This window comes from Malania oleifera, chromosome 7 (genome assembly GCF_029873635.1).
Source record: "Malania oleifera isolate guangnan ecotype guangnan chromosome 7, ASM2987363v1, whole genome shotgun sequence".
Taxonomy (NCBI): domain Eukaryota; kingdom Viridiplantae; phylum Streptophyta; class Magnoliopsida; order Santalales; family Ximeniaceae; genus Malania; species Malania oleifera.
Window position 1 is genome coordinate 109,429,916 of NC_080423.1, and position 72,089 is coordinate 109,502,004.

General features: G+C 32.8%; 3 protein-coding genes across 3 annotated transcripts; 2 read left to right on the forward strand and 1 right to left on the reverse strand.

Moving 5' to 3' along the window:
- The first annotated feature begins 11,854 nt into the window (after nucleotides 1-11,854).
- Nucleotides 11,855-14,507, forward strand: LOC131160700 (heavy metal-associated isoprenylated plant protein 7). Its single transcript, XM_058116558.1, has 5 exons — nucleotides 11,855-12,269; nucleotides 12,375-12,600; nucleotides 12,725-12,927; nucleotides 13,062-13,152; nucleotides 13,873-14,507. Exons 1-5 carry the CDS (start codon nucleotides 12,261-12,263, stop codon nucleotides 14,313-14,315), a joined length of 972 nt encoding a protein of 323 aa, XP_057972541.1. The 5' UTR covers nucleotides 11,855-12,260; the 3' UTR covers nucleotides 14,316-14,507.
- Nucleotides 14,508-38,511: 24,004 nt separating this feature from the next.
- Nucleotides 38,512-41,744, reverse strand: LOC131161006 (palmitoyl-acyl carrier protein thioesterase, chloroplastic-like). Its single transcript, XM_058116865.1, has 6 exons — nucleotides 41,337-41,744; nucleotides 40,813-40,946; nucleotides 40,461-40,574; nucleotides 39,733-39,910; nucleotides 39,441-39,509; nucleotides 38,512-38,766 (listed from the first exon to the last, which is right to left on the reverse strand). The coding sequence occupies exons 1-6, from the start codon at nucleotides 41,742-41,744 to the stop codon at nucleotides 38,512-38,514; spliced, it is 1,158 nt and encodes a 385-aa protein (XP_057972848.1).
- Nucleotides 41,745-47,528: 5,784 nt separating this feature from the next.
- On the forward strand, nucleotides 47,529-49,063 carry LOC131160701 (HVA22-like protein e). The gene is made up of 4 exons (XM_058116559.1): nucleotides 47,529-47,825; nucleotides 47,935-47,961; nucleotides 48,121-48,243; nucleotides 48,574-49,063. Exons 1-4 carry the CDS (start codon nucleotides 47,779-47,781, stop codon nucleotides 48,764-48,766), a joined length of 390 nt encoding a protein of 129 aa, XP_057972542.1. The 5' UTR covers nucleotides 47,529-47,778; the 3' UTR covers nucleotides 48,767-49,063.
- The last annotated feature ends 23,026 nt before the right edge of the window (nucleotides 49,064-72,089 follow it).

Genomic DNA, 72,089 nt, shown 5'->3' on the forward strand with positions numbered 1-72,089 from the left:
ACCATAAAATACAAATACCAGAGTCAACTACATTCCCAAATATGTGTGTTTATATACAATCTCCAAAAATACAAAATATATACATATCTAGGAACCCACAACACAAATCTACAGTTCCTAGATCAAAACTTACCCTCCTAGCAAGGTAGTATCAAACTAACTCAATGACGGTCTCGTTCCACCGGTCTTTCTCGGTTTCCTAAAAAGTTATTTAAGTTCAAGGGGGTGAGACACTTCTCAGTAAGGAAACTAAACCAAATACAGTTGTGTGGCAACATGAACATTTGATACAATTATACATATATAATACATTTCATATACCTATAAACATACATCATAACATAGTGAATAATCATATACTTTCATATTTTTTAATAAATTTTATTATTCATGAATCATCTGATATAACTAATATTGCTTAAATCTACCTAGTATGAATAGCTAGCTAATGTCATGTATTACCCCTCATGACGAGTTGTGCAGCCCGAAGGCGGAACCCAACAATGGCTAGCTAACCATTGCCGAGTAAAAAATGTTTGTAAGTATGATGGGCTCACCACACCTTGGTCCAGACAGCCAAGTGGACGTCTACAACTCTACACTGAAAGCCACATCGACTATCCATCTCCCATCCCTTTGTGGGGTGGTTAGCACAAGTCTAAATATAATATTTTATCTGTATAGCAACGGTATCGTGCTCCTGTAACTGAACTGAACTATCATCCGGGTTTTGATAATACATAATACATGATAATATACTGTTTAACGTAAATAGATTGATAACATGTTTTGTAATAACGTAAAAACATACGGCATTGCGCCGTTTACTTTCATATCTGTGGCCTTGCGCCAAAATCATATATTTGACCTTACGCCGAAATCATATATCATACATGGCCTAGCGCTGGCTATCAATCACAACCTTGCACTGAACATTTCATAAATATCATTCTGAATAAATAATTCATTTATCATGTATTTGAAACCATAATGTACTACATTATCTCATAATATGTAAAAACATGCTTTATTCGTAGAGTTTCCATGACATAATACTTTGAGGTAAAATAATATTCATGCCACACAATGCTGAATAAACCGTACATTCCATTCTAAAAATCATATTTCCTGACATATCATACTAATATATAAATACATTTCAACATAATAGCAGTATTTTCCAAACATGCATTATTACCAATCTCTTCATATATATTATACATGCTTCCTAAAAATAACTTTTCTAATAAATAATAATAATATAGTTTGCATGGAAAATAAATGCTTTAGTTTATTCCCTTACCTGACACTGAGAAGAAACCCCCTAGAAATTCACTCGTCCTGCACTCGCAAGGTTCCCCGTTCAACTCCCTGAAAACAATAACTTTCAGAACTAAACTTCAGTATTTCTCCGTGAATAGCCTTTCCTATAATTACAGAAAGACCAAATTAGATATAAAAAGTCTTACCTTAACCCAAGGATGAGTTTCAACTCAATCCCACCAACGATCCGCTCTGGCAGATTTGGAGAGAACTTCCCTAAGAGCGTCGTAGTGGCCTCAGATCATCGATTCGGCAAACTACGGAGCCGAAATCAAAGAGAGAGGAGAGAGAAACTTTAGGGAGGAGAGAGAGAGAGAGAGAGAGAGAGAGAGAGAGAGAGAGAGAGAGAGAGAGAGAGAGAGAGAGAGAGAGAGAGAGAGGGATTTTTGCCAATTTTTCTGCATAAAATCCGAGGTTTGGGCTATTTATACTAGGGGCTTCATCGACGAGCCACGTCACCTCATCGACAAGGTCAAGAGGTAATTCGTTGGCGAAATTCAGAGTTGCCCAAAAACCCCCTCTCGATATCTTCTCGTCAACGAAGCACACCTTCGTCGACGAGCCCAATATACAATGTCGTACATTTTGCTGCCCCCTTTTATTTTCTGTTTCAATTTTTCTCTCTCTTATTATTTAAATACCATTATTGTTCGGGTCATTACATTCTCTGTATTCTCTTTAGCGATGGGATGATAAAAGAGAAATTTTTGGAACCATTGTGCGATCGGGGAACCATAACCACTATTTATATAACCGTTGGCCATATATGTGTATTTCCGTTTTCGCCTATTATCATAAACGGAAATTACCACTTAAGTATCTACACATTAAAAATCCATAACCTATCAGATACATTAAAATCCATCATTATCCAAAATAATTGATCACTTTTAAATAGGATCTATCCTTATTAAACAGTCCACAATACATAATTATTTCATATATAAGTCCATAATTGAATTTTGATCCAACAGGCTAGTCCCTTGATTTCCACCAACTATAGCTAGTTCAAGTTTATAAGACAAACTAAGAGTATAAAAATCAATAAGAAATACATTAAATTCCACCAATCTTCTATCTTATCCTGTGGCAGATCAAACATAATATAGGATAGTTTCATAGTCAACTTGATCTAATACTATTTAGGTATGTCCAATCTACAAACCTTATACTTGCGAAATAAGTATAACCTAAATGACATGCAAAAGGATAGAAGATGTGGTTGGGAAGAAGCAATTTTAAGTTATACAAAATCAAAAAAATATAGGGACATAAACTAAAGATATTCTCAACCAACAAATTAGAGATATTTTTAATCAAGAGTGCAGATACAGGATGAGAAAAACCGACAGTACTTTATTATTATTATTATTATTATTATTATTATTATTATTATTTTGTTTTTAAAATTTAAATAAGAAATCTTTGCCAATCATTAATTCAATCTTTTTTTTAAAAAAAAGAATAAAAGAAGTTGCCCTAATGGAATATTTTGACTATGTGACTTTCAAGTTGAATGTTGCAAGAGCAGCTTCTGACCGTAGAAGATGGCGATCAAGATACTAATAAATGTAATATTGCTAATTCTTGTCATTTGTGTTTTCTCCTCCCTAAACATGTGGTGTTTGCAAATCCTAGCCACCCCTACATTAGATTCCATGTCTATTAAATGAATATTAGTTGAATAGACTTGTAATTGTATGGTTACATCAAATTCATAATTCATATAATTACATATTTTCCAATACCATTAGATTAATTAGTTGTTGATGAATTTGATAAAACAAAAATAGATTTGGAATGGAGATGACATTATACATCTTACTATATGACCTAAGATTAATGCCTCTTTCAATAAATAATTAAAATATTTAACCAGCAACATCAATCTTAAATGGTGAAATATGACATTCCTTCTTCACCATTTACATTTTTTTATTAATGAAAGTAAGATTATTTTACTAAGAAGGAAAGTATGTATTTGACCAAATATAAGGATCAATGCATAGACAACTAAAAGATTAAATGGATCATTGGATATTTGTAATAAGAAATTATTTTAACTTCTTTTTTTTAATTTCATAAAATTATGATAAAATTTCACTTCATTTTCTAGTTTCTAGTATTCATAAAGAACTAGAAAACGTATCCGTGCTTCGCTTATAACATAAAAGAGTTTTTAAAGAATAACAACATGATTTTGAGCTAAATGAAATAATATTTACATTTGAAAAAGTATGCATTTATTTGGATCAAAATTTTTAAAGTCACATTGAGTTTAGAAATGCAAAATCAAAAATTGTGAATGTAAAAGAAATACCAAATAATAATTTCTAATTGCATAAAGTGAGATTTGTGAAAGACTAGCTATTCATTTACCATAATATATTTAGCTTGCAAATGAGGAAAATTCTTTTCATGTGTTCTTAAGCATAAATATGAAAGAAATTAAAAGTTCGAGGAAAAATGCAAACTAAGAGTTTTACTAAAGTGTAAATAGTACATGAGTGTAGGCGTAAATGTGAATTATATATAAAGAATATATATTTGGATAGTAAGAGTGTGTAAATTTGATGCTAAAATTTTAAGGTTAGCATTTGGTAAATGGATTTCTATTTGATAAATAGAAGCATCTATAAAGCATGCTAAGATAAATATAGAAGGAGGTGGAAGTTAGTTGTTACCTTGTTGGTAATATCAAAATGAATATTGGAATAACAATAGCTAGCTTAGAATAACTAAATGCAAATTTGCACTTAGAACCTGTTGTTAACTGTGGTTCATTTTGGAAGGAGCATCTTAACAATTTGAGCAATTTTCAAATTTAAACCTTCGAAATAACACTCAGAGTAAAGGAAAAGTAGGTTAGGGTGAACAAAAATTAGGTCAAAGAGGTGAAAGCATACTTGATATTTCAAAACTAAGAAAGTGGGTATATAAGGAAGTTTTAATAGATAATGTCAACCTTTAGATATCATTTGTTGTTTGTAAATGAAATTCTATGAAGGTCAAATTCAAAAGCACAACTTATAAGGAGGAGAGAAGTTGAAAATAGAAAATTGTGGGTATACCATTTAGGTAACACTAAAATATAACATCATCTATATAGCTAAATTTGAGAATTACAGTTAGTACTAGTAGAGGATTAATTTAGTAAACAAAACAGGTTAAAACAGTAATAGAATACTTAATTAGTTTTGATCTATTAACACCTAACATAGACTATAATAGATCATAATGTTTGGAAAACTTCACACAAGACTAGAATACTATTGAGTATTATGTGACCACCTCAATCATAATTACAGATACTAAGTATAGGCAAGATATAACATAGTTATCTAAGATACGAGGTGTCACATTATGAGTATTGACTATTAGAATTGTAACTATAAGGAAAGAAAATATCCAAGAGCTAAAAGAGGATGTAAGATAAAATCATAGACGAGATCATAGCCATAAAATAGAAGGAGAGGGCACAACACCGAAATAAAGATTCCTAAATCACCTCGCCTCATAACTCCTTAGAGTGGCATGCGCAGGAGCCAACATGTTATTAGTAAAGCAGTTCAAAACTTCAAGCTTTATATACAACAGATATAAAAAAATTACCTTTCTAATAATTTTTCATGTTTTTCATATTTTTTGAAAGTGTTGGACTTTAAGCTAGCTTGCACTATCATTGGAGCATTTTTTATGCACAAAACATACATAAATGCCAAATACTTTAAAAAATTTTGACAAAATAAATCCTTAAACAAAAGTTCATTTTGGAAGGAGCATCTCAACAATTTAAGTAGTTTTCAAATATAAACCTTCGAAATAATATTTAAAGGAAAAGTAGATAAAATAGCTAGGTGAAGGAAAATCAGGGCAAAGAAGTGAAATGCGTATTCGATATTTCAAAACCAAGAGAGTGGGCGCATAAGAGAGTTTGAATAGATAATATCAACCTTTGAATTTCATTTGTTGTTGTAAATGAAAGTTTATGTAGTCAAATCCAAAAGTAGAACTTCTATGGAAGAGAAAAGTTGAAGATAGAAGATTGTGGGTGTACTATCTAGGTAACACTGAAATATCACATCATGTGTACAACTAACCTTAGCATTTACACTTCGCACAAACTGAAGATTAATAGTAGACAGAGTAGGTTGAAAAAAGCAATAGTATGCTATATTAGTTTGATCTGTTAACACCTAACACAAACTATAACAGCTCAGAATATTTGGAAAACTTCACAGAACCATAATATTATTGAGTATTCTATGACCACCTCAATCATAATCACACACACTAAGAATAGACATGATATAAACATATTTATCCTAGATATAAGGCGACAAGTTATAAGCATGCACATGCTCGTCTTATAATCAAGAGAATCAAACAAATACAAATTTAATAGGATAGAAGATGAGTTCTTTAAACATCTCAAAAAAGAAGAGTAACCAATTCAGTTGCCAAAAAACATAATTATAATTAAGCCTTTGATTAAAAATAGTATCAATATTAATTACTACAGTTAGGGATTCATAACTGTGGAAGGAACATGAATTACAACTGAGGGAGGAAAGTTTCCAGTTTTATGCTTGACAACAGTGCACAAGCACTAGAAGCCATACAATATTTCAATTAGGATACCTATAGAGACAACTTGTACAGACAACATCCCAGCACTGTAACCTACATGTGCAGTTAGGGGTTTTAGCCTTCTAGGTATATATGCAGATAAATGGCTGACCTGACCTGAACCCTCCTAATTCGTATAATAAATGGGTCGTATCGAATCTAGGTGAACCCATTTATAAATGGGCTAGCTTTCATTAACCCAAACCCGTTTAAAACGGACAGGTCATGAGTCACCCCTCGGGTCTTGACCTATTTTGCCACCCCTAATGGTAAGCAAAAATTAAGATTCTTAAATCTCCTTACTCATTGCTCCTCAGCATGGCATGTGCAAAAGCCGAGACGTGAAGAAGCTAGATTGCGTGTCCAAAGCTAGAATGAAAGCGCACATGAATCGGACCTTAAATGTTCAACAATCCCAAAAATGCCCCTTTTCTTTTTTGAAAATTACATATCCCATGTGTCAATAGCAAAGCGGCTCAAAAGTTCAAGATCTATATATAGTAATCAAAACATTACCTTTCTAATAATTTTTCAAGTTTTTCATTTTTTTTTTTTTTTTTGGAAGTGTTGGACTTACAAATAGCATGCAATAATAAGGTATTTGGTATACAATAATGGAATAAAATTAATCTTTATATTTTACATGTTTGGCATAAATTTTTTTATTCTATTTCACCCCCAACTCATTCCATTTCCAACGTATCAAACATTTCATAAGGCAATAATTAATTGAAGAAACAAATAACAAATAACAATTGAAAAACACTCACAATCAATTTATAAATTTTTTTCTTGCTTAAAATAGCAATATTTTACCTCCTTCATAAACTAACTATACTTGAAAAACAATAAAATTAACATCATTTTCTTAAATTATCTTATTACAATTGAATAAAAAAAGATAAAATTACCATTTTATTTAGGGTAAATTCATTTTCTTACATATATTTAACGATTGACTAATAATTTAACTAGTGAAGGGTTCATTTTGTTAACAAATTTAAATTTAAAATATTTTTTTTGATGATTTTAAAAAATTTAGGGGGTAAAGTGCGTTTAAAAACAGAAAAGAAAAATTAGGGACTGGGTACCTTTATTTTTGCAAGCAGAACTCATTTTCACACGTTTTGTGATACCTCGTGGAAGAAAGACTTAAAACGATTAGATATTACTATCCATATCAACAATGTGCACTTTTCTTTTCGAGAACCTTCTCATAAGAACTCCACGGTTAACCGTGTTTGGCTTGGAGTAATCTTGGGATGGGTAACCTTCTAGGAAGTTTTCTCAAGAAGTGTGTGAGTGAGGACAAAACACACTAAAAAGAATACGTGTTGGTCTGTCGGGCTAGTCATTAGTCCGATAAGACTCTCCCCCCTGTTGTCTGGTTCAGGTGGAGAAGGAGAGATGCAATGCTCCATGGCAGACCTAGGTTGGGGCGTTACAAAATGGTATCAGAGCCATTACACACTCGAAAAGTGTGATGAGATTCACATCGCCTGAGTTTGAAAATGTGAGTTCACAATGAGAATATGATACCCCGTGGAAGAAAGACTTAAAAGGATTAGATGTTATTATCCATATCAACAAGGTGCACCTTTCTTTTTGAGAACATTCCCATAAAAACTCCACGGTTAAGCGCGTTTGGCATGAAGTAATCTTATGATGGGTGATTTTATGGGAAGTTTTCTGAGGAAGTGTGTAAGTGAGGACAAAACACACTAAAAAAGACACGTGTTGGTCTGTGAGGCCGGTCATTAGTCCGATATGGCTCGCCTCCCTATTGTCTGGTCCAGGTGGAAGAGAAGAGACGCAGTGTTCCCTGACATACTCAGGTTAAGGCGTTACACGTTTTATATCTAAAAAACAAATACATGGACAACATGAAGAGACATATCTCCTTTATAATTTCTTCTAAAGTTATTTCGATATGTAGTTCTATTTGTATTTCATTTGGGGAAATTATGTAATGTTACACTTACCTACCAAACATCACACTTTTTCTTACCCACTACTTTAAATAGTTGTACCATATACAAAGTATAATGCCCACAAAATAGTGGGTGAATAAAAAGGATAGTATTTAGAAGGTAAGTACAGCATTTCTTATTACATATCGTGTTTATTCCTCCAAACTGTGTCCCACTTCTTTTAATACATGTGAGACAATGAGTGGTATATGTATTGAAATTAATATGATTTCACCATGTGTCTATCTCCATCTTCATAAACTTTTTATGTACATGATCAAATTATATTGATTCCAACATTTACACTTAGATTATGTTTGGAGAGATAAATTTACCTAAATTTACTTAAATTTAAATTTAAGGTACGAAATCAATACTCCCAAACAGCATTAATATGGTTAATAATTTCGATAACTTCCTTAGTAAATGCTTATACACACTATAAACATGGTCATTGGTAAGTAATTAGTAATTACAACAAAATCTTCCATTCCTGCCCTTGGCAGGCCACTAATGTGACTCGGTTGTTCCCACAGTCAATGACAATTTAATTTTTTGCAGCCGTTCTCAAAAATTCGTAGTACATATGCCTAAAGAATAGGTGTGTATGAAATTTATTATTGTGCATTAATTATGGACCGTCCTTCAAATATTCCTTTGCCCTAATGTTTTGGTACATTTTTTGTATTTTTTTTTTTTAATATGATAGAAGAGGAGGTGGAGGGCATATGCCCCAATTATTGTCCAGGTCAGATTGGGCCCATTACTATTCGCCAATCAGTGATGGTTGTATCATTTTTTTATTTTAGTGAGAGTAAATATCTGTTTTTTCAGTGTTCGAGTTTTTTTTTTTTTTTTTCTTGTGTGTAATCGAAGGCTAAACGAGCCTCCAATAGACCCAAAAATTTAAAATCAATCTCAAAATTTTCTTTGACTTACTTTTCAAATTTTGAAGTAAAGAATTTGAATATGAGTTAGACGTTACTTATGAATTAGCTTAATTAAATGATAGGTTAACGTATGTTCTTTGTGCATTTCATCGTGGATTGTGGGCCCATACCATGTAGGAGGGGGTAATGTATATATTAGAAGCTTTAATAGTTTGTACACTCAAAATATTTAGAGCAATTAATAATTATTAAAATGAGTTCTTTCTCTTTTCTTTTTTTTCTTTTTTTTTGGGAGTAGTTATGACTATCTAAAAATACCTCAAGATTTGTGATTTATTTGTTGGTATAACAAACTGATATTTGAATCTTATTTTGGAAAAAGTGTAAAGGCTGTAGGATATAGTCATGCAGATAGGTATATAGGCGTGTTTTTTTTTTTTTTTTTCCTTATTTGAGAATAATTATTAACAAATACAATTGTCGCAATGTCTCAAAGAAGGATCTGGAATGAGGAGAAATAATAATATTAGAAGTTCAATGGAGTCAATACTAACTTGCTATTTACCTAGGTACGATTACTCTATCTAATTACTACTTGTTGATTGGTCTCTAGACTAATCATTGGGCCAAGGAACTAGTAGTCTCAATCTGTATTTACCAAAGTTGAGATCGGGAGTTCAATTATGTAAGGGGAAGGTATAGAGTTGGGATCTATCAAACCCGAGTCATTGGACCTGGGTTGGGTATTCGAGTCGGTTGGCTTGAACCCAAGTCAAATTGACTTAGGTTTTCAGGTCGAATCTCAAATAATTGGATATAGGTATTTGGATCCAAATTTGGACCTAAGCTTTTAGATTCGAGTCAAATATCTTAACCCTTCCTAAAATTATTCCTTTGCCTCAACCCTTTAATTTCAAGCTTCTACTGCAATTTGAGCTCTTTAGTCTTCAATTCTTCTCAATTTCTTCAATCTCAGCTTAGTCTTTTTCTCACGATTCTTTCTAAAAACTTTTAGTGAGCAATTTTTTTTTCCCCTATCCCTGACTCTGTATCAGTGTCATCCTGCCCTCAGAAGCCCATATTTATAGGTCTGAGAGATTCACTCAATTTAACACTAATTAGATCAATCAACACCTAATTTAATCAATCAAATTTAATTTAAATTGACTCGCATTTTTAAATTTATAATTGCCACATGTCTAATTGTATATCTTCCTCATGTGCTTGCAGGTTTGAAGCTGAAGATGTTAGCCCACCATTTTTATTTCATTTTTTTTCTTTTCTATTTTTTTTTTATTTTCAACGTAAAATTTCAATTTTCATTTTCATTTTTCCTATATTTTTCTCAATTTACTTGTATTAATGGATATTTACCCAAATTATATTATATAAGTTTCGGATAAAATAGGGTGTCTACAATAATATAATAGCGTGGTCATGAGACATTTATATTAATGTTGAGTTTCAAAAAGCTATATAAAGTGTATGGAATATTAGGATGAGTAAGAGTAATAAACTATCTCACTGTACTGCAACTTCGGTTGAAATAAACTTCTAATAGATGAAAACAAAGAGAATTTTGTATTTAATGATGTTTTAATTTGGACAAACATAAAAAAGCCTTGGATTTTTGGTTAATTAAGATCCTTTGATTTTATTTTTCTTTTTCTCGTTTTGTTTGATTTCTTGAGCTCCAAGAGAACAATACCGAATATCTTGATTTAATAAACAATTTAAGAGAAAAAAGTTACATTTTATAAGAAATATTAAAAATACATTCATAGAGCCCCACTTTAATAACTTCAAGCCTAGAAAAAATATGATTCTTTCCACACTATATTCAAGTTTCTTTCACTCGAAAAATCTAAAATTAATTCTTTTAGTTGCGTCTTCTAATTGAAATTCATTTTAATACAATTTTTTTTACCTTTTGACTTTAATAGAATTTTTTATAAATATTAAAATTATTAAAAATATATGACTAAGGTCACCCTTAATAATTCAAACTTTTAAATAAATTAATTATTTGACATTATCGTCTTTAAAAAAGGCTTAAAGTTGAGCTCAAACTCGCTACTTCAAAAAACGTTTACCCGAAAAAATATATATAGTTATTATTTTTACATTATAATTTTAACTCTTTTCTTATGTTCAAAGGGCAAATTCAAATCTTAGATTTGAATTTGTACAAATTTAAAGAAAACATCGTACAAAAAATTTTTTTGAGTGTCTTCTAGATCTGCACAAATTTATATCCAAACGCTAAAATTCATATCGATGTATTTTGTATTTGCTACATTTAATGAATGATATAATTAGTGCACCCTGTCATAACATATTGCGAATCACGTGATCGATGTGCTATTGTCTTATTGTCCGATGACTTCTTGTTATGCTCATAGTTTTTGTACTCGTCTGCACATAGCTGTCGTTATATGATAATATCACTCTTGTCGTTATGTCCATCATTTATTTGATTTATCTGATGTTTATACATATAAATCTGCTGCGTAACCATTAGTTAATTTGAATGAGAAGATCAAGTTTTTGACAAATATTGAACAAACCTGACATGTAAGAAAATTTATTTCACTTATCTGATGTTCATACATAAAAATTAGACGTATAAACATTATCTGATTTGGATAGAAACTTAGAGTTTCTGACAAGTCCACATTGAACCTAACAAGTAAGAAAGTTCATTTGACCTATTTGATGTTCATATATACAAACCAAATATGTAAATATTAACCGATTCAAAACGAGAAGATTGAGTTTCTGACAAGTGATGATCAAATTAGATAAAGAAGAAAATTCATTTGACTTATTGATGTTCGTACATACAAATCAGATATGTAAACATTAATTACTTTCGATAAAAAAGATTCTGACAAGTACTAACGAACCTGACAAGTAAGAAAAAAACTTAAAACCCGTGACATTATTTATTATTACATCGTAAAAGTTTCAAATCCCAAATCATTACTATAACATAATGCGATGCCGATTATAAATCATTTATCTAGCTATTTGAAAGTATTTATACGGTGATGATCAAGGGTATTTGAAATCAAGGGCTGAGAAAGGGCAAGAAATGCATTTGAGAATTTTCACTGTAATTTTCCCAAAAAGCGCAAGAAATTTTCACAACATACCTCTCGAGGGAGGCCATTTGGCGCAGTGACCTCCCCTGTTGCACGTGCCCCCTTGTATAAAGCCACGTCGTTTTTGCTGCCACTGCTATCCCCACCGCTTAGGGTGAGAAACACACAGCCACAGAGAGAGGGAGAGGGGAGAGGGGAGAGGGAGAGGGAGAGAGTACAAACTACACTCTGTTCTGTTTGTATCGGTGTGCGTGAGAGAGAGAGAGAGGGGGGGCCTTCATTAGCTCAATTCCTAGTTTATCTCACCCACCCACAGAGTCTGCATTCCTAGCCAGGAAAAGCAAATGGGAGAGGTTCTGAAACCCTAATCCATCTCCAAAATTAAGTCTTTTTTATTTTCTTGCGTTTGTTTTCGTGTTTCTGATTATGGGTGTTGCGTGATTTTGTTTTGTGGGCAGGAGGAAAAGAAGCTAGAGGAGAAGAAACCAGAGCAGGCACAGAAGCCAGCTGAGGAAGAGAAGAAGGAGGAAGAGGCGAAGGCTGAGAAACCAGAGGAGAAGAAGGAAGAGGAGAAGAAAGAGGAGGACCCCAAGGATGAACCGCCGCCGGAGATTGTGCTGAAAGTGTACATGCATTGTGAGGGGTGCGCCCGCAAGGTTCGGCGGTGCCTCAGGGGCTTCGAAGGTGGGTGTTCTCCGGTCGATCCGTTCTGGGTTTATTTGGGTTTTTTGGATTTTGAGAATTAAATTGAATGATTTGATTTGATTTTTTTTTTTTTGTTTTGTTTTTATTTGATTTGATTTCTCAGGTGTTGAAGATGTGATGACGGATTGTAAGAGCCACAAGGTGGTGGTGAAGGGAGAAAAGGCAGATCCTCTGAAGGTTCGGGACAGAGTCCAGAGGAAGAGTCACCGGCAGGTGGAGCTTCTGTCGCCGATTCCCAAACCTCCGGCTGAAGATGAGAAGAAGGAAGATAAAGAGGTCGTTAAACCAGAAGAGAAGAAAGAAGAGGTTTATTCTTCAGATTTGTGTGAATTTCGGTTGAAATTTAAATATATGCTTGTAATAGTTTGCTGGGTTCTGCTTTGTTCTTTCGAATGATTTTCAGTTTGGAAATTTTTTATTCATGGGTTTTGATTCTGCAGCCTCCGCCGGTGATTACAGTGGTGCTGAAAGTGCACATGCATTGCGAAGCCTGTGCACAGGAAATTAAGAAACGAATCCTGAGAATGAAAGGTACTTTCTTTTTCTGGTTTTCCTTTTCTTTTTCCAGTTGGATCGTTTGATTATCACTTTCAGATTCTTCCGATTGTGGGTTTCCCCAATTTTCTCGAGAATTTTTTTCGGCAGTGAACCTTTCTTTCTGCAGTCGCAATCCATGACAAGGAGGATATCTGTGTTTTGCTTTATGAATCCTCTTAAACACAAGAGTCTACGATGATTCTTCCTCTTAGCACTTCAACATCTTCACATTTTTGTCTTTTTTATTAAAAAAAAGAATATGAATATTTAATTCAATTAATTCTTCAGATCCCATGGAATTTTCTAGAGTGAGTAGTTGTCATTTGCATCTTAATTACAAATATACAAGTGACTTCAATCCATTGTCAAATCCCTCTGTCCCACACCCAAATCCTTTACTATCCTAATTTTAACCCCGGCCCAAGAAAAAATTCCAGCAATTTCCCTCGACAAAACCTGAATTACTTCGGAATTACACGCAAAATCTCAAAATTTTCCTGAGCCCTACTTAGAAATTCCAAAGATCCCAAATTAAACCAGACATTCCCAACAATTTCCCAGCAAATCTCTGTCAATCCCGCATCAAAATCTTTGAAAACTGGAACGAAATCCGGCAGTCTTCTTGAAAAACACCTGAATTCGAGTCATTTCTAGGTCCTTCCTTTAGAAAACTCTTGAATTTCTCTGAATTTAATGAGATTGATGAACTTCTAGGGGTTGAATCGGCGGACCCAGATCTGAAAGCCTCGCAGGTCGCCGTGAAAGGAGTGTTCGACCCGCCGAAGCTGGTGGAGTACGTGTACAAGAGGACCGGCAAGCATTCCGTGGTGGTGAAGCAAGACCCGCCGGAGAAGAAGGAAGAAGACAAAGGCAAAGAGGGAAAAGAGGAGAAGAAGGCGGAAGAACCAGAGACGAAAGCAGAGGGGGGAGAGGCTAAGGAGGAGAAGAAAGAGAGCGGAGAAGCGCCGGCGGAGGCGGCGGAGGAAGGGGCGGCGCCGGTGGTGGACGTGAAGAAGAGCGAGTACGTGCACTACTACTGGCCGCCGACGAACGCCAGAGAGTTCTCGGCGTACCCGCTGCCGTACGCCAGAGAGTTCTCGGCGTACCCGCCGCAGATCTTCAGCGACGAAAACCCCAATGCCTGTTCTGTGATGTAAAAAGTGGGGACGGCGAGGGTAAAATGGGAAAGATGAGCTCTTCATGTGTCCTTAGTGGAAATGTAATGCCTGCACCTCTACAGTTCAGCTGTAGAATTTTTGTGAGGATTGTACTTTTTTTTAAACTGTTTTTATTTTATATAAAAATATAAATAATAATAATATGATGGCATGTAATTGGAATTTCCCCAATATTTTTGACTTTTTTCCTCCTGCCTGGACACACTATTTAAGTAATTGTTTTTTCTTTTCTGCCTTTCTAATTTCAACCGTGGGTAAAAAAATAGGGCTTGTTTGGTTTTAACTTTTAAGAGATGAATCTATTATTTTCTTGAAAATTAGAAAAAATATTATTTCTAATTCTAATTATCTAAATTAGCAAATAAAAAAATTTTCAAAAATAGGGTCAAATGTTTTTAATAATACATCTTTGTTTTCACATGTCTGTATTTTAAATGTTAAGTATATGATAAATTAGTTCTATTTTTGTTTGATCACATATAAAAAAGATTTATTTATAATATATTTAAAATTTAAAAAATAGATACACGAGGTTTACCGTAAAATTTCCCGTTAAACAAGAGGTTCTTTAATAGTTGGGCAATTTCAAAAAGATGGTATGTCTCCTCGTACCTTTGAATATTATATTTAAATTTTTATAATTAGTTAATTATTTTATATTTATTTTTATATATAATATAATCTAATTTTTTAAATAGCATAGCCAAGCATGGATGATAATTTTTCTATCATGACTATGCAGGATGGAAAATTAGAGTGGGAGCTCACGATGGTACCAAAATTGTGTAAATTTCTTGAAAACGATGCAGTTTTGGTGGTCCTTCTCCCTATCTCTTCGTTTTTTCCTGTTCTCCTTTCCCTCCTTTTCTTTTCCACCAAACAGAAACTTTGCATTGAATGGGGATTATAGGCCATTTTTATTCCAAAAGTCATTGGTTGCTACTACTAGGAAGGATCTCTAGGCTCACCTTTTCTTTTCAATCCTTAATTAAAAAATAAAAGAAACTCAATCAATATATATGTCCTTTTTTACCTTTCAATTCATTTATATATTTCCCGACTTCGCTCCCATTTTTCTCAAGAATTGCAAGTGTATACGCATTCAAAGTTCAACGACATTGAAGCCAAACTAGGCTGTTGATGATTAGATTAGCTTAATTAATTGAATTTGAAGCACGAATCTAATTATTGTATATTTTATTTTATATGGTCTATTATTAGTGGCTCTACGTGGAATTTGTCGACATGTATTTAGGTCATCATTTAGCAACTATATATGATATTTATTAATATAAATTTCGTGTCAGTGATAAGACGAAATGACAAGAAAATTATGTGTAAAACAAAACCGAATAGGATGATCTGATGTGGCTCCAGCTTGTCTGTTATTTATGAAGTGACGAGAACATGTCATACACATTTTCAGATGATAATCACGGCTTATTTTTCATTAATCAGTGATTAGCTTTTAATTTCAAGCTTTAAAAGTCAAAATTTTACAGAAATATCAAAAGGGCAATTTTATTTTTTAGATTTTAATCGCTTTTAATCCTTGGAAACACGAGCCTATTGTGAAGCTATAGAAATTATTAAAAATATGAGTAAATATATTAGCTAAATTATAACTTTCGAAAAGGATAATTGATGGAATAATTGCCACAATTTAAGATTATGCAGATATAATTAAAATGCCAACATTGTCGTCAATACAAAAAATTTAAAAATTCAAAAATTACATAAATTGCAACAAAAATGCTTGAGAAACTAATTTTCAAATTTAATTATTACTTTAAGTGAACGTAATTAAATCTAAACCACTAATTGAGGGGAATAACACGTGATTGTCATCCGTGAGCAAAGAGGAGGTGAAGCCACAAGAGGTAGGGCTGAAAGAGAATCCGGGATTTCCAAAAATAAAGGGAAATATAATTGCAAGATCTTGAACGGTGTGAGGACCTAGGATGCGATTTACTATATCTCATAGGGACAAGGATCACATGGCCTCTCGAGAGCGGTATAGTGTTAAAAAATACTTTCATCAGAAATTTGAAACACCTTAATCAACATCTCTTCAATTACATATACATTGTAGCATAGTATATGTACTCTATCCAAATTTTATCAGGAATTCGATTTGGACGTGCCTTTTGAATTGTCCAAATGACACCATGTCGGGAGAGGACGTGGCTAATCCACAGCTCTCCCCTGAATGAATCAAAGATTAGTGAGAATGCAAATCGAACTCAAGACTTCCTATTAGTAAGAAACATATGTCGATAAAGAACAAACACTAATATGTGATGATTTAGGACCACTTACAAATATTTCATAAAAATTGAGGGAATTAATGTGGTGCATATTTGTCAATTTATTATATTAATAAATAAAATAAAATAAAATAAAGAGGGGGAGCGGGTGGGGTGAGGTGAGGGAGGGGAAACCTGTGCGCTGGACCTAAACCTTAGAAGCGTCTCGAAGCATTAAATTGCTGTTCCCAACGACGCCGTATCTTCCTCCTCCCCTAGTTCCTACTCCTACCTCATAATTAATACGAGGTGCCTCGAAAACGTGGAAAAACGGTCTCTTGGTTTCCAAACAGACCCCATGCTATTTGTATATATTTAATTACTTCAATTAACATACATTGTACACATCAGTCGGCCCACCCTAACTTACGAAAACAAAAAGTAATTTTGTAGTACCAATTTTTCTAGGGGCTGTTTGGTCAAAGATTTTATTTGGGAAAGAAAAAAAAAAAGAAAAATAAGGAAGAATTATATTTTTGATATGAAATACAATTAAAAATAAAAATTTATTTTAATACAATTAAAAATTTTAAAATTTTAAATATTAATGATTTATAAAATAAAATTTTCACTCATATATTTGATATATTTTCCATTTTATCTCTCGGTTTCCTTCATAATCAAATATGAAAAATGTAGATTTCTTAATAATTATTTTCCATTTCCCTAATATATTTTGAGTTCCAAACTGTGATTAATCTACCTTAAAATTTGGTACAAAAAATAATGTTTTTTTTTAAATATAAATTTATTAAAAAAAATTTAAAATATCACATAGTTCCTTTGACAATTGATATATTTTTAGTTTTAAAATATTAAAAAATATGTATATTATTAAAAATTAAAATATTTTCATTTTTATCTTAAAATCTGCTATTGAAAAATGACAATTAAAAATATTTAGAAAACAAAAGTATATTTTGTTGTGACAGATTAAAATAAATATTGTAAACTTAAATACAGAATTTTAAAACGTTTTCTAATTTGTTGTATTTTAAGATTTGGAAAAAGAAAGGGCAGACTGTGCAGAATGTCCTGATATGGTAATTAATTATTTGGGGGCGAGTGAAGGAGCGCCTGCTGAGTGCTGACGAGTGATGCACCCAGTGAGTCAGCGAGGCAAGGACAGGGTTTGGGTACTTGGGCCTGCCACATGCACACCCATTAATTATAAAAACTCATTTGTATAATAAAGTGAGTTTGGCTATTTGAGTTATTGGTAAATCAAGTTATGGTTTTATAATACATTAATTATGAAAATTAATTGGCAATATTGATTTTTTTATAATTATGCTACGAATTTTATAGTATATAAATAAAATAATAGATATTTTGTGTAAAATATTAAATGTATAGCCTCCAAGAGTAGCTAAAATCTTAAACTCACTCTCTTAATTAAATAATTTACTGTATTAAAATATTTTATAACAAATTTAAATATATTAATAGGAATTTAGGAAAGTAAACTTTTCATTCCAAATAGATTTTTTTTAAAAAAAAATTAGCTCCCCAAATCTTTTTTAATGAGACTTAGACCTTATATTAAGTGTGTAACATATATATTATAAATAATTTTTTACGAGTTGAGTACCAGTATAGCTCACATTCAATTATGTACAAATTCACCTCTGAATAGATGAACAAATTCATTATCTTCGTGAATTAGTCGAGTGTATAATGTAACTGTCTTGGGTCCGATTTCAGTGAATTATATAAGTTAAAGATTTTGTAGTGCACATTGGATTTGGGACCGTGGCATGCTCTCTTGTCCAATCTCTGATACGAGTGTATAATGTAATTGTCTTGGGTCCGATTTCAGTGAATTATATAAGTTAAAGATTTTGTAGTGCACATTGGATTTGGGACCGTGGCATGCTCGCTTGTCCAATCTCTGATACGAGTGTATAATGTAACTGTCTTGGGTCCGATTTCAGTGAATTATATAAGTTAAAGATTTTGTAGTGCACATTGGATTTGGGACCGTGGCATGCTCTCTTGTCCAATCTCTGATACTATTGTCAAAGTGGTTTACACTTCTGAATAGGATTCATTCACATGATAGTACCCTCAAGATGGCTCTAATACAAATGCGTCAGTCTTGAACCCAACTCTAATAAGCTATTGTCCGCTTTGACCTATAGATTTTACAAGAACTTCAAATACTATTAATTTTTTTAAAAAAAAATAATATTAAGTGTATAATTTATAATATTTTTATAATTACGTTAAACTTAATCACATTCGGATTTAATATCATATTTAGCTTAAAAATTGATAAATTTGAGTTTGTAATGGTTAAGTAGTACATAAATATCTCAAAAGCCAAAACTGATTAGTAACAATTACATATAAGTGGTATTTTTGATATTTTTATAAATATATTTATCTAAATTTGTAATTATAAAAATGATTATTTCTCTCTCTCTCTCTCTCTCTCTCTCTCTCTCTCTCTCTCTCTCTCTCTCTCATCTGCATCATCCATCATCATCAACACCACACAACGGCGCCATGATGAGAGGTGAGAGTTTTGGGTTTGAAAGAGATGGAGAGCGTACGAATGAATGAGAAGAGACTTTTTAATATTCGATTTAGTTTAGATGTGGTTTATGAATGGTAAGGACTGGTTGTACCTGGGGGACTGTAGCCAGTATTGTACTTTTGGGGTGGTAAAGGTTGAGGTCGTCATCATCAATCCAAGCAGTAAATATTCATGTATAGATATGCATGACATCACACGCTAGGCCTATTTTTGTCATTTTATATACTGTAGACATCCTAATTGAGTTATTTTTTCCCATTTTATCCTTTTTTTTTAAATATATTAAATAATACATTTCTTAAAAATATAATTTCCGAAATAGTCGGACGACACTGCTTCATGTAGTGTCACGTGTCATTTTAAAAATTATTTTTTAAAAAATATATTATTTAATATATTTAAAAAAATTTTAAAAATAAATTTTTCTACGTAATAAATTCTTTTACGTAATAAATTAAAAAATAAATTATTTTAATATATATATTTTTTTAAAATGATAAATAAGAAAATTAATCTTCTGTGTTATAAATTCTTCAGCATAAGATAATTTAAATATTAAGATAATGATTATAAGATAATTCAAATATTAAGATCAATTATAACAATACAAAATTAAAACAATATATTACTTTAATATGAAATTGAATATAAATACAACCTTATTATTAATAAAAAAAAAGTGCGTAGGAAAATCATATTTAGAATTTACTATTTCATTAAATATTATCATTAAAATATATAATATAAATAATATTTTGGTATAACTTTTTTATGCGTTTTTACTAAAATTAATTGTCATCTATATGTAATTCAATGATTAGTTTTAACAATAATATCACAATTTAGCACATCATCTTATATTTATATGTTCAGTATAATTGACAACTATTGATAAATTCATATGAATAATATAATATTTATAAAAATTGCATGTTGTATGAAAAACTTCAATAATATTATGAACATGTACATATAATATAAATTTATTTGCGATTGAAAAATAATAACGTACTTATAATATATGTAAACAAAAATGTAACACGGTATATATATTTCAATAATTTTGATAAATATTAATTAAAATTAATTATATGATTCTCATGGAGAAAAATTATATTTTATGGTATATATTTATTAAATTTTAAAAATAATTCCAATCATTCTTCCCTATGACTAATTGTCGGGAAAATAAATTCTTCTAATGGAATTCCTAGGATGACATGTGGCAAATCTTGCTACCATAAAAGAATTTATTTTCCGATTTATTACTTAGAAGAATTTATTACGTAGAAGAATTTATTTCTCAATTTATTATTTTAAAAAATATATATTAAAAGAGTTTATTTCCCGATTTATTATGCAGAAAAATTTATTTCCTGATTTATCATTTTAAAAAAATATATATTAAATAATATCTTTTTTGGGAAAATAATTCCTGAAATGACACGTGGCAAATCTCGCTTGAAATTTGAGCTTGAGTTGTTAAAAACCAACTTGCAAGTCTAACAAGCTTGTTTAGTTGACGAGCTTGAAATTTGAGCTTGAGTTCGACTTGGTTAACTTAATAAATGAGTTTGAACAAACTCTTATCAAGTCGAGCACTAAATAGCTCACGAGTAGTTTGGCTCATTTGTAATCTTGTCAATTTTCCTTTATATATGACAAAAAGACAAACTTTATCAAGAGCATTACACTTTTTTTTTTTTATCCTAAAAGAGGGTGACAACTCCATTTATTTATTAATATACTCTCACTTTTGGCGGAAGAATACCGTGGTTACAAGATAAGCAAAAGGGAGATTATAGAAAAATCCTTTAAAAAAAATAACATTAGTAACCAACCAAATCAAGACAACAAAATTAAGTATAACTAACAAAAAAAAAACATAAATACAACAAAAAACAAATCAAAATGCACCGAACAAAACTCTAAAATTGAACTACTATTAGAAAAATGAAAGAAAAACTATAAAAAAACTATTTGACTTAACCATCATTAATTTTTTTTCCTAATTTATAGTCATATTTAACTAATTTTTTATTTTTACAGTATTTAATAGAAAAAATAATTTAAAAAATATATCATAAAAATTTTGATCTAAATCCTAATTGTTTCAGGAGTTAAATATTTTTTAAAAATCTGTGATATTTTTAAGATTCCAAAAGAAAACTTTAAGATTTTTAAATTTAAAATATATTAGAAATGATCGGAATTTTTATTCTTTTCTTCATGTTTTAAAAAATAGATTTATTTTTTCGCATTTTAAACGGACGTAAAATGAGCAATAAGGGGAGAGAATGTTGGTGAGTAATGAATGGCGAAAAAGAGTTTTATTTGATGGGACGAAGTGGGCCCCGCCGACTGAGCAACCGCCAGTAGATGCCACTAATGGCTGCCACGTTAGCCGCGGAATATTCCCTCGAAGTTGCAAAGTTAGTTGGCAAATGGCCATCAGAGTTGTTCCTCCGCCACTTCATATTTTAATTTTTCCAAAAAATAATAATTAAATTAAAAAACGAAAATCCAAAATGTAAAAATCCACGCTCTCCGCAAGCGCGTGGTCCCAGGAATCCTAAAAATCGAAAGAGCCAAAGGAAGGAGCGGGCAAAGGGCATGGCGATGGATTTATGGGCCGATAAGGTGGCCCCACGTTATCGGCCACCTTATCGGCCCATGACGTTTTGCGGGCCGAACCCACGTGATCCCAACTCTATTTTATATATATATATATATATATATTTCCCGTACTTTTCCGCTGTTTGTCCTACTTCCCCCCTCTGTTCATGTACATCTCCTGTCTACTATTATTTTTTTTTTTTTACTTTTTTAATTTTTCCAAGCAATTAAAAAATATTAAAAATACTATACAACCCTCAACTCCTACAGCCCCCCTTGTAAGTCCCAACTGCCTTAAATTATTTTGTGTTAAAACCTTAAATATTATAAATTATTTAAGGGTATGGTTATAAATTGTCCGACTATGTTTGGATCAATGATTTTATTTGAAAAAAAAATCGAAAGGAAAATGAGGAAATTTATTTTTATTATATTTTTTTCTATATTAATTATTATAGAAAATAAAAATTTAAAAATATGAAAAAATCAAATATTAATAATGTATAGAATTAAAATGTTGTTTATAGATTTAGTGTATTTTTTATTTTCTTTTTCATTTTCCTAGGTAACCAAACATAAAAATGAGAATTTCTTAATATTTTCCTTTCCTTTTCTTTCCTTAGTGTTTTCTCACTTCCAAATCGAGCGTGAGGGTCCATTATGATCAAAGATTTTACTTGTGAAAAGGAAAAAAAAGATGAAATCCATTTTCATGTGTAAAATTATAATTTTGTTCATAGATTTGGTATATCTTTTATTTTCTTTCTTACTTTCCTTAATAACAAAACATGAAAATGTGGTTTCCTTAATATTTTTTTCCTTTTCCTAATATTTTGTGAATTTCAAATAGAGTATAAGAGTTCTTTTTTATTTTTTATTAACTTGATTAGGTTATGTTAAACGCTTAAATAGATTTACATAATATACAACTAGTCAATCCTTTTCTATTAGCTAGCATAGGCTAAGATTTAGTTTCATATCATTGACTACAAGTTTTAGATTTAGATTTGTACGAATTTAGACGAGATATAATATAATTTTGTATCATATATATTTTTACCAAAATCTACAAAAAGAAAATTGAACTCATAGAATTAGCTAAATGTAATCCAAGAATGATACAAGATAGATATCATAATTGATATGCCCATAATAAGCTAGCTAATGAAGGCAGGTCAACACTAACCTCGCACTTTCTCCGGGTTTGACATTCTGGCGAGTAGTTAGCTCCGATCCAATAAAGAGGAGGAGAGATCCACTCCAATGCCCTTAATAACCGAATAATAGGTGCACACATTTATTGTTGGAGAGCGATTCACGCTTCCGTACAATAAATGCCAGCCAACCGGCGGTCAACTCGAGCCCCTATAAGAAGGGATTTGGAGAAAAGGCAAAGGTAAGTCATTCAACCCAATTATACTGTTGCATTCAGCCTCTCTACAAACATTCCTCTTACCTAGGCATCGGAGTGACCCCCCGGAGTACACCCCGGGTCCTCCAAGCCTTTATTTTCTTCCTCTTTTAGGTCAACGGAAGTCGAAGGAGCATCCTAGCTATTTTCACCCCGCAACAGTTGGCGCCGTCTGTGGGAACTTCTTGAGAAGTTTTCTCTTTCAATCCTTGATCATGACTACATCAGATAATTGAAGGTCGATGCATTGGCTCAATTAAGATTGTCTGAAATAACACCTAGACGTACTCGACGTTGTCCGATCCATCGCCAATTGGGACCCTACCCAGTGCAAACTCTTCATTCTCGGAATTGGATGGGACACTACCATCAAGAACCTCCACAATCTCTTCTCCACCTACGGTGACCTCGAAGAGGCCGTCGCGATTCTTAGCAAGGTCATTGGGAAAAGTAAAGGATACGAATTTATTACGTTCAAGCATGTCAATGGCACTTTACTTGTGTTGAAGAAGCCAACTAAGAAAATTGATGGACGAATAACCGGGACCCAGCTTGCGATATTGGGAAATTTTGGATCTAATACGAATCTGACTACAATTGATGTTTCTATGCACAAGATTTATGTAGCCAACGTGCCTATTCTCAAGGTATGATTTTTTTTCCATCATACAATAGTAATTTTAAAAAAATAAAATAAATAGATGTCATAGTTTCAACACTTGAAGAGTTCCACCTTAATGGCTAATAATAATTAATAGGATGTTCAAGATATTTAATTGATTGAACAGTGACTTATGTACTAAATGCATAGTGGGGTCATGACAGCTACACTGCCAGTCAAATAAACAAAGCCAAACTTTAAAATTCCAATAGGTTAGTCGAATGCACCATGGGGTCAGCAATAATGTCTCTTGCACATTCATGTGCTCTAAATAGTGAATTTGAAATTACAATTTGAAATTTGAGTTAAAATTGCAATGCACACAGAAATTGCATAATTGTAGCAACTGCAATCGGCAAAACCCCAAATAGCAAAACTGAGCTTCTTAGTGACATTTAGTTAAGCACCTAGAGCTCAATCAGCTGAATAATCCACACCATAATCAAAACAAATAGTAACAAAATCACCATCGTTAATGGTAGACATCTCGCAAATCTCAATCTTAGACTTCAATCTGCCACTGCACTCACAACCCCATCCAACATGGGACTCACGAATCAACTGGGATACAATCGAATAATCTGAGTTTATAAACCCCACATATGACACAGACAACATAAAAATAGTCTGCGAAATCTATAACATTGCACGCTTACTTGCAGTTCCCTTTGCCACAAATGATCGAACACTTGGTGCATACACATCCAAACCCTTTGAATCAAATCCATCTTGAACCGATTAAGAATCCTAACTGATATTGAAAATGCCAAAGCTCACATCTTTAACCCCAATGAAATTAAAACTGTATGAACTTGTCAAATTGAACAACCATCCCGGCATCATAAATTATCAAAATGTTACTGAAGATATAGCCCAAAAAATGAGTACAACTCATTAGGTAAGGAAAAATCGGCCCAACTGACGAGCAACGCTCGTGAGGCCAAACTGCCCAAAAAATGAGCACAGCTCATTAGGCAAAGAAAAATTGGCCCAACTGATGAGCAACGCTCGTGAGGCCAGAAGACTGCCCAAAAAATGAGCACGACTCATTAAGTAAGGAAGAATTGGCCCAACTGACAAGCAACGCTCATGAGGCCAGAAGACTGCCCAAAAAATGAGCACATCTCATTAGGCAAAGAAGAATCAGCTCAACTGACGAGCAACGCTCGTGAGGCCAGAAGACTGCCCAAAAAATGAGCACAACTCATTAGACAAAGAAGAATCGGCCCCAACTGACGAGCAACGCTTGTGAGGCCCAGAAACGACCCAAAATATGAGCACAGCTCATTAGACCAGAAACTACAAAAAAGAAGAGCACGAGTCATGAAGCCACAACTCACAAGCAGCCCAAAATGCCTCAAGAAGAGCTGCTCGAAATAAAAAATAAAAAAAATACTACTTTTGAACTTTGGAAGCCAGCTTCAAAAATTTGAAACTAAAGGGGGGACAACTAATATACCCCAAATATATCACTTACCATAAATCCAAAGGAGACTAGAGCCCAACATTGATGAGGGCAATTACCACCTAAGTCAACTGCTCAGGCAACGCAATTGATGCCGGCTCCATGATAACTAGAGCAATCTATGCCAACGTTATAACAACCGGAACGATTCACGCTTGCCCCATAATTCGCTAATAAATGACATATCACCCTTGGGTCAAACTTCATCACTATAAATGGGGATTCAGAGAAGAGGCTAAGGTATCTCATTCTAAACTCTACTTTACTGTTGTATAAAAAACTTCTCAAGCCAATCCCTGACTTAGGCATCGGAGCGATCCCTCGGAGTACGTCCTCCAAGCCTTGCTTATTTATCTCTTTTCGGGTGGTCGTGATCAGGGATCATGAAGGTCGTTCAATTTTTGGCTGCAACAATAATCAATTTAGTTTTATTCGACAATCTAATCTCGAAAACTTTAACCGCTAAAATAAATGCATTCTAAAGAATTGATCTCAAAACATACGAATTACAAAATTTTTGGCTTTAGAATTTGCTCTTAGCGTTTAGTTATTATATAAAGAATTTTTATTTCAAATATTTAAGAGACACTTGAGCAACTACAAGTAAAAACCTGAAATTTTTTGTAAGATTTGAATTTTGGGAAACATGATAATGGTATTGTTAAATTAACTAATTTATTTGAACAACTTTTTGATTAATTATATTACAAGTAATAGCCCTATGGTTAATTGATTTGGTTAGCAAATCTTTTTATTAATATTTTTAATTAGTATATGTAAGTATACTTGAATAAATTATACTATGTTGGAAAAATAATAGAAGGAAAAAACATATATTAATAAAATTAATAAAAACAAATATTAATAAAATTAATAAAAATATTAGCCCATAAAGTTTGCATTATAAACTCTTATATTTTTTATTTATTTATAAAAATAATTTAATTCATGAATTTTTTTTTATGTTATTTCGAACCATCCTTTAATGACAAAAAATAAATTAATAAATTAACAATTTTATAAAAACTCGTGTTCAAAAATATTAAAAATTTCAAAAAACATGTGCAGTGAGCTAAGCATTTAGGTTGCAATAAAAATAATGGGTGCACTGTTTATTTTGTATAAATATATTTCTTTGAAGTACAAGGTTTATTTAAATAACAAAAAGTTAAATGAAAAAGAAATGAGGAGTACGGGGCTAAATATTAATATTGAGGAAATGGTGGGGTGGGATTTTGTATTTTGGGAGTCAGACTGTGGGCGTCACGTGGTGACGTTAATTGGAACTTTTGTTTCGGCCTACGGCACAATTTCTAATTAATTTAACTTTCACCCATTCCCAAGCAAATGATAATTAAATAGAAAATTTAAGGATTTTTTTTTTTAACTTTTAAATCGAAGATATAATTTTCTACTGGCCCTTGTCTAATAGTCAATAATTAAAAAAAAAAAAATGAAAAAAATACTCTATTTCAAGTTAATCGCAATTTTTATGTTGTGAAAATAATTTAATTTTTTTTAATATAATTTTAAAGCAATACAAAACAAAATTACCTTTGCTGCAGCTTAAAAAATTTTAGGGATCTTTTCAAAAATTTTAAGAAATTCAGGGACCTTCTTAGAAATTTATCAAAAAAACACAATCCTTCATTTGTATTTTATAAAAAAATATTTTTTAAAAAAGAAAACTGTGTTGTTTTAACAAATTTCAGAAGAGATCTATGAGATTTTTGAAACTTCACAGAAAGTTTGTAGCATTTCTGATATCTCAATTGCCTTTTACCTTTAACTTTAAAATAGTAACAATATCATATTATTATTATTTTTAATATTTATATAAAATATTTGAGTTTTTTTGTTTTTGGTTTGTGGAAAACATGTTTACTTTTTAATTTTAGTTTCTTAAAAAATGTGAAAATAATTGCATTATGTTCTAATTTCAAACATATATGAAAAGTCTAAAGATATATATATTTTTGTGAAAAATTTTCATGTTTGATAGATCACTATTTTTTTTCATAAAATTATTATAAAAATTGAAAATATAGAAATATATTTAATAAATTCAAAAAATTAAAAGTAATAATTGGTATTTTGTTGCACTAGAACAAGTCCTCAAGTTCTTAATTTAATTTTGTTAACTTATGACTAATATTCAGATGAGATATCCACTTGGATTTTGTGACAAATGGAAACACTCAAATATAATTGTATTATCATAGAAAGGTAATTTGGAATTTTTATGTGGGAATTATTGTAGTTGAGGGTGAAATCCTAAGACAATTTTCTATTAATAGTGAAAATTGTGTAGAGGTTTTGAGGATGAAGGCACATTGTGGAACAACGTAAATTTATGCTCTTCTTTTTACTTTTAAATTTTCTTTTTATATTTACTCTATCTGCATGTGTATAAGTTTAGGGCATAATTTCATAATATATACATTTATACTTTGGGTTACGATGACAAGTAGCCACTTGAGTAAATATCTAACTTTATCATAATGCCCACTTGAGTGAAATTTTGTAACTATGCACATAATAATAATAATAATAATAATAATAATAATAATTCTATTGTCTTTTTATATTTTGTGCTTCTTTTGTTAATTTTATATTATTATATTATATTTTATTTAGCAAAAATTATTTATGCAGCTTGTACCGAGTCTTTTATTGGGATGGGAGAATATCAAAATGTAGAAGTATAAGAATGCTAAAATCAAAGGATGAAGAATAAATTTAGGGTTTAACAAAGTCATAAATTCCTATGCTATCATTTACAAGAGAAAATTTATATTTAATAATTTCAAAACTAAAATCTTGACTTAAAAAATTTTGTTCAAAAAAAGAATATCGAATGAGAAATGTGCTATTTACTCTTATTGTATAATTCTAAATTTAATAAGCATCTAATAAATTAACTTAAAATTATTGTTTCAATCAACGAAGGGAGTTTAGGCGTAATGGTAAGGTTATTGCCATGTGTCAGGTCACAAATTTGAGGCATGAAAATATTCTCTTATAAAAATGTAAGATAAGACTGCGTACTATAAACCCATTGTGATCCGTCTTTTTCCCGAATCCCGCATACGCACGAGCTTTGTGCACCGAGCTGTCATTTTTTTTTTTTTTCAAACAACAAACCTTAATAAAAATTATTGAATTTTATTACTATTATAAAATAATAATAATAATAATAATAATAATAATACAAAAACAGGTATTATATTCGGAGAATCCTAGTACGACACATTGTCTAGTTGTAAATTCTCAATTATTTCGCATCACATGAGAGAGAGAGAGAAGAGTTATGAAGATTTGTACTGTAACATTTGACTAGGCGGTGTGATTTAGTCAAAATGGTTCTCATTTTTTTGACGGTTTAAAGGTCTCTTTCACATATATTGTACATGAGATGGAGGTTGGTCTCACCCATTTCATATAAATAAATATTTTATAAGCTAAGCAACATTATAATAGAATAAAGAAAGAAGCAAAAAAGGGCAAAGGTTGGGAGGAGATCACATGCCTCATGGCTTTTTCAATACTTATATTTTTGAATCTCCCCCACCCCACAGTTTGATGCTGCGGTTGGTGTGACCATTTATTACCATCATTCTTACATTATAATATACAATATACTATAGTGGAATGAAGTTGGTGTGTCAAAAAAGAAACAAGAGGAAGAAAGAGAGAGGTCAAATTTGTGATTTAAAAATAGTGAAAGTCGTAGAGTCAACTTTTGTGGGGGGGTAAAATAGAGTACTTGTGTATAAATATTAAAAATTATGGGACTTTTTCTGTAAGTTTTTAAGGCGTTAAGGTAAAATATTTCAAATTTTGAAGGATTGTTAAGATTTGATATTATAATTAGTAATGAAATTTTGAGGACCGTAATGATTTTCTCACTGTCATTATGTATGCTAGTTTGTCACAAAGATGTTAAAATCATGCTTAGGGTTTTATGTCAAGTTCGACTTTTAAACTTATTCTGTAACATGACAGTAGAAATTTCATGACTAAATGATTTGGAGTTGAAGTTTGTTGTCCCAATTCTTTTGATCCATAACAAATATTAAAAGTGAGTTTGGCGTTTTGGGCAAATTGATTCACTATTGAACAAGTACACAATTTTTCTTTGTCAGAAATTTTGGATTGGTCAAAATTTGGTTGATTTGCTTTGCCTTTTGACACTAAGCTAATCAAGGTAAGGACATGAATTGCGTCTTCAACTTGTTAAAGTTATAGTTACTGTTGTGCCGGGCACCCCACTTGTGCCAAACACCAATACTACAACTATTGCTATTGAATATAAAAGAAATTAAAGCAATGCAGAAACTAATAATAAAGTAATAAAAAAAACAAGACAAGAAATTTACGAGGTTCGGTATAGAATTACCTACGTCCTCGGGCGCCGATGATCTATCCACTACTTCTTGACAAAGTACAACTTTGAGGTGTGTTTTACAAATGAAGAGTTGAGCTCTTTATATAGCTTCAACCTCAAGTCTAAAAAAACACTTCTCTCTAATGTGGGACAAATAATATAAAAAATTCAAAACCACCTTTTATACTAAGGTGGAAGTATTCTACCAATGTGAGACAAAAAAAAAAACAAATCTTCACCTTGACGATGAATTCAACAAAATTTTCAGTCACCAACATTTCTGGAGTTCCATATCATCGGCGCCTTCCAAAAAATACTCAGATTTGTAGGATATTGATCAAGTCCAAACAATGTTTGAACTTGATTGTTGTCACAATCTTGGTCAACATATCTGCGGGATTTTCAGTTGTAGCAATCTTCTAAAGAAGTATCTTGCCTCTATCAATAATATCCCGCATAAAATGAAATCGAACATCTATATGCCTCCTTCGTGCATGGTAGACTTGGTTCTTTGTCAAATGAATAACACTTTGACTATCACAGAACACAACAATGTGCTTCTGTACAACTCCCAAATTTTCAAGTAAACCCTGCAATCAAATAGCTTCCTTAACAGCCTCTGTAGCTGCCATGTACTCTGCTTCTGTTATAGACAAGGCAATGTTAGACTGTAAGGTAGACCTCCAACTCACTAGACCATTTGTAAATGTAAAAATATATCCAGTAGTTGATCGACGTTTATCTAAATCACCTGCAAAATCCAATTCCACATAACCAACCACACGTTGTTCAATAGTATTATTTTTCTCAAATACTATACCAATATCAATCGTATACATAATATATCTCAAAATCCATTTCACAGCTTGCCAATGTCCTTTACCCGGATCATGCATATTCCTGCTCACCATACTAATAGCTTGTGAAATATCAGGTCTAGTACAAACTATTGCATACATCAGACTACCAATAGCACTTGCATAAGGAACCTGTGACATATACTTACGTTCCTCATATGATTTAGGAGATAAAGTAGCACTAAGTTTGAAATGAGGAGCAAGAGGAGTGCTTACTGGTTTTGACTGCTTAGATATGCCAAAACTCTGTACTACCTTCTTCAAATACCGTTTCGGAGACAAACTAACTCTTCCTCTCATTCTGTCTCTGCGAATCTCCATGCCAAGTATCTTCTTTGCTTCACTAAGATCTTTCATCTCAAACTCTTGATTTAACTGACTTTTCAATTTGTTGATTTCTTCCCTATTCTTTGAAGCTATTAACATATCATCAACATACAAGAGTAAATATATAAAAGATCCGTTTTGTAGTCTGCGAAAATAAACACAATGATCATGTTTATTTCTTATGTACTTCTGACCCATCATAAACTGATGAAATCGTTTGTACCACTGTCTTGGAGACTGTTTTAAACCATACAACGATTTACCCAGTTTACATACCCAATTTTCTTTTCCAGCAACCTAAAATCCATCTAGCTGAGTCATATAGATTTCCTCTTCCAAATCACCATGTAAAAATGCAGTTTTTACATCGAGTTGAACTAGTTCAAGATCAAATTGTGCTACCAAAGCCAACAAAATTCGAATTGAAGAATGTTTAACAACTGGAGAAAATACCTCATTATAATCAATGCCTTCGTTCTGTGCGTAGCCCTTAGCTACCAATCTAGCTTTGAAGCGAACATTATTTGCATATGGAAATCCTTCTTTCTTTACATAAACCCATTTAGAACCAATTGCTTTCTTACCCTTAGGCAGCTGGGCTAGCTCCCAAGTCTGATTCTGATGAAGACACTGCATTTCTTCATCCATTGCTTTTTTCCACTTGTCTGATTCAGAGTTCCTCATTGCTTCTTTGAAAGTGTAAGGAACATTATCATCCACAACTGGAAGTGCATAGGCCACCATATCAGTATACCGAGCAGGTTTTCAAATTTCTCGTCTTGGCCTTTGAGAAACAATTGATTCTTGTTGCTGTGAAGATTCTAGAATTGAAATCTCCTCTTCTTGTACACTATTCCCCACCGTAACTAGAGAGTTAACTTGTGTAGTCTCATTTCTCACTAGGTTTCCCAAAATTGTCTCAACCTCCACCTATTGTTAAGTACCACTGGTCTTCTCTTTAACTTGTGACTCCTTGCGTATTGTTTTCTTCATCATCGCAAGTTCATCAAAAGTTACATCTCTACTTCAAATCATTTTTTTTGTCTCTAGACACCAAAGACGGTATCCTTTGACTCCTGCACTTATCCCCAAGAATATTGCTTTCTTGACTCTTGGGTCCAACTTAGATTCTTTAACATGATAATAAGTCATAGTACCAAATACATGTAAAGAGTCATAATCACTAGCAGGCTTTCCAAACCATACCTCATAGGGTGTTTTTCCTCCTATTGCAGATGATGGTAGACGATTGATGAGATGACACATATTTAACAGCCTTAGCCCAAAACCTTTTGTCTAACCCAGCATTAGACAACATACATCGAACTTTCTCCAGCAAAGTCTGATTCATACGCTCGGCCACCCCATTCTGCTGTGGTATATTTCGAACTGTGAAGTGTCGAGCAATACCTTCATCTTGACATATCTTCATAAACGGGTCACTGGTGTATTCACCACCATTATCTGATCTGAGCCGTTTAATCTTTTTGCCAGTTTGAGTTTCAACTAATTTTTTTCACTTAAGGAAAATATCACACACTTCATTTTTTTGCTTCATAGAATACACCCAAACTCTTCTAGAAAAATCATCAACAAAAGTGACAAAATAATGCATACCACCCAACGAAGCCGTTTTTGTGGGCCCCCATACATCTGTATGGATGTAGCCTAAAATATCTTCAGTCTGGTGGATTGCTGTGCCAAATTTCACTCTAGTTTGTTTTCCCAGAATGCAATGCTCACAAAATTCAAGTTTGCACACCTTTGCACCTTTTAACAAACCTCACTTAGCTAATTGTTGCAAAGATTTTTCTCCTGCATATACTAATCGCATATGCCATAACTTGGTTGTATCTGAACCTGCATCTTTCTCAGAAACAACAGCTGCTAAGCCAATAACTGTACTACCTTGTAAATAATACAAGTTATTTTTCCTTGTTCCTTTCATCACCACCAGCGCACCTGATTTAATCTTTAAGGTTCCATCTTTCAAAGTGATAGTGAACCCTTTAGATTCTAACACACCCAATGAAATCGGATTCTTCTTTAGGCTTGGAACATACCTAACAGCAGTCAAGGTCTTAACAGTTCCATCTTGACATTTCAACTGTATTGATCCTATTCTAATTGTTTTACAAGTATATCATTTCCCATAAAAACAACCCCACCATCTAATTCTTCAAAATTAGAAAACCATTCCCTATTGGGACACATGTGATAGGAACAACCAGAATCCAAAATCCACTCACCAATATAATGTGACGAAGATGTTCCAACAAGAGAAAAATCTAACTCACTTCCATCTTCATTGGCTATATTGGCATTAGAATGTGCTTTGCCCTTATTTATCTGTTGTAATTTAGGGCAATCTTTCTTCCAATGCCCTCTCTCACGACGAAAGACGCATTCATCTTTAGCAGGTATCCCACGAGATTTACTCCTCCCATGAGATTTACTCTTCCTTCCAGGCATATGACTCTGAGAACGTCCCCTTATTGTTAGTGCTTCTGTTGTTTCCTTATGGACCCTCTGATCCTTCTTTCTGCATTCAGTACTAATCAATGCAGTACAAATAGCATCATAAGTAACTTTATCTTTCCCATACAATAAAGTGGTGGTCAAATGTTCATACTCATCAGGGAGAGAATTCAGTAACAATATGGCTTTATCCTCATCTTTCACCTTTTCATCCAAATTTAATAAATCGACCAAAATTTTATTGAAAGCATTTATGTGGTCATTAATCGAAATACCTGGTTGATATTGGAAGCGAAACAATTTCTTTTTCAAATAAAGCCGATTTTCCAGACTCTTGGTCATAAATGTATCTTCCAATGTCTTCCACAATTTCTTTGCAGATGTCTCCCTCATAACACAATATTTCTGATTTTTGGCGAGACACAGACGAATCGTACCACATGCCTGACGATTGATCTTTTCCCAATCTCTATCACCCATATCTACCGGTTTATCATCCAAAGCAATATCTAGTTCTTGTTGATACAAGATGTCCATCACCTCACATTGCCACATACCAAAATTATTGGTACCATCAAATTTCTCCACCTCAAACCGAGCATTAGCTATCGTATTCGATGATGATGTTGAAGCCGAAGGGGTTGGAGTTCGTGTGGACAGAGTTTCTTCTACTGCTGCACTAGTTTCTGTCATCTTCTATATATTCAATAGCAACCAACAAAGCAAAAGGCCTAGGATGAATAGTACGTACCAATTGTGTCTACTCTGTTGTATCCTATGAAATTCCATTTTGACCAGGCCGACCTCCAAGGAGCGACTGAGCCGCAATGGTCTCTGAGCACTCGCTTAGATAAGGTCTTTCTTAGGCATCAAACGTGGAATCAAGGATCCTAACAGAAGAACACCTCCGTATCAACACTATTCAACCTAGCTTTGATACCAATTGTTGTGCCGGGCACCCCGGTTGTGCCACACACCAATACTACAACTATTGCTATTGAATATAAAAGAAATTAAAGTAATGCAGAAACTAATAATAAAGCAATAAAAAAAACAAGACAAGAAATTTACGAGGTTCGGTATAGAATTACCTACGTCCTCGGGCGCCGATGATCTATCCACTACTTCTTGACAAAGTACAACTTTGAGGTGTGTTTTACAAATGAAGAGTTGAGCTCTTTATATAGCTTCAACCTCAAGTCTGAAAAAACACTTCTCTCTAATGTGGGACAAATAATATAAAAAATTCAAAACCACCTTTTATACTAAGGTGGAAGTATTCTACCAATGTGGGATAAAAAAACAACAATTACTACATAATATATGAACGAACTGCAAACAAACTTTGTCACTCATGACTAATAGGGAGTTTGGTTTAGTAAGAGCTCATCCAGCTTAGTTCATTATATAAATGAATGATTTTCAGAACAAAATAAAAGACTCGTTTAGCAAATAAGACGAACTTGAAAATTTTCAAACTTAACTCGTTTCAATTTATGAGCGACTTGGTTACAAGCTTCATTAGGCTCATTTGATAGATTGTAGTAAACATAAACGAAGGACTGTTTGGACATGAACTTGTTTAACTCTAATTTCATAACTTGAATTTAGTAATAAGGCAAATGCTCAACTTTAACTACTTAGTTTAGGAGGTAAAAAATTCTTAAGACAATATTAGTAGAAGTCTCCTTTCACCCTTTTTTTTTTTTAAAAATTTTTTTAATTTTTTATAACAAACCTAAAAAAGTCTCCATTCGTAAGCATCTTAGTAACTTGGCTTAGTAAAGATTCATCTGCTCGTTAATTTGCATAAAGAATAAGCTTGATCAAATATATTCAAGTTTGGTTTGAACTTAACTCGAGTTTAAGTTTGATTAACAAACAAGCTTTTTTTTTTTTCAATAAAAGATGGCGGCATCTCTATTTATTTATTAATATACCCTCACTTTTGACGGAGAAATACCGTGGTTAATATCAACTGAAGGTGACTCTACTACAATCCTATTGTGCACAATGAACTTGTGTGTTATCTACTCTCTAATTAGGCCCACCATTCAAGGGTGAAGGAGTGTTAGAGATATAGTGAAACCATTCCCAATTATTAGATATGGCTTGGCTTAAAAATTTTATTGGCAAAAATGAAATAAAAAAAATGAAAAGATTAATTTTTTCATCGTATTTTTCACATGCTACTAAAAAGAAAATATATTCTAATATGATTAAAATTTTAAAATTTAAATATTAATGATGTTTTAAATTTTTATTCACTAATTTACTCTATATATATATATATATATATATTATTTTCTTTCTCGTTGTTCGTATCATTATATTTTTCATATTCCACGATCATAACATTTAAAAATTTTATACGAATTGGTTATTTAACAAAACCCAATGAGTGGCATTGGTATGATTTTAGGAGTTCACACTCTAATTCTTCAATGTGTTATAATCTAGGAGTATAGAGCTTGATTATTTTGGCTTGAATTTATTATTAATTTTTTTCAAATTCTGAAATCCTATATTTGGAGATGTTTTAGATTTCAATTTATATTGAATTTGGACATGATACAATATAAAATTTACCCAAATCCATTGAAATTCAAATTCAAAATCAGAAATCCATGCTCCCAAACATAGACAGACATTTATTGTTTTATTAAAAATTTTTTAAAGCTAGACTATGCCCTCCAAAAAAAAAAAAAAAACATAATTTATCTTCTCTATAAAATAATTTCTCACCTCATCATAAAGTTTAAACTCAAGACTTCATCAATAATTTTTGCATCATCTAAGTTTGACATAGCACTAAGAATCCTAGATGTGTGTGAAAGCTAGTTTGGGCCTGCCTTTTGGTGGAAGTCAGATGGGCCTGGCCCATTTATGGGCCTGTCCCATTTATGGGCCTGTCTTATTCTGGTATTAGATCCCTGTTAAAAAAGTAGTGTTTTTTGCAAACCTGGGCCCCAGGCAAGAATGGACCCAATCGATCTAGAGTTTCACTAGCTGAACTCACAATCCATCAACAGCAGTCCGCTCATAATAATAAAATAATATAAAAAAATAATTATTGTTATTTATGATTTTCGAAGGGAGAAAAAAAATATTTCATATATTTTTTCAAAATAAATTATATTATTTTTGCATTTCCTATATAGTAAGAAGGCAAATTGCCTCGTCTCGAGTTTGGTTTCTTTGACTTATTGTTTGAATCCTGATCTAAGAATAAAATAAAAATTTTTTTAGCAAGTGAATAACAAAATTGAATCAATATGGGCCCAAAAAAAATATTTAGCATCCTAGATAATTGTTTTTCTAAAAAGGTCCATTGTTTTCATATCCTATTCGAAAACTTTCTCTATCCTCTTTTATATTTAAATTTTTTGTGTCATTGATGTTGAAGGAATCTTCTAATAGAAAGCAACAATAAATTTCTTTCAACTTTCTTTTTAAAATATTCTTTCCGTATATTTTTAAAAACTTTTGATTTCTAGTTTTTCCCTAAAAAAAGTCACCGGCCTCATGTTTTATTCTAAAAACTTTTTGTCTGTGGTATATGTTCTATTCATATTTGCACACTTTTTCGATAATATAATATGAAATAAGAGGACAAGCAAATCAAACACGATCTAATACAGAAATTAAATTTTCAATGCATTAATAGTATTTTTTATATTTTAATACTACGTATATCTTGAAATTCTTGAAATGGTCGGACACCCAAAACCCTAAGTTTAACCAAATCAACATGCCCATGTATAAATCTCAAAAATTTCAACCGTAATGATGAGTAAAAGAAATTTACCGATACATGCATAAAATTTATCATTTTAAGCTTTTTTTTTTTTTTTTAGTTTATCGTACTTTTAATATAATTTTAAAAATCCCCAAATCATTTTTTAATTTTCTAGTATTTATATTTCAAAGTTGGAAAATATTTTCAACAAGGTAACATTGATATGATTTTTTCAAAAACTAAGAGTAAAAATAAAATATTTTTTCTTGCAACTAAACATAATAATGTTTAACTCTTTATCATTAGGATGTAAACATCCATAACTAATGTATAATCAACCCCTAATATTTATAAATCATAACTCTTTTTTTAAGATCGTTTAACATCTTAAAATATTTTTACGAAAATTTTTAGGCTTTGTTTGGAGTTTGAAAAACACACAAAGGAAAGGAAAGTTAAATATCGGTAATTCACATTTTCATTATTGAGAAGAATGAAAAAGAAAGTTAAAAAAAAAAAAAAACAGCAAATTGGAAACAAAAATTTCCTTCTACTCATGATTAATATTTAATTTTTTCAAGTTCTTACTCACATTAAGGGTGCGCTTGAATTACGGATTTTGGTGGAAAAGGGAAAGAAAAGAAAAATGAGAAGGAAATTTATATTCCATTGTATCTTTTTCTCATATCAAATACTATTAAAAATAAAAGTTTGTTCTAATATGATTAATAATTAAGAAAAATTAAACACTAATTGTGTATAAAACCAAATTTTTGTTTATTGATTTGATATATTTTTAATATTCTTTTTCACTTTCCTTGATAACCAAACATAATAAATTGAATTCTTTTATATTTTCCTTTCTTTTCCCTAATATTTTTTTCAAATTCCAAACGAGACATAAAACAAACTCTCATTTTCAATGATATTTAATATAGAAGAAAATTATGGTAAAAAGGAATGGTTCCCCCCCTTTTTTTTCTTTTTCTTTTCTCAAATATATATTTTTGATCCAAACATACCCTTAATGTAATAAAAAAAATTACTGTATTATGTCTGTATTTATTTTTACAACTACAATAACAACAACAACAAAATCACGCCTTAGTTTCATTAAATGAGGTCGGATATATGAATCATTTTCCACTAATTTATTTTTACAACTGCAATAATTAAAATTAAATACAATAATATGAATGTGTAAAGAGTTTATTTAAATATAAAAACTGACAATAACAGAATATAAAATTATTTCATTTTATACAAAAATTGAATGAAAACACGACATGTGTGATGTGTCCAATGGCTGCTATGTTAAAAACCAAAAAGTGAAATAAAATGGAACGAACGAATAAGGGGTGGGTGAATCCGTTTTGGGTGGGCGGTGGTCTAAGAGACCCGTTTGGGTTGCCATTCGGATCTTGCCCGGACTATCTCCCCGCTACCATTTTGCAAACGGAGCAGGTGCGTGCTTTCCAAATCTGCCCTTGGAGTAGTAATGCTCGGGTTCGGATCTTCTCCGGAAAAGCTGCCGGGTTTCATAGCCGTCAAGGACTCCAGCAAATTGGATTGCTGGCATTCGCGGCGGTACTCCAGGGTCATACTTGTCATATTGTAATTTTCCAGCACTTCCATTGGCACACTCTGCAAATTGTAGTTTCTAGGTAAACAAACAGAAAATAAAATAAAATAAAATAAAATAAAAATAGAGATTTTGTTTCAGTAGGGTTCAATATTGCTTGGTTAAAATAAAATTAATACATCAGAATAAATTGGTTGATTTGTTTTGGTTAAATTGGAGTTTTTTAAAGATAATTACAAATAATATTATGATTCTAAGTAAATTTGATTAGCTATGTAATTGAAAAAATTGATTAATTAATTTTCTGAAAATAGACTAAAAATTTGATCAATTTGATTAAATGAATTTATTCTTACTTTTAATTAATTAAATAATTTAACCGAATTAAGTGGATTGACCAACCACTCTTACCTAATTTCGAATCAATATTCCATTAAATTTGGTTGAAAAAATTAATCAAAAAAAATTAATTCAGTTAATCATCAATAAATAGAATAAATTTCAACCATTTTGATTAAATAAAAATTTTAATTGAAATTTTAAACAATTAAAAAATATTTAAAAAATTATCAAAAAAATAAATTCAAATTTTTAGTTACAAAAAGAGAACTCAAGTTAATAAGAGGTTCGAGAGTTTTAGTTTATATTTTCAAAAAATCAACTTTTAAAAAATCGTAAAAAATAATTCTTTTAACATATTATTTTATAATATTTGTGGTGAGGGTATGAGAGGTACCTCCAAAATCCATCCAATGTACTTCACATTGTTCACATGTTGGTTGGCGTCCATGTCACTCCACCTTGGCTACAAACACATGTATAATACGAAAGTATTATTGGGAATATGAATTTGTTCTTCAAACGTGATATGCAAAATGCGAATTTTTTAAAATGTTTTTCTTTCCTTTTTTTCACCCCGGAGTTCCAAAAAAACAAAAAAAGTGACAAACATATACGAGCTAAAGTTCTTAGAAATTAATTGAGTGTTTCACTCGTCATAAACTTGAAAGCATTATTTAAATACTTACAGCTAAACCAGATTGGATTATCTGAGCCGTTTCATCATTGAGCTTGTCAATTTTTGAGTCTAACTTTTCTGTTGTGGGAATCACAACTCTGTTAAAGTAAAAGGGTTTCAGCTCCGCTCTTACTTGCTCTGGAATCTTTGACAGCCTTCTTGTTTCTCTGTTCATGATTACCCAGGTGCTACATTCAAATAATAGTAGTAGAATAAATCAGTAAATGAGTTAATTAGTATATAAAAGGCTGACCATAAGTGGGTCAAGTATTTAATATAAGTTGGTAAGAAATGGGTCATAAGTGGTTTGGCCCATTTTGACCCATACCCACCAATAAATATGTCTACTTAATATTCTCTTGTTCCCCTTGTTGGTTGACTTTTATGCTCTATTAAATACTATGTTAAAATTAAATACAAAAATGGCTCAATTAATATATAAATGACAAGTTCACAAAGTGGTCAAGTAATTTTAAAATAAATGGATAAATGTGTTATTAATAGTATACCCATTCTAATTCTTGCATGCTTACCATTAAACATGCATGTTGGTTAATGATCCTTTGTTTCTCTATTTGTTGTCAAATAAAATGGGTCAATTCATCTACAAATGGGTAGATCAGAAATGGGTCAAGTGATTTTATACAAATGGATAATAAATGGGTTAGTGGGTTATCCATGGTTGGCCCATTTTACCCCATTTCCACCCATTAAACATGGAGATGTTGCACATTATACCTTGTGGCTCTTGTGATGATCCTCTGGGTTTTGTAGTCCCTGATGAGCCAGTCCCTGCGCATTCCATTTTTGCCTGCTGCATCAACCCAAGTGTCAACCTCCACAACATCTCCCCTGTCACAAATTCAAGGATGAAAAAAAAAAAAAATCAAGATTTGTAAGAGTTCCCATGAGATGAGAAATGCAGATTTTCCCGTCAGGATTGTGTTTGTCACAAGGGAAAGCGAGAGAAGAAAATGTAAGGCAAGCAAAGGAAGTGAAAAGAAAATGTGACGCAGGGAGGAAGAAAAATCAAAAGAAAGTCATCAAGATTTCACTTTTCAAGCAAAGATTAGAAATTAAATTAACATACCAAGAGCTATATTTTTCTACTTGAATGTGAATGCGGGTGACGACCCAAATAAGTTTCCTTAGGCTCATCTCACGGGTCGCCCCAAATCCGCTCCCAGCCAGCCCAGAGCTCTTCACATGGTTCAAAGCCGTCTCCTACAACCATTCGAGATAATTTAATCATAACAACAACAACAATAATAAAACCAAACCTTAGTCCCACTAAGTGGGGTCGGCTATATGAATCATTTTCCGTTAATTTATGTGAAAATATTCGATAAGGATTCATATCATATTGATCTGACAAATTTTACGCTGGCGGTCAGCTACCTAACGCAACCTTCCTCCTTAACCCGGTCAAACACTATGTTTTCAAATATATGTTTGTCATTAGCAAAACATAAACTCCTAAAATATGCTCATACTTGAGCCCCACAAAAACATTCCGAGCCTCACTAGAAGCCTAATTTTCGATTTATGGTTCATTGAACATACCCTTTTTTTTCAGAAAAAAAGAAAAAGAAAAATAAGATAGAGCCAGCCAACCTGAAGGAGGTTCATGAGAGTTTCCATGGTAGCAGTTTCATCAGGCCCAATCTCATAGGACCTAATAACAAAAGTCTGCCTATAAACGAACCTATCCTCCACAAACCTTCCAATCTCATAAGTCTGAACATTTGCATTACTCAACGGTGCAATAGTCCTTTGTCCGGCCTTGTGTGGATCCTCTTCCTCCTCCTTCACAAAAATCCCATTCACCCTTTTCCCATTGATCATATCCACCCCTTGGTGGCTCTGGTGCGCCGTCACAGATAGTCTCCGCCGCGGGAAATTCGCCTTCGACGCGTCGAAAGACCCAAAAGGGCCAAAACTCACCTTCAAACCATTCTTCTTCCTGCACAAACCCTCAGGGAGGTGCAATCTGACCGTGCCAGTTGCTGCCATGGATGTCATTGCTGCCTAATTGCTGATGATCACGAGTCGGATTACGGAAAATCAAACGAGACCCAACAAAATTTAAGAGTATTGGAGAAAAGGGTAGAGGTTAGCTTCTAGCAAGAGTGCTTTGTTGACAAGATATAGATTCAAATTTCAGTTGGTTTAACTACTTTTTTGAAAGAGCCCCATATAAGCAATTCAGAAACAGGGGATGCAGAAACAGAGGAGGTCAAACTTTTTTTCTTATAATAGCTTGTGGGTGAGAGGAGATTAAATTGCAGATCAACTACTTTTGATGGGTGGGGGAGAAATGAAGAATTCTCCATCGTTAGCTTACACGCAAATACAGAGATGGGGTTTTGGGATTCTTGTGGTGGTGTGTGCAGGGTCTTCTATGGCCTTTCTTTAGTAATAGGTGTGAAGCTTTAGCGGTGGGTGTGCCATTGGACTTGTGCACTGCTAGGAAAAAGGGTTACCTCTGGAGTATGAAGTGATTTGGATTTTATGGGAAAGGATTTTTTGGGTAATAAGTTGTTTAGTTTATCCTTCTAGGGTAAATCATTAATTCGTTAGATCGATTGGTTCAATTTAATTAGCGAGATTATTATGATTTCGAGGTTCAACGAGTTGTTTAACTCATTTCTCTTCTAAGCGTAAATTATTAATTGATTAGTTCAATTGGCTCGATTTGATTGCCAAGTTCATTAGATGTGGTGTTTTATTTCATACATTGTTCGAACAATATTTTTTTCTGTATATTTTGGGGATAATATTTTTTAGCCAAAATTATATGAAAATTAGTCAACTTGTTTTGATTTTTACCCATTTTATTGGTCTAAGGAGGTTTTGACATCTCATTTCCTTTTTATCAAGCCTATGGTTAATTGATTTGACCAATCCAATTAGATTTTAAAAATATATGAGGTAGAATTTGTTTGAAATAAGGTCCATATCAAGCCCATAAGACAAAATGAAGCCTAACTAACCTCATCGGCCCATAACGTCTACAATATTAATATTGGCTCATTAGCCCATTCATTGACTACTTCTTTCAATCTTATCACAATGATCTTATCGAGGTCTCGAGTTCGATTCGTTCCAACTTCTGGCCGTTTATAATTTTGCCTTGTATCTTCATTTTCAAGATGATAAAAATAAAAGCACAAGAGATATGAACAATTGTGGAGTAGCTTATGGGTTTTGTTGATTCATTTTCTTGTTTTCTAAAGTAAGAATGACATTTTGAACAATGGAGCTCTTTTGTTTGACATTACTAAGTCTATAATAATTTTCATGTATCTATTTATTAATTTTAAAATAATATTTTAAGATCATTTTTAAAATTTTATAATCACCTATAGTAAAAATTTTGAATTCTCAAAATATCGTTGTAGTTATCCCCTTTTTCTACTAAAAAATCAACAAAGATACAATATGACCTTGCGTTTGTCTGGGACAATTTAATATTTGAAAGTTGATTTTTAAAAATATTTTTCTAAATTTTTATATAAATATGAAAAATTCAAAATAATGTAGCATTTTATCATTATTTAAAATTTTGAAATTTAGCATAAAAAAAATAAAAATCTGTTCCACTAGTTTAACATTTAAAGTTTAACATCTAAATTTGAAATGGAATTCTCCTTAATTAGTTTATTATTTTGAAATCTGAAAATGTTTCTACAAATTTCTCATAAGAAATAAATAATAATAAAATAATAAATTTTTTTAAAAAAATTCTCATATTTTGAGTTAAAACATAAATAATTTGAGAGTTGTCGTATTTAAAGATCTAGTTTGAATTTATTTATTTAGCTACATATATTATTTATTTATTTAATATTATTCTCTTCAATTAAATCTCACATATTATAAAATTTTACTAAAACCCACATAAATTTAAATTCAAAATCTCTAATTCCTTATTTCTAAACATAACAAAAATATAAATACATGTCTACTTACACATGTGCGCGCGCGAATGTGTAAATTTAATATTTTAAAAATTTTAAAAATTATATACATGAATAAATGGCAACAAAAATTAAATAACATAAAATATAATTAGTAAATTTTCTATCGAAGATAGAATATTTTTTTGTTTTTTTACTAGAGGTCAAGAGCATATTTCTCATTTTCACATGTATGGTGAACACACCATTGTATGTAAGGTCAAAAAACCCCACATGCAACTCATATGGCTAATAAATGGTACCTATTCTTTGTTCAAATTCAATGTGTGTGACCTTAATTAAATCTCACAATTTTAAAAATAAGTTCTTTATTTAATATTTGGGTTTTATCGTATATAATTTAAGATTTTAGTTTAAAATCTGATCAATTTAAACAAAATATAATACAAAATTATATTAATATTTTATATTTAGATATTAGATTTCATATAAATGTACTTACATTTGAAATGCACACAATGCAAGTTGCTATATCACGTTGTTGAGTCGAAGAAAAATGAAAGTTTTAGCTTTCGAAATCAAAATCACATGATTTGCATTGTGTGTCATAGTTCGATAGTAAAATTATGTAATTTTTTGTTATTTGTTTTTTCATATTTATTAAAATTATTTCACTTAAACTACACACTTACGATGAATTATCTCTCATCCCGAACCCTTCTTGCTTTTTCAAAATTAAATTCTGAAAATTTTAATATTATAATTTTATCCAATAATTATTAAAATAATTTTTTTAGTTGATTTCTAATTGTATTACTTATATTTATAAATAATAAGCTGAAATTAAAAGCTTATAATATTACCTATTAAAAAATATTAAAAATATATTTTTATTTTGTTTAATTGGAACTAGTCACGTGACTTGCATGTGAGCTAATTACTGCTCAAATAAAGCACTCACATTTTTGGTGCGTTGTATGTTTTATGTTGGCCCGCATTAAGATTATAAGACTGCTACTACCATTTGTTTTACTTAACAAATAAATATTTGAGAAATAAAAAGTTAACTCTTAGGTAAAGCCATTATTAAAGAACTAACCACATTTATTTCTCTAGGCTCCGCCGTTTTGTTTTGTTTTTTTTTTTTTTATTACATATGAACTCCAGCCACCAACGAGCCCTTCCGACCCCTTGGTACGGCACCAAACCTACGGATCAACGTTTTCCGCCCCTAGGTCTCACTGATCAGGATAAAGTCCGGATGCGGATACGGCTTTTATGCATCAGTTGGACGTTCAGCCAATCCGATCATTGGGACACATCTCCATTACCATCTATGGTCCCCGCTGGTTCACAAAGAACTCTCACCATCAACGGTTTTCATTGGCTCACAGAGCAAACTTTTACCATCTACGGTCCCCATTGGCTCACAGAGTAAACTCTCACCATTCACAGGTACCGTTGGCTCCATGAATGTATGTTCTTGAAATTGAACCTCTAATGCTCTTTCTTATTTGCTGATGTCTTTCCACCACGCTATACCATGAGGGCCTCTGGCCCCCTCTTGATTACATGTGTCGATGTCTATATTAAAGATAGGAACACATAGCCCATCTTTGGAGAAAGGAACTCATCCATAATCTCTAAAGCAAAATTTAATAGAGGTAACTAATTAAAAATTAGAAAAAAATATTTTTTGTAAGGTTGAAAATAAATTATTGCTTTACAGGTCAATTAAATCTGGAAGGTTGGTGAAAATTTTTTATTACTTTTAATATATTTTTCTGTAAGGATGAGAATTAGCTCTTTCGAGTTCTCATCGATGCTTAAGTTACAATAATGAGTACATGGGTTGTTCTTTGTGATTTTTTGTGAGTAAGCTTGGTTGAAGGAAGAGTTAGACCAAACAAACCGACCTAATAGGTCGGCCAAGTAGGTTGGTTGGGGGTATGGATGAAGGGTGACCTCGGCTATGCACATGTCACTCACGCATATCTAAGCGAGCTCGATCAGCAATGTCGGTTAGGTAGGTCGATTTTTGGAGGTGAGTCCAAATGAAGGGTGAGCTTGGCTTTCGCATGTGTTGCACGTGCATGCCTTAGCGAGCTCAATCAGCAAGGTCAGTTATATAGGTCGATTAGTCAAGTTGGCTAACCAAGTCGACCAACCAGATCAATACTTGGTTTCTTTACAACTACTAAATAACAAAATAGTAAAAGGGTATAAGCATCTTATAGATTGAATGCTTGATCTCCCTCAAAATCCTCAAAACCTTAAGCTTCATAAACTATGTTCATATCGTTGGCTTACTAGTAAACACTTGTCATGACCTACAGCTCCAAGGCAAGTGTATAACAAATTATCATTAGTTGTCTTTAGTTTGAACCATTAGGTTCAAACATTACTTCGGTGATCCTTCATCCTTTCAAATGGCAGTAGCATATTTTTTTATGATTTCTTTTGATAAAAAAAAAATCGTACGAATATAAATGAAAATCCACATAAGTAACAATTATATTTTCTTTTGGACTGTAGTCTGTAATAGTGTGAGTCATACATTATTTGAATGGTTTTAAATATTCTTTTTTAATTGCTCAAAGGCTTGGGGACCCAAAAAAAAAATTCTTATAACAGCATTAAACAATAGAAAATACAGTTAAGTTGCATGTCCAAACATATATTTCAAATTTTAAATTTTGATTTAAATAAATTTAAACAAATTTTAATTTAATTTTATAGTATATTTTATCCAAATTTAATACGAATTCAAATAAAAAAAAAATCATATAAACATAGAGGTACTAAATTTTCTATAAAAAAAAAAAAAAAATTCTTCTTTTGTTCTATTTATTTATATATAATATAAGGTCAAAGAAACCCCACATGCCACTCATAGGGCTACTAAATGATACCTATTCATTTGTACAAAAATTCAATGTTCATGACTTGCCCCAAGTCCACAATGCATTAATTTCTAATTTAATATCTGTGACCTCAATAAAATCTCACAATTTTAAAAACATAAAATTATTGGTTTAACCCTATATAATTTAAGGTTTTAATATTAAATTGTGTTAATTTAAATATAATATAATATAGATATATATTAAATTTATATTCAGATATTTAATTTTATATTTTTGAAAGTAGCAAAAGTGAAGGGCTTGTTTAGTTTTGGGAAACATTCAACATCTTCTAATTTTTAATTTTCTAAAGAATTAAACAAAATTTAGCTCATTTTTTAAATTTTCAAGATTTGTATTAAAAACATTAAAAATAAAGAGTTTTTTTAATTGTGCAAAGCATTTTTTATTTTTATATTCAAAATTATCACAAAAAAGAAAACTTATTTTTTAATTTTCCAAAATTTATATAGGATAATACATAGAACTATGGATTTTTGAAATTAAAATAAAATTTTTTATTTATTTCATATAAATATTATAAAAATAAAAATAAAAATATTATAAAAATAAAAATTAGATAACTTTTTTAATAATTTTTTTAAAAAAATTAAAAGATATATTAAAATATATATAAAAACTAAATACCCTAATTTACTACACAGATAAGCGCACACAGCTTTGGTGCACTGTATGTTCTATGTTGGTATACATTTAACAAATAAATATTTGGGAAATAAAAAATAATAATTAACTCAACCACTAACCGCATTTATTTCTCTGGGCCTTTCTTGATGACAAGTGTCACCGACCACTGCATCAAAGACGGGGACACGTGGCCCGTCTTTGGAGAAAGGAACCCCATTAACAGAACCTAAAGCAGAGCTCTAAAGAGCTAATTAATTAATTAAAAAACAAAAAAACATTTTTTATAATAAAAAAAATCTCATTTATATGTTTTATAAGATGTTGAGGTAGGGCTCGCCGGTGCTAAAGCTAGACCGACACGTTTAAGGCAGAATCCGATACTACCTCTAATGCTGCCACGTGGCGCCATCTCCGTCCCTTTTAAACAACAACGCCTCTTCAACATCATCCCTCCAAGATCTCGCCTTTGTTCTTTCCGAATACCGTTTCCTCGCTTCTTTCTCTCTCTGTTTTGCTCTGTTTCTCTGTTTTGTTCTGTTTCTGCTCTGTTTTTGGGCAAACTAAATAAGAATAAAAAACAGAGAAATGAGTCGTCTGTGGACTGTGCTCACTCATGTTCACTCACTCGCTGGGTAATTTCTTCTTCTTCTTCTTCAGATCTGTTTGGTGTTTGATTGATTTCTGAGATTGATAAACGTTTAATCTGTGTTTTTTAATTTTGGGTTTTATAAATGGTTGCAGGCCGGTGCTGATGCTGCTCTACCCTTTGTAAGTTACAAAACCTTTTAGATTTTTTTTCACTTTTGCTTGATTTTAGCCCAAAAAGGGAAAAAAATATTTTTGATTTGATTTTGGGTTAAGGAAATTCCTCAGATTAAGATTATTTCTTGTGTTAATTTTTTCTTTTTATGTGTGATTTGGTGTAAGGTATGCGTCGGTTGTGGCCATAGAGAGCCCATCAAAAGTGGATGATGAGCAGTGGCTTGCTTACTGGATCTTATATTCATTTCTAACCCTCATGGAGATGGTGCTTCAACCCATTTTACAGTGGTAACTACGTGTTCTAAGTTTATTAATTAATGATTTAATATTTTATTATTGTAATAATACGATTTTGGATCATTGAGTTCGGGATATGTTTGGAATTGTTGAAATTGTGTGGATTCGAAGCAAGTGCAATATAAAAATTTATTGAAATTCACTGAATTTTAAATACAAAACGCAAAATTGGACACCATGCTCCCAAATTTTATTGAAACAGAGTTCAAAATTTATATCAAGATGTTCAAATTTGATTAGTTGACAGGATGCTCAAGATTGATTAATTAATCAATTAATTTGATTTATATACTATGATTTATAATTTTGCGTGGGTGGCAGGGTACCAATTTGGTATGATGTGAAGCTAGTGTTGGCGGCATGGCTGGTTCTGCCGTGGTTCAGAGGGGCAGCCTTCATCTATGAGCGGTTTGTGAGAGAGCAAATCAAGAAATATGGAGAGAGAGATCAGAATCCCAGTGGGAAGAGCAGGTCCAAGTTCGTAGATTTCCTTGTTCCCAAGAAAGTGAGCTGATTGATTAATTAATGAATCAGCTGTTCTCTGTTTCTGCAACTCATTTGACTTTGGCTAATTTCAATGTACACTCTGCAGTGGAGGTGGTTCAATTTTAATGTGAAATTTTGAATGTAAAATGTACATGGAACAGGGCAGTGTCCAAGAGGCTTATTGAGCAAGAAAAGAACATACTAATAAGAAAAAAATTAACATCCCATCTTTTGATGTTGGCCTCTGCCCATTTGATTTTGCTTTTTTGTGACTGTAAGAATTCACTTTAGCAGTTTGAATGTGTGAAAATTTCTTGAGATCAAATTTCTTTTGCCACCATTTCATCTTCATCCTTATCTTTTTTACTATTGAGTGTTGTGCGTGCAGATTTTTTTAGATTGTGACTACGAAAGATATTATTTAGATTTGTTATAAAAAATATATTTGTCATCCCTTATCTTTTAATCCTCCAACTTTCATCACTTTCATTTTTTTATTATACACAGTAGTAGGGTCTACAAAAGAAAAGAAAAGAGGGGTTTTGTATCAGGTCGGAGATAAGTTGGTTTCAAATTGTTTTGTAATTTTTTCTGAAATGGTAAAGTGTTTTATCTCATTCGCTCATAAGGTACATATAGTCAAATCATGTAAATTTTTATTCAATTTTTATTTATTTTCCTATATCTTTTATAATACGTCATCAGCATAAAATTTTAATTTTTTAAGATATTTCTTTAAATTCTATTTAATTTATTTTTTGTAACTTTTACTGCACAAGAATATTATATTTTTCAGAAGAGGATATGTCATTTCAAGTTTAAAGAATATAAATTTTCAGAAGAGATGATATGATAGTCCTCCTGAAGAGACTATTTATTTAAATCTTTCGTCTATATATTTAATCTCCTACAAAGATAGACCTCCTGAAGAGGTTATATATATAATCTTCAGATAAATATTTACCTCCTGAAAATGATTTATTTTTAATCTCTCAAATAAATGTTAAATTCGACTTTCTAAAGAGGTGAAACATTTATCTTCTAGATGAAGTAATATATTTAACCTCTAGAAGAGGTGATAATTATTATTTAATTTAATATTGTAAATTGAAATCATGCTCTTGAAGAGTACAAATTGAGAAAAATAATATAATGTTAATAAATAAATATATTTAAATATCCCGGAACGGTAGAAATAATATCATATTATTACCTCAATTTTATTTCAATTTTTACATTTTATTTTTTAAATTGTATTATTATTGTTAATTTATTCAGATGTGGAGAGTAAGTAAAGTTGAATTTGTTCCCTTTGATATCAAATGTAACAATTATTTGTCATGAATTTTTTATGTTGATATCCATCTAAATGTAATAAACTTGGGAAACACTATTTTAGATGAAAATATTGCACCCCTACATGATCGCACAAAAGTTATGATCTTCCTCCATTATCATTTAGATGAAGAATTAAAAACTGAATATCTCACTATTAAAGATCTATTTATCCTATGAAAAAATTTAAAGAATAAATTTGACCATAAAAAAACTGTGAGTTTATCAAAAGTTCAAATTGAATGATTGCACCCGAGGTTGAAAAAACTCGACTCTACACAAGATTAGCTCGAAGTTAAAATTATGTGATGAAAATATTACTGATGAAGACTTGCTAGAAAAAACTTTTACTACTTTCTATCCTACTAATGTGCTCATCCAACAACAATATAAGGAATGGAAATTTGTTAAATTTTCTAAACTTATGTCATGTCTTCTTGTTACTGAGCAAAATAACGAGCCTTTGATAAAAAATCATCAAACTAGTCCAACTGATTCGACCTCATTCCCTCAAGTGAATATGAATACATCTTGTGGTCGAGGACGAGATTGCAAGCGTGGTTGAGGACGAGGCATGGTCGTGACCATGGTCGAAATTATCACTGACATCAACGTGAGATTGCAATCCCCCAGAAGAGGGTTAAACCCCACAAGAGGGATGACCCCACAGAAGCGGGTTAATGGTCAAAATCAGCGACCTAAGTAGCATGAAACTAAATGTTACAGATGCAGAGAAAAAGGTCATTGGTCGCATACCTGTCGTACGCCCAAGCACTAGGTAGATTTATACCAAATCCCTATAAAAGAAAAGGAAAAGTGTAAAGAAGTTGAAGCAAATTTTGCTAATAATGTTATTCCAATAGACCTTAATGTTGGACCATCCAATTCTGTTTATCTTGATGTTGCAAATTTCTTTGTAAATCAAGATGAAAATAATCATGTAATATTTTAACATATAAAGTAAGCAATATTGTATTTTAATTTTAATGAATAAATTATTATATTTATTGTTTCTATGATCCATTATAATAATGAGTTTTCAAAATATGTATTGTAGTGTGAATTGTCTTAAAGCTTTGATCGATTTTAAAATACTTTTGGAAGAAATTTTTTTGAGCTGACAGTGCTATAACACACATAATTCTTCAAGATATGAAATATTTTATTTACTTGAATATATCTTCAACAAATGTTAATACAATATCTGGTTCTAACAATTTGATTGAAGGCTCTGAAAGAACTAATATAAAGCTACCAAATGCTACTTTATTACAAATTGATGAAACTTTATATTCGAGCAAATTCAGAAGAAATATGTTAAACTTTGAAGAATTAAGACTTAACGGATATCACGTTGAAACTACAAATGAAGGCAGTAAAAAATTATTTTATATTACTTTTATTATTTTTGGGAAGAAATAAATTTTAGAAAAATTGTCAACTTTATCTTTTAGATAATATTATACAAAAATTAAAGCAGTTGAATAATATAATGTCTTGCACCAGAAGTACAATGACCCAAAGCTATTTACACTTTGACATGATTGTTTTGGACATCCTAGAGATGTAATGATGCGAAGAATTATTGAGAATTCACATTGTCATCCACTAAAAAATGGGAAGATTATTTTATCAAATGATTTCATGTGTATTGTTTCCCTTTGAAAATTAATTGTCAAATCATCTGTTTCAAAAGTAAGTCTTGAATCTCCTAGTTTCTTATAGAGAATTCATGGTGATATATGCGAACCAAAACATCCATCCTCTAGACCATTTAGGTACTTTATGGTATTAATCGATGCATCTACTAGATGGTCTTATGTTTCTCTGCTTTCCACTCGTAATATTGCATTTGTGAGACTTCTTTCTCAATTGATTAGATTACGAACTCATTTTCTCGATTATCCAATAAATCAATTCGTTTGGATAATGTTGGTGAATTTACATCTCAAACTTTTGATAACTAATGCATGTCACTTGGAATAGATGTTGATCTTCTCGTAACTCATACCCATACACAAAATGGTTTAGTTGAATCATTTATTATGAGCCTCCAACTTATTGCTAGACATATAATTATGAGAACCAAATTGTCTTTATCTGTTTGGAGATATGTTATTCTTCATGCTGCATGTTTAGTTTGTATATGACCAACTACTTACAATAAACTTTCACCCATGCGATTAGTTTATGGACAACAACTTAATATTTCTTATTCAAGAACTTTTGGTTGTGCAGTATATGTTCCTATTGCTCCTCCTCAAAGAACTAAAATGGGTCATCAACGTAAGTTTGATTTCTATGTTGGTTTTGATTCCCATTCTATAATTAGATATCTTGAATCTTTAACAGGTAATTTATTTAAAATACGGTTTCAAGATTGTCATTTTGATGAAGCAGTATTCCTTACATTAGGAGGAGCAAAATTAGTTCTTGGAGCACAACATGAAATCACATGGATGTCATGAGTTTATCTCATTTAGATTATCGCACAAATAAAAGTGAACTTGAAGTTAAGAAAATTATACATTTTCAAGAAATTGCAAATCAATTACAAGATTCTTTTGCAAATAGTAAGGCCATATTAAAATCTCATATACCTGCTGCAAATATTCCAGTACGTATTGATATCCCTAAAGGACAACAACCGGCTAATGAACATAAACCGCAAGTTAAACATGGAAGGTTGATTACGCGTCAAAATTGCGTAATTGGGCATCTTAACTCAAGTTTTACGGTTTATATTTTTAATTAAATGTCCAAAATTATCTAATATTTTAATCAAGTACCAAAATCATCATTCTTGAATTTTATTGCATTATTTATGAAGTTTTGGTAATTTTTTGTCGCAGGAAAAATCTCGGAAACCAAAACCGATACCTATTCGTATTTTATGCATAACTTTTCCGTCCAAACTCTGATCGTGACGATTCAAATTTTTGAAGAAAGAGAAAAGGATTATCTACAACTTTCATGTTTTGAGTTTTGCGAGAAACAGGCTCTAGAAGAGTCAGATTTGCGATGAATAGAGAATGAAAAAAATGAAAAAATATAACAATTCGGGTCGGGTCTCCTATCCGGGTCGTGGGTTAGGGCAAGCCTCCTCCCCTATTTATTCTTTCTTTTTCCCCTGTTCTGGGTGTGCCCTGTGCACCATCTCTCCCACTCTCCTCTCCTCCTTTTTTCTTTTCTTCTTCTTGTCTTTGCATTCTCTGTTATCTCTCTTTTATTTTCTCCTACTTATTCTTCCTCTCACTCTTTTTTTCCCCAGCTAATCTCTTCTCTCCCTTCTAATTTGTCTTTTCTTTTCTTTCCCTCTCTCCTCAGTGATCTCCCTCTTTGCTTCCTCTTTCCCCTGTTTCTCCATAGCTGCAGTAGTCCCTTCGGCCTTCATCCTGCTACAGCCCGCACAGCAGCAGCAGTCCCTGAACTCTCCCTTGTATCTCCTCTACCCCGAACAACCATCCGGCAACACCAGTAGCAGATCCTTCTCCAGTAGTAGCTCCTCTGCTGTCTGCTCCAGATTTTCAGCCCTCCAGCAAGCCTCTGCTCGGCCAGCCACCATAGCAGTCCTCCTCAGCCGCCCAGCATGCCAACTTCTGCAACAACTCAAGGACTAGCCTCCCATCAACTCCACAGCAGACCCGAGAGCTCTTCCAGCAGGTTCTCCAGCATGCCAGCTCCATCCACGGCTCCAGCCTGCAACTTCTCTCTCTCTCTCTCTCTCTCTCTCTCTCTCTCTCTCTCTCTCTCTCTCTTATTTTCTTTTCTTTCTTTTATTTTCAAAAATTGCAACTGAATATTTCTTTTCTTTTTATTTAGTTATTTATTAGAGTTTTTGAAAAACTTGTTTGAATGAGTGTTAAATAATTTTAATTTGTTTTAGTGAAGTTTAATTTTTATTTATTTATGTTTCTCTTAATTAATGTTACCATTAGATTTGAAGAATTTAATTTAGTTTCTTTTATTTATTTATCGTTCGGTTTAGTTAGGGTCGGTTTTGTTAAAGTTCGTGTTTTATCGTATTCCATTATCGTTTGAATGTTTTTTTTCATTGAAGTTTATGGTTGTGTTTAAATTGTGATTGAGGTTCAAGTTCGTGTTAAAGGTTCAATTTTTATTGTATGCATTTGTGTCCGATTGAGTTTCCATCATTGTGTTTAAATTCCATGATCAATGTTACCATTTTTAATTAGCGCGTGTTTTGATGTTTCCTTAGGTGGCTTAGAGTTTCCATTCGTACTCTTTAAATTGAAGCATGCTAGTTTTAAGACTTTAATTTAAGTTTTTGTTTAAGTCTCGAAAATTCTGAAAAACCCCGAATCTGAATTGAGTTCAGTACATTTTTATTTTCAATTGGAAGAACGTAAAATCTGAGATTAAACGAATTCTCTGAGGAGACGATCTAACCCTTAAGCTTAATATTACACTACAGAACTCCTATACTTGGGATAGCTTCCGAGCTGCTCATTTTTCGAGTGAGTCAAAGGTTTGTTGGTGCAAAAGATAAAACTCCCAGAAGGAGAAAGTTGAAATCTATAAACACTCCATACGAGGTTATAGAGGTGGATAATCCATTTGACATTCACAACCCCATTTCTCCTGAAAATGAAATCTCTATTATGGAACCTCCTGAAGAGGAATCTCCTAAAGAAAAAACTCCTAAAAAGACATCCATTGAAAAGGGACAGGTGCCTGGAAATAATAATAAGATCTCAATTCATTACACAAGAGAAATGTGAGATAGAAATAAAGTTGTTGTAAGCAATACATTTGCATTTGTGGTAGCTGCTGACATTACTAGAAGTAATGAGAATCCTGAATCTAAATTTGTTAATGAATGTCAATATAGAAGTGATTGACTAAAATGGAAAGAGACTATCATATTAGAATTAAACTCTCTATAAAAAAAAGGGAAGTTTTTGGACCTATAGTATAAACACCATAAGATGTCCAACCCGTTAGATACAAATGGGTATTTATGCGCAAGCGAAATGAAAATAATAAAATTACTCGATATAAAGTAAGACTTGTGGCACAATGTTTCTCGTAGAAATTTAGAATTGATTATAAGGAGACATATTCTCCTGTAATAGATGGAATCACTTTCAGATTCTTAATTGGGCTAACAGTCGCTAAACAACTAAGCATGCGTTTTATGGACGTAGTAACAATATACCTATATGAATCGTTGGATAATGAAATTTATATGAAAATCTCTGAAAGATTTAAATTGCCTAAAGCAAAACCCAAAAAATCATATTCAATTAAACTCTAATGTTTTTTTTTTTTTTATAGATTACAGCAATTTGGACACATGTGGTGTAGTGATCCAAAAAATAAATATAAATAAATAAATGAATAAAAATTAATTAAAAAATTAAAATTAAAAGTAAAATTAAAATTAAAATTTAAAAATAATTAAAGAATTAAATAATTATTATTAATTAAATAATATAATATAATAACAATATAATATTATAATGATATATATATATATATATATATATATGTATATATATATTATATCCTAAAGGATCCTGAGATCCTTCAGGAAGAAGAAACCACAGAGAAGCAGACGTTCCGTCTCCTCCGCCCCCTCTCTCCCACTTAATTTCGTCTCCGATATTCGGCCGATCGTAAATCCAAAAATACCGTTGGACTCTATTCGTCGCCACCGACATTTCTACTGGAGTGGATCTGTCGTGGGAGCGGCGTAGGCATATCTCTTGGGGTAAGGCCAAATTTCAAACTTATCTTAATTTTTCTTAAACTATAAGCCCAATTAACGAACGGAAATTGCGAGGAGATTCGTGGGGAGACTCTCTACAGTCTAGTCAGAGCGGGTTTTCGAATTGGAGCTCTGGGGTACCAATCCTAAATCAGGGGTAAGTTTAATAAATTAGGTTTTATTGGGCTATTTAGGATATTCAAAGCTTAGGGGAATTTTAGAAAAAATTAGTCTAAGGATTGTGATGAGTAATGTAATGAAATTTTAATTTCAGGATTTCAGGAATTTTAAACACTGTGTGGCGTGGGCCGAGGTGTTAGTGGGCTTTTTCAAAAATTAGGTAAGAGGATTAAGTTAAGTCAGAAATTTTATTTAATTTGAACAGATTAAATTAATATATTTATTTATTTACTTATTTAAGAATTTGAAGGTTATTTCGAAAACCAACCGTTCGAAATGAATTTTACAAACTTAGGAGATATGGTATGGTATTTTGAATAGAAATGAATGGTGGAAAGTTTGATTGTTTGTATGGATATGTTAAAATGTGAAAAGTTGTGTGGCAGATGATTTAATTTGTATGGATTATTGTATATCTGGATTTGGGGATTTTGAAATACTGAATTGTTTGAAAAATATTGGAATGGTTGTGAAAAATACTGGAATTGCTTGTGAAAAATGTAGGACTTTGACTTGACGGTTGAGGGCCGAGGTTTAAAAGGCTTTGAGCCAGGTTGTAATTTCTGGTTGGGGGTCAGGTTTTGGAATAACATGGAATATATGTGAATTAATATTTTAAATGGTGATATCTATTATCTAAATTACATAATATGCTTTAGGAACCCTGGGGACCAGTGTATTGTGAGCACGGTACCGTTGCTAAGGATTTGTTATGTAGCCGTGTGCACCCACACTTGTGACACTTGTGCGGAGAGGTGTAGGGTGCCCTTGTCCAATTTGCTTACGTGAGGTGAATGCACCCCCTAGGTGAGGGCAATCGGGCTGCACAACCTGTGCCATGGGGAAGTAAATGGCGTGTTTGTCATAGGGAGTGTTTTTTATGCATATTTGTTAATTTATATGAATACAGTTAATTATAAGATAACTTCGAGGGCTTACTGAGAAAGGCGAGTCCCCTGGTAGCAGTAATGGTACTAGAGCAGAGGGAAACTACTTGTTTGGACGAGTAATCTTCCCTATCCTCGGCTAATTGTGTGTGTGAGTGTAAAATAAGAATGTTTTCATAAATGTATTTATCTACTTAGTGAACTGGTTACTTTCTGTACACTAAATGCATGCTGGCCACACACTGACATTAACTTAGTCTTTCCCTTACTGAGTTATGTCTCACCCCTACTTTACAAACCATCTTTTCAGGAAATCCTAGAGATCGGGTCTAGAGGGCTAGAGGAGCCAGGCTAGAGGTATAAGTTTATGTAGGTAGTGTGTAGATAGAGATTTTATTTTTGTTTAGTTTTGTGGGATGTAATTATGTGAGAATGGATATATATTTGTGTATAAGGATAGTTAGAACTCTGATAATGTAATTGGAGAATTTTGTATTTTATTTCCACTGCATATATATGTTTTATATATGATGAACAACATATTAGGTACACAGACGTCACTAAAGTAACATTTCGGGCCCATGTGGCGGGTTGAGGTCGTTACATGTGGTACAATCGGTTAAGTGAGTACCTTCTGAAAGAAGGATTCATAAATGATCCAATTTGTCCATGCATTTTTATTAAAATATCAGAATCCGAATTTTCTACAATTGTTGTTTATGTTGAAGATTTGAATTTAGTTGAGACTCTTGAAGAGCTCACTAAAGTTACTAATTATTTTCAGCCCTCCAGCAAGCCTCTGCTCGGCCAGCCACCATAGCAGTCCTCCTCAGCCGCCCAGCATGCCAACTTCTGCAACAACTCAAGGACTAGCCTCCCATCAACTCCACAGCAGACCCGAGAGCTCTTCCAGCAGGTTCTCCAGCATGCCAGCTCCATCCACGGCTCCAGCCTGCAACTTCTCTCTCTCTCTCTCTCTCTCTCTCTCTCTCTCTCTCTCTCTCTCTCTCTCTCTCTCTTATTTTCTTTTCTTTCTTTTATTTTCAAAAATTGCAACTGAATATTTCTTTTCTTTTTATTTAGTTATTTATTAGAGTTTTTGAAAAACTTGTTTGAATGAGTGTTAAATAATTTTAATTTGTTTTAGTGAAGTTTAATTTTTATTTATTTATGTTTCTCTTAATTAATGTTACCATTAGATTTGAAGAATTTAATTTAGTTTCTTTTATTTATTTATCGTTCGGTTTAGTTAGGGTCGGTTTTGTTAAAGTTCGTGTTTTATCGTATTCCATTATCGTTTGAATGTTTTTTTTCATTGAAGTTTATGGTTGTGTTTAAATTGTGATTGAGGTTCAAGTTCGTGTTAAAGGTTCAATTTTTATTGTATGCATTTGTGTCCGATTGAGTTTCCATCATTGTGTTTAAATTCCATGATCAATGTTACCATTTTTAATTAGCGCGTGTTTTGATGTTTCCTTAGGTGGCTTAGAGTTTCCATTCGTACTCTTTAAATTGAAGCATGCTAGTTTTAAGACTTTAATTTAAGTTTTTGTTTAAGTCTCGAAAATTCTGAAAAACCCCGAATCTGAATTGAGTTCAGTACATTTTTATTTTCAATTGGAAGAACGTAAAATCTGAGATTAAACGAATTCTCTGAGGAGACGATCTAACCCTTAAGCTTAATATTACACTACAGAACTCCTATACTTGGGATAGCTTCCGAGCTGCTCATTTTTCGAGTGAGTCAAAGGTTTGTTGGTGCAAAAGATAAAACTCCCAGAAGGAGAAAGTTGAAATCTATAAACACTCCATACGAGGTTATAGAGGTGGATAATCCATTTGACATTCACAACCCCATTTCTCCTGAAAATGAAATCTCTATTATGGAACCTCTTGAAGAGGAATCTCCTAAAGAAAAAAACTCCTAAAAAGACATCCATTGAAAAGGGACAAGTGCTTGGAAATAATAATAAGATCTCAATTCATTACGCAAGAGAAATGTGAGATATAAATAAAGTTGTTGTAAGCAATACATTTGCATTTGTGGTAGCTACTGACATTACTAGAAGTAATGAGAATCCTGAATCTAAATCTGTTAATGAATGTCAATATAGAAGTGATTGGCTAAAATAGAAAGAGGCTATCATATCAGAATTAAACTCTCTATAAAAAAAGAGAAGTTTTTGGACCTATAGTATAAACACCATAAGATGTCCAACACGTTAGATACAAATGGGTATTTATGCGCAAGCGAAATGAAAATAATAAAATTACTCGATATAAAGCAAGACTAGTGGCACAAGGTTTCTCGCAGAAATTTGGAATTGATTATAAGGAGACATATTCTCCTGTAATAGATGGAATCATTTTCAGATTCTTAATTGGGCTAACAGTCACTAAACGACTAAGCATGCTTCTTATGGACGTAATAACAATATACCTATATGAATCGTTGGATAATGAAATTTATATGAAAATCTCTGAAAGATTTAAATTGCCTAAAGCAAAACCCAAAAAATCATATTCAATTAAACTCTAATGTTTTTTTTTTTTATATAGATTATAGCAATTTGGACACATGTGGTGTAGTGATCCAAAAAAGAAATATATATAAATAAATAAATAAAAATTAATTAAAAATTAAAATTAAAATTAAATTTAAATTTAAAATTAAAATTTAAAAATAATTAAAGAATTAAAGAATTATTATTAATTAAATAATATAATATAATAACAATATAATATTATAATGATATAATATATATATATATATATATATTATATATTATATATCTTGCAGGATCCTGAGATCCTTCAAGAAGAAGAAACCAAAGAGAAGTAGACGTTCTGTCTCCTCCGCCCCCTCTCTCCCACTCTCGTTAATTTCGTCTCCGATATTCGGTCGATCGTAAATTCAAAAATACCGTTGGACTCTGTTCGCCGCCACCGACACTTCTATTGAAGTGGATCTGTCGTGGGAACGGCGTAGGCATATCTCTTGGGGTAAGGCCAAATTTCAAACTTATCTTAATTTTTCTTAAACTATAAGCCCAATTAACGAACGGAAATTGCGAGGAGATTCGTGGGGAGACTCTCTACAATCTAGTCATAGCGGGTTTTCGAATTGGAGTTCTAGGGTACCAATCCTAAATCAGGGGTAAGTTTAATAATTTAGACTTTATTGGGCTATTTAGGGTATTTAGAGCTTAGGCGAATTTTATAAAAAATTACTCTAAGGATTGTGATGAGTAATGTAGTGAAATTTTAATTTCAGGATTTCAGGAATTTTAAACACTGTGGGGTGTGGGCCGAGGTATTAGTGGGCTTTTTCAAAAATTAGGTAAGAGGATTAAGTTAAGTCTGAAATTTTATTTAATTTGAACTGATTAAATTAATATATTTATTTATTTACTTGTTTAAGAATTTGAAGGTTATTTCGAAAACCAAATGTTCGAAATGAATTTTACAAACTTAAGAGATATGGTATGGTATTTTGAATAGAAACGAATGGTGGAAAGTTTGATTGTTTGTATGGATATGTTAAAATGTGGAAAGTTGTGTGGCAGATGATTTAATTTGTATGGATTATTGTATATCTGGATTTGGGGATTTTGAAATACTGAATTATTTGAAAAATATTGGAATGGTTATGAAAAATACTGGAATTGCTTGTGAAAAATGTAGGACTTTGACTTGACGGCTGAGGGCCAAGGTTTTGTTTAAAGGGCTTTGAGCCAGGTTGTAATTTGTGGTCGGGGGTCAGTTTTGGAATAACATGGAATATATGTGAATTAATGTTTTAAATGGTGATATCTATTATATAAATTGCATGATATGCTTTAGGAACCCTGGGGACCAGTGTATTGTGAGCACGGTACCGTTACTAAGGATTTGTTATGTGGCCATGTGCACCCACACCTGTGCGCAGAGTTGTAGGGTGGCCTTGTCCAATTTTCCTACGTGAGGTGAATGCACCCCCTAGGTGAGGGCAATCGGGCTGCACAACCTGTGCCATGGGGAAGTAAATGGCGTGTTTGTCATAGGGAGTGTTTTTTATGCATATTTGTTAATTTATATGAATACAGTTAATTATAAGATAACTTCGAGGGCTTACTGAGAAAGGCGAGTCCCCTGGTAGCAGTAATGGTACTAGAGCAGAGGGAAACTACTTGTTTGGACGAGTAATCTTCCCTATCCTCGGCTAATTGTGTGTGTGAGTGTAAAATAAGAATGTTTTCATAAATGTATTTATCTACTTAGTGAACTGGTTACTTTCTGTACACTAAATGCATGCTGGCCACACACTGACATTAACTTAGTCTTTCCCTTACTGAGTTATACCTCACCCCTACTTTACAAACCATCTTTTCAAGAAATCTTAGAGATCGGGTCTAGCGGGCTAGAGGAGCCAGGCTAGAGGTATAAGTTTATGTAGGTAGTGTGTAGATAGAGATTTTATTTTTGTTTAGTTTTGTAGGATGTAATTATGTGAGAATGGATATATATATATTTGTGTATAAGGATAGTTAGAACTCTGATAATGTAATTTGAGGATTTTGTATTTTATTTCCACTGCATATATGTGTTTTATATATGATGAACAACGTATTAGGTACACAGACGTCACTAAAGTAACACTTTGGGCCCATGTGGCGGGTTGAGGTCGTTACATGTGGTACAATCGGTTAAGTGAGTACCTTGTGAAAGAAGGATTCATAAATGATCCAATTTGTCCATGCATTTTTATTAAAATATCAGAATCCGAATTTTCTACAATTGTTGTTTATGTTGAAGATTTGAATTTAGTTGAGACTCTTGAAGAGCTCACTAAAGTTACTAATTATTTGATGGCGCAATTTGAGATGAAAGATTTAGGAAAGACAAAATATTGTCTTGACCTATAGATTGAACATGTAAATGACGGAATTCTTCTTCACCAATCTAAATATACTGAAAGGATATTAAGGCAATTTTATATGAACAAAGTTCATCCTTTGGGATCTCAAATGATGGTGCAATTACTTGATGTTAAGAAATATCTATTTCGACCTTATGATGAGGGGGAGGAATTATTTGGTCCTGAAGTACCATATTTAAGTGCTATCAGATCTCTAATGTATCTGGGCAATTGTACAAGACCCGACATTACATTTGCTGTAAATTTACTAGCAAGATATAGCTCTGCTCTTACTCGATGACACTGGAATGAAATTAAGCACATTCTACACTATTTGAGAGGTACATCTAATTTGGGTATATTCTACTCATTTGATTCCAAATCTCAACTAGTAGGATATGCAAATGTTGAATATCTATCTAATCCTCATAATGCTAAATCTCAAACTAGATAAGTATTTCTTTACAGAAAAACTGCTATATCTTGGAAATCAGTAAAGCAGACGATTACAGTAACTTCATCCAATCATTCTGAAATACTAACTATCCATGAAACTAGTTGTAACGACCCCAAAAATATTTATACAAGATTAGTGTAGTAATCCTATAAATAAATAAATAATTAAATAATTTGTTATTAATTATTAATTAAATAATATAATATAATAATATTATGTACATATATATATATATGAGTAATCAAGAAGTATCTTGATGATTCTAATTGAATTGAAACGCCCCCCATTCTCTCAATCTCTCTCTCTTCTCTCTCTATCTCTCTCTCTCTCTCTCTCTCTCTCTCTCTCTCTCTCTCTCTCTCTCTCTCTCTCAATTTCTCTTCCATTTCTTGGCCAAATTGAAGAACGGACATCATTCCTAGGTCCCAGCTCTGCTCTTCAAAGATTTGACTGCGGAAATTTCATTATCCGCACACCATAGGCACCACTCCATGGTTAGGGTAAGTGGGTTAGATTATGTTAGGATTTATTTTAAAATATGCCTTATTTAAATTGATTATTTTTATTTTAATTATATACATATGCTTGAGTTAAAGCTTTGGTGTATGAGGAGATATATTTTGGACCGTAAAGTTCAGAAGCTGCGTACCAAAGAGATACTGTTAGTGAAGGTACTGTGGCGGAATCACGCGGTTGAGGAAGCTTCTTGGGAGTTAGAGACGGAAATACGCTGGAAATATCCACAGTTGTTCTGAGTAGTAGCTTGGTAGCAGGATCAATTTGGGTATGTATATATGTAATATTTTTCTATTGTAGTAACGATGTATGGTTAGCCTCTGGGAGAGTTATGTACTATTGTGAGCTCCCGAGATGGTATGTATGTAACCATGGTATTCCTCCGCCATAAGTGAGGGTATGTATGTATTTGGGACGAGGCTGCTATGTGGGTGGTCGTTGGCTCTTTCTAAAGTCGGGTATGCGTTTGGGTATGTTGTTGAGTTGGTAAATGAAAGATTACAAATTTCGAGGAAGAAATTTTTGTAAGGAGGGGAGGTTGTAAGAACCTGACCCGAGATAGGTGTATTAAATAAATAAGAAAAAAAGGAAAATTTAAAAGGTAAAAATCAGCGGGGCTTGCCGACGAGGTTTCTTCTCTTGTCGATGAAGTCTCTTTACAACTCGGTGACGAGTTTTAGTGGTTCGTCAACGAGGAGATATCGAGGGATTTTGGGAAATTATGAAATCTCATGCTCATCGATGAGTCCACCTTGGCGTCGATGAACTTCCTTCTATGGCCCGTCGACGAGGATGCCGTCTTGTTGGCGAGTCTAGCCGGGTCAACCAAGTTATAAATATCTAAATCACTTGCTTAATGGATAAGAAACCAAAAACCTCTCTCTCTCTCTCCCTAGGATTTCGAGTCGTCTGTTGTCGGAATCAACAATCTAACGTTACCACGTGGATCAGGAGGAGAACCTCTATGTTTATAGCAGATTGGAATTACGTTTCAAGAATTTTCGGGTTTTGACCTAAAATTGAGGTAAGGATCCGATTTCTTCGTTTCGATAGATATGCAGAGAATAGTATTATAAGGAAGTATTGTTCTTTGTTGTTTAGGTTTTGATACCTCAGTTCGCTGTTTTGGAGCCGTTAAGCTCGTGTTTTGGCTTTCGGGATAAGGTAAGGGGATTCTATTTATATCAGTTATTTTTAAAATCGGGATCAGTAACACATGTAGTTTACGATTATATGTATGATTTGGCTACTTATTTGGAAAAATCTATCAGGTGAAAATACGGGATTTTTGGGTTAATGTTTTAGAAAAATTTGGGGGTTTCGAGTATCATCTCTATTTCTGTTGGAAAATTATATGTTGTTTAAAATTGTGATATTGAGATGACCGTACCTATATTTGTATTAAACTGTATTGTCGAATTGAAAACAATATGATTTGTTGTATACCAAATAAGTATGGAATGAACTGTTGTATGTAAAATGTTCCAGGTTTGTGAAAACAGTCGTGACAGCTAATTACCGTAAGTTGAGAGGCATAGGAACATGAGTTCCAAAATTTTTCTAGGTTTTGTGAAATTTGCCACGTCTCAGCTAAATACCGTAGGCAAATGCCATGTCTCGACTAAATATCGTGGGCGAGAGTGTCCGACTCTATATATGAGGATGTGAAATATCACATGTTTGTTCTAGTTGGACATCGATGGGTATGAGCTAACACCGTATTAGCAATGATATCACTGTAGGGCTTTGGCTAATGTAAGGTTATCGAGTGCTCCGTGTAATGTAGCTGATTTTGGCCGAAGAGTGTGACGACACTGATCGTATGTTTTGTATCGTATGTACTGGAACTGAATTGTGAAAATACTGGAACTGTCTTGTGTTATGTTTTATGTCGAAATAACACTTGCATGGCACATACTGATATAACATGTTTCTTCCTTACTAAGAGGTGTCTCACCCCGATTATACAAATATGTTTCAGGTCCTTCGAGTAGCCGAAACTAGCGTCCTTGCGTTTGGGAGCAGGGTCGTCGGTTAGCTGCGTGTAGTACTTGTGTAAGTACGGATTTTGTAACTGGGTTGTCATTGTTGGGTTTTGTAGACATCCAGGGTATGTATTGTATTTTGGAGCATAGACTCTAATCATGTATAGACTCTAGTATGGTACGTTGTATGTATTAGAAAGAACATTTCCGCTGCGTATGTGATGTGTATGTAAATGTGTAGGGTATACGCGTACCCCACGTTGACGGACCCTCATTCAGTGTAGTATCATGTATGTTTAAAATGATATAGAGACATATTAGGTTACTAAATCACACCCTAAAGCCCATCTGCAGGTTCAGGGTGTGACAATAAGGGTCCGACCTCATAGGGTTCACGTATATCTTATCCACAATCACATTCACAATATACGCAGTGAAATAATTCAACCTATTACATCATAATACCATGCCATCCTACCATACCAGAGTCTATACAAAACCATAGTCTAATTCCCAAAATACATAACATATCCCGGGCGTCTATATAACCCAAAATGACAACCCGGCCAAAGATCAGTACTTACACAAGTACTTCTAGAAAGCTAACCAACAACCACACTCCCAAAACGTTAGGACGCTAGTGTTGGCTACTCGAAGGACCTAAAAAACATTTGTATGATAAGGATGAGACACCTCTCAGTAAGGGAGAAACAAGTTATTTTAGTGTGTGGATACATGAGTGTTATTTCAACAGTAAAACATAAACATTTCACAATTCCAGTATTTTCACAATATAGTTCTAGTATTTCTCATAAAACTTCTTGGTCTAGTGTCGTCACACTCTTCGGCTTAAGCAGGCCGCACGACACGGCGCTTGGTAACCTGGCATAGCATAAGCCCCCACGGCGTTGAACCAGTGTAAACATGGCGCAAACTCACACCCTTTGGTGACCAACCGGAATCATAGGTGGTATTTCACACCCTTAGCCTCAAGCCGGATATCTGAGCCTACGGTAGTTAACTGACTCGGCCGCCTACGGTATTATTCCGGCACGCCTCATATTTCAGCCTTCGGTAGTTACTTGACACACTTTGATTATCCTAGGCCTTCGATTTTATTCCGACTCGGCATTTTCACAAAACTTGGAACATTTTGGAACTCCCGTTCCTATATCTCATTTCAATAAATCACAGCCTACAGTAGTTAATCGGCACGCTTTTTCATAAAACACATCATTCAATACATCAACTCATTCCACACTTGTTTGGGTATACAAATAATTTCATATTAGATACTTCGAAAATACAGTTTTACATAGTCAAAGGTACAGTCATCTCTATATTACAATTTAATCATATATATAATTTTCCAACAGAAAAGGAGATGATACTCGAAAACCCTAAATTTTTCCAAAAACTGTAACCCGAAAATCCTGTAATTTTACCCGATAGATTTTCCTAAATAAGTAACCAAAACATCTGTTTAATCGTAAACCACATTTTTACCGATTCAGGTTACAAAAATAACTGATATAAACAAAAACTCCTTACCTTATCCCGAAAACCAAAATACGAACTTAATCGGTCCAAAACAACGATATGGGATCCCCAAAACCTAAAAATCGAAGAACAATACTTCAATATAATCCCAACCACTACAGATCTACCAAACCGAAAATGAAATTAGACACTTACCTGGATTTTGGAACAAAACCCAAAAATCCTCGAAACGAAGATCCGATCCACTTTAAACGTAGAGATTCTCCTTTTGATCCACATGGTAACATCGGATCGTTGATTCGGGTAATAGATGGCCCGAAACCTTAGAAAGAGATAGTGGTTCGAGTTCTAGAGAGAGAGAGAGAGAGAGAGGATTTTTATGTTTCTTAACCATTAAGCAATTGAAAGTTCAACTTATAGACCTTTGACTCGGCCAGCCTCATCGACGAAGTGGAGCGCTCATCGACGAGCATAAGAAGGGCATTCGTCGACGAGCCTGAGTTTTCAGAATTCCCAAAATCTCTCGGTATTCACTCATCAACGAACCTTTGAATTTTGTCACCGAGTTGTAGAAGGGACTTCATCGATGAGAAAAAAAGCCTCGTCGACGAGCCCTGCTGATTTTCTCTTTTTAAATCCCTTCTCTTTTTCTTATTTATTTTATCCACATTTCTTGGGTCGGGTTCTTACATGCATGGTGAACAACTTTTTCATTATATATACCTTATTGGTGGCTGATGGCTACTCATACATGTTGGAAAGGGCATCCATAAGTGATTTGGTGGTTGTCATGTGCTTGATGTTGAAGGCAACAAACTTTGTCAGTGTCATCCTGAAAGCTCCGAGAGTCTTCTAGTCAAGAAACTCCGACTCTGTAACATCCTCAAAATTCTTACCATTTTTTTTTATGTGTATAACTACATCCATGCCTAAGCAGCAGAAACACAACTCATACAACCATTTACATATATTATACAATACCATAATCCAGTATATACAAGTCACAATCATACAAAAATAAACCCCTCCAGCATCATCTATCTCAAAAATACAAAACCCTTTCATAACTTATCCTACAACCAGGGTAATCTCATAAACTTCCTATCCACAAGCCTAATCTACTCGCCTAGCTGGCTCAGCTGAAAAATGTTAAAGTAATGGGGTGAGTCGACGCTCAGTAAGTGGAAATATGCTATTACTAGTGTGTGGCGGTTGAGTTAAATAATTAAAATACTGAAATAATATTGTAATATGAGAAAACTGATAAACTGAACAGAATATATCTATCTACCATGTAATCTTTAAAATATGACTGAGTATCCGAGTTTACTATCTGAAGCTATTGCTAATATTATAATAATATAAGCTGCTGCTATATGATATATCTGTACATAGGAACTTCTGCTATACCCTGGGATCTGTATATCATGATATATCCCCTCATGATAGGGTTCTGCGACTCGTAGGCTGGACTTACTCTGGTCGGCCCTCCAGGTAAGTCAATCTCTATCATACGCCAATCTGTGATGATCTATGTAGATTCTGGCCCACTGCAATCACTTCGGGCTATCGAAAATCTCTATCATCGTCTAATCGGCTACCTCAACCCAGCATGCTAGGGAGACTGTAAATCTCTCCTAGTACGGTTAGACGGAATCCACATGTTATCTAAGTCATGTGGTTGCACGTGTCTGAAACTAACAACGATACCATACTCTGCTATAATTATATCTGTCTGTAATTTCCACAAGGATCTGATATCGTGTAATATTGTATATATATATATATATATATATATATATATATATATATATATATATATATGTTGGGCATCCCAGCCTCGAGTATATAGTCTAGAGGGGGGGGTGAATAGACTCTTTTTGCGGAATACGTATTTTTCTACAAAATAAAAACTCTTGACAAGATACAAGAAATTATATCGCAATATAAATATAAATCATGCACAAGATATAAAATAAAGAGTGTAAGGGAGAGAAAGAACAACACCGGTATTTTTACGTGGTTCGGCACCAAGCCTACGTCCACGCCTTAGTACCAAGCCAATTATTCCATAATCCACTAAAGATACTCCTTCACTGGTGGAAAAGCCTTACAACTCGAGAACAAATCCCTACACTTGGGAACAAACCCCTACTGCGCTCACCAAGAGCGTTCGCTTCGGTTCACAAAGAACCTTACAAGAGATTGGAAATACAATTTAATGCTCCTTAAATGAACCAATATGAAACACAACCAAATCCTCACTCTATTCTCTCAAGGATTGAATCTTACAAGATAAGTGAGCAAGAGAGGATTGAGCACTTGCGAAGAATAACTAAAATGCAAAGTGCAAAGTGCTTAGGTTTTGGATAAAATGATATTTTTCATAAATATGATCAACAATGCTCCAAACCATATTAATACAAGTCTAAAAGCTTGTATTTATAGCCCAAGAACCTTAGGAGCCATTAACTAGCTGTTGGGGGGGGGGGGGGGGAGGGGAAGAAAAAAGATTTGATTTGGCAAACTAGCCGTTTTCCGCCCGTTGGAGCACTTCTGCCCGTTGAATTTGTCGACGAAATTCTCTGAATTTTGTCAACGAGGTTCCTGAATCAGAAAAAGTTACCAACATGAAACTTGTGGAATTTTGTCTTAGATTTTCAAGGAAACCAAGATCGTCCCATTTAAACTTTTTTAGAAAAAGTTATGTCCAAAATACCGTAAGGTGTTCAGGACTCAAGACTGCGCTACAGCAGTGACGATTACTTTGTTTTTCCTTGTCAAAAAGTATTTTAATGACTCAAAACATTCTTGGACAAAATTATATAAAATATTTTAAGTCTAATGAAGATCAAAACTTGTTCAAATGAGTTTACTTTTGAATATAAGATATTTTAATTAATAAAATACGTTTGAAAACCCATTTTGATATCTTATATGCTTAGTATGTCCTTTTGTAAAAATACTTGACTTTCTTTGAACCTTTAGGACATTAAACTTGTTTTAATACAATCGAGACTAAGTATAAAAATGTTCTTAAAACTAGGATGTTAAAAACTTGTCCTTTTGAAAACATATTTGAGTTTTAGGATTCATTTGACAAACTCTTATTTTAACTTAGAAAGCCATGAAAGGTGAGTTTGTTTTTATGTATTTAGTGCAATCCTATAAACTAATGTGTCCTAGTATGCTTATGCAATGACTCAACTCTTACTTAGAAAATCATGCAAGACACACACCGCAAGAGTTATAATACGCACTCACTCGCACAACCCTTATTACAATTAATTTATACACAATAAAAACTCTGGGATGTGCTTTGGTGCTTCTGAGTCAGTGTCCTTTCGATCTTTTCTATTTGATGTCTACTAGGTCTGATCTTTGCTTTTAATATGGTACCTCTATGTATCTGACACTATGTACCTATACTAGATAAGATCTGCAAGGATGGAAAATACTAGAAACAACAACTAGGTTAATATCATCAAAACATATAAGCCAAGATAGTGTAGCTGACAGGGCTAACAATATATATATACTCATTTTGCTGTTTTTAACATGATTTCAAAAACAACCATAACACTATATTTCTGAGCTATATTATTTAAGATATTTGACTATTCTGTGTATGATATCTGTGTGCTCTGTATATAATATATATATGCTCTATATATACTCTCTATATGCTCTGTATATAATTTGTATACTCTGTATATCTGCTGTAACATCTTGATGCTATCGTTGTATAATCTGTCTGAGTGTTATGGTCTAAAAATCATGTTTTTCTCTGAAAATACTGTAAGTCTCATTCATTTCTAATATTCTGAAATATCTGAATATCTGTATATCTGAAATACTTTAAAATCCATATATATGTATATATATATATGGTATTGTAATAAACTCATGCCACACATTTGAACATAGTCTCATGCTTAATTTCTGTAATTTCTGCTATAAGGTAATATTCATAAATCTCTGGAAAATAATCTGATATACATGCTTGAAACACTCATTCATAATCTTCTGTATACATAATAAAAATTGCTAGCATAGCATATTTCCTTTACCTTAATTCTGAAAAGTCCCTATTAAATTTTGACCCTATACCCGCAGGGTTCCTATCTCAACATCCTGAAAATAATATCCCCCAAAACAAAATATTAGTCTTTCCTTACCTACAACATTTCTCATAACTACAAGGAAGGTATAATCTGAAAAAAATACCTTACCCTGGATTTGGGATGAATTTCAAATCGACTCTCCCCACGATTTGCCTCGGCAGACTTGTAAAGAACTTTGCCAGAAGCGTCGTGGTGTACTCGGATCTTCAATCCGACGAGAAATGGGACCAAGATTGAGGGGAGAAGGGGAGGGGGTTGTAGGAGAGAGAGAGAGAGAGAGAGAGAGAGAGAGAGAGAGAGAGAGAGAGAGGAGAGTTCTATGTTGAAATTTTGGTTAAAAATCTAAGTTTCAGCTATTTATAGGATTGGATTTGTCGACGAGACACCTCACCTCGTCGACGAGTCTTTCAATAATTTCGTTGACAAACTTCCTCCCTCGTCGATGAATTTTAGACTGTCCCAAAACCCTTCTCGGTATCTTCTTGTCGACAAAACTCGTCTTCGTCAACAAGGTCCCCTTATGCGCTCGTCGATGAATCCCTGTGTTCGTTGATGAAGCCTACTGCTTTGTTCTGTTCGTGTTTCCATTTTCCTTTCTCTTTATTATTCAAATACCAATATTTTTCGGGTCGTTAGACACTCGTCCTCCTTCATGGATTCTGGCTTTCCTTTTAGTGGTAAGTGCAACTCCTTACCAAACAAGTAGTCCTTGATTTGTTTCTTCCGAAAACCAAAATTGATGCCTTAAACATCTCGATCTTTATGCTCTTTTCGTTTGATATCTCGATCCACCTATCTAGTGATGGAATCAGCTCTAATGGATAGCATGGTTGGATCTGGAATGGACGAAAACCTTGGGATTGGTTCGACTCATTCAAAAAATGGACCTGAAATGGCTCCGTAAAGCCTGGTCAAACTTTATGGTAAAAAAGGCCAACATTCTGTTAAACTTAACGGAATATCCGCTTTTTAACAGAATATTCCATTAACGTCATTGACATCGTTTGCTGACGTGGCTGCTGATGTGGCAAAGTAGGTCCCAACTGATGATGTGGATGCTAACTGGGATGCCATATGGCGTTGATGTGGACTGGTGGCTATCGGTGGGTCGATGAGGTAGTGGCTGACGCAAAAGAGGTGACACACTGACGTCAGCTTCTTCTTCAAGCTGCAACAGGCGCGTGAGGAACACACGTCGTGGGATGATTGGCGCATAGTGGCGCGTGATGACGATTACGAACTGTTGGATGCGCATGTGGGCACGTGTGGACTTGTTGAACCTCCATTCGAGCTTCGGTTTGCTTCGTTGGCTTCGTCCTGTCAAGAGGAACACCCTAGTGTGCTTAAAACTTGATTTTGAGCTACTTGAATTTCTAGGCGGTGGCAATTTTGCTTCGATCTGACTCTGATACCAATTGTTGGGAATCGAGGAGCAACAATCACACCAGAAATATAAATAAACAAGCAAGAAATGCAAAAAAAGAATGCCAAGATTTAACGTTGTTCGACCTAAACTGGCATACGTATACGAAGCACACCAATTTTCGCTAAAATTGTGAGAAAATACAAGGAGGAAGAGGAGGAGGCAACTGCACTCCATTCAACTCAACTTTCTTTTTCTCATCTTCAACTCAATTACACACTCATATATTTCACACACACACATTCCCATATATATAGCCATGGATGGAGATGGCTAGAATTGATAGGTGGTAATGAGATTCAATGAAGGTGAGTTA

Coding starts and splice junctions, on each gene's coding strand:
- LOC131160700 (XM_058116558.1), top strand. Junction 12,601..12,724: donor GTGCCTCAGGGGCTTCGAAG/GTGGGTGTTCTC, acceptor TTGATTTCTCAG/GTGTTGAAGATGTGATGACG. Junction 12,928..13,061: donor CAGAAGAGAAGAAAGAAGAG/GTTTATTCTTCA, acceptor TTGATTCTGCAG/CCTCCGCCGGTGATTACAGT.
- LOC131161006 (XM_058116865.1), bottom strand. CDS start 41,744: ATGACATCCATGGCAGCAACTGGCACGGTCAGATTGCACCTCCCTGAG. Junction 39,510..39,732: donor TAATCCAATCTGGTTTAGCT/GTAAGTATTTAA, acceptor ATGTGTTTGTAG/CCAAGGTGGAGTGACATGGA. Junction 38,767..39,440: donor ACATTGGATGGATTTTGGAG/GTACCTCTCATA, acceptor TACAATTTGCAG/AGTGTGCCAATGGAAGTGCT.
- LOC131160701 (XM_058116559.1), top strand. CDS start 47,779: ATGAGTCGTCTGTGGACTGTGCTCACTCATGTTCACTCACTCGCTGG. Junction 47,826..47,934: donor CATGTTCACTCACTCGCTGG/GTAATTTCTTCT, acceptor AAATGGTTGCAG/GCCGGTGCTGATGCTGCTCT. Junction 48,244..48,573: donor CTTCAACCCATTTTACAGTG/GTAACTACGTGT, acceptor CGTGGGTGGCAG/GGTACCAATTTGGTATGATG.